Here is a 64,542-nt window from a genome sequence, read left to right on the forward strand (position 1 = left end):
GGGGCATATATAATTAAACTGGGTAAATTTGGGTAAATGCAAGTAAATTTTGAAAAATTAGCGAAATTTTAAGAAATTGACAAAATGTATGTGAATTGCCTACATTCGGGATATAATAGGTCAAATTTACTTGAAATATCTAAAATTGCCCTGGTCTAAATTTGCGTAGAATAAAAGAAAATATAGACCAAATATTGTAAATTTTTGGGTAAGTTTTCTGTAAATTTGGTTAAAATTGTATAAATTGTTGAAATTATTTTAAAATTCGATAAATTCGTGTAATTTTGGGGGTAAACTTTAGTAAATACGCGAAAAGGTAGAAAAGCCCTTAATAAAAAGAGAAGCAAAAAAACGAAATCATCAACAAATTTAAAGTCATTTCAAAATGAATAACTCGTACCAGGAATCCATACCTTTACTTGTAATACTTATCCTACCGTATAGCGTATGGTAAGATCACTTTGATGGCTTTGGCCCCGCCTACGAGACCAAAAATTCCCTTTGCGCGCGCTACCCTCTCACGTTGTTGGTTGTTAAGTTAACATAGTGACGTCAAAAAAAACCGTCCGCCACATCGAGACAAAAATCTGCCGCGATAAGCATTCCAAGTAGAGGTATGGATTTCTGCTCGTACCAATAAGTCTTCGAAAAAAATATAAAAACGCGAAAATCGGGTCAAATAGATCTTCGAGTCAAAAACCAATTTAGAAAAATTATAACCGACAGAATTTCCCCAAAGGTGAACCGCTTTCGCCATATTTGGGGCTCATCAGTACCGTGCACGTAATCTGGCATGTGACTAACTAAACTGAAAAGAAAAACTAAGCCTAATCATTAAAATTTCAAAACTGGTTGCGTAGCAACGTAAAGCCAAATAGGAGAATTGTCTTGGATAATAAAATATACAAGAAGATAAAGATTAAGGGCCACACCGGCGTTTGAATTTGACCAGAAAAGGAATGGTCGTATCTGCTACCACGTGCTAAATTTGGGCCGAATTTTTCAAACACCGGTGTGTCCCTTTAATAAGAACCACCTATGGACTATGATGCAAAAACTGCTTAAAACGCAGAAAGGTAGAAAAGTCCACAAGGTGTCCGGAATTGATCAGACTGGGCATTTTTCTCAAAAACTACAAGAGATAGAGTTTTAATTTATAGGGTATTATTTTTAACATTAATGCTTTATATTCAAATTTTTGGAAAAATCGGAAAATATTTTCACGTTTTAGAAAAATTTATCTTAAAATCTTATTGGTTAATGTTTTTGAACCATAATATCCGAAGATTTTCTTCAATTGGGAACACGTGGAACGTTAACTCTTTTCTATTGCTTGTATAAGAGGTACAATATGGTACACATCAAGAAGGCATGATATACAATTCATACTTTTTGCCTCTCCGAGGGGACAAAGTCCCCTAGGAGGGGTTATACAACCACCGTATCTGTCTGTGGGTCTGTCTGTCAGGCCTGCGAACGCGTTCGCATTTTCGGTGCAAAGTGTAATCACTGCGTACGCAGTTTCTCGAGATCTCTGCGTTCGCAGTTTGTCGAAGGGTTGGCAAAACCATCGTGTGACGGTGAACATTAACGGATTCATTTGCGGTTTGGTTTGGATGGTGTTTTTTCGCTCACCGTCGTGACGGTTTGGTGTTTTACGTTTCTGTAATGTTTATGCGTAGGTTGTGAGTGTTGAATTTGTTGTGTTTGTGTTCTGATGGTTGAGCATGTTGAGTCTGTTGTGTTTATATGGGCGTTTTCTCTCCAACTTCTTCTTAATGACTTTGGGACGGACCGAGTGCTGAGTGTAATGCTACCTCTCAACGTCCAATGGCAGGGTTTCCACCAGTTGTACACGGTATTCATCTTAGTGTCAATTTGCGATCGCATCGGGCGCGATTTGAACCCGAAACCTCCTGCTTGACCGGCGGACGTTCTACCACAGAACCACCGACACTTGTTACGCGTTATTGAAAATTAGACCTTCAGCTTTATCGGCAGCGTATTTAATAGAGTGCGAAATTTTGGTTTAATTGAAATAGAATTGAAATTGAAATTATTGCATCGAAGAAATTCTAATTTAGCGTTTCTCTATTGATTAAAACCAAATGCGCCACCCAGGTTTCGAACCCAGACCGTTCGGCTTGGCAGTCGAGCGCTCTACCACAGAACCACCGTTAGCTGCTTAAGTTCACTGAAATTAAGACACGCATCGTAAGCATAATAGGTAATAAAGTCTTTTTTTATTAATGAATTTATGAAGGCCTAATCTGGTTTTTTTAAAGGTTAAATCTTGTTTTAGCGCAGTCAGCCGAGATAAGAGGGTTAAAGGGTAGGCCCTGTGGGTGGTCCACTTTGTTAGTTTTTTTGTTATTTATTTACGGGTATTATTAACGACCTATATATAGTTGTGTTAATTCAAAGGAGATAATTTAACGTTAATTGCTTTAAGAGCTGTCGGTTAGTCAAGTGGCTCTCTGTGCTTTGTTGATGGTAAGGTTTTTGCTTCTTGTAAATATATTTGGTGTGGATATTTGGATATCTACGATTTCTAACGCAGTCAATGATTTCCTGGGTGTGCGAGTCATTATATGATATTGGAAATTGGACGGCATTTGTCTTTTTCATGCGGTATGTGTCACAACGTCAACTGGAAGTCTACGAGTGTTGAAATAAAATGAGCGTGCAGCGGCAAGTATTTCGTAAGCGAGAAAAATACAATTACCATCTGTAGATATTTCTTTCATTAAAATTTGCTTAGTATTATATTCAACTGATAAACATGTACTGTAAAAAGGGTTAAATTCAATTGTATATTGTTTTAGTAAGTCCAACTCGCTGTTGTAACTACTTAATTTATAATATTCTGAATAAATTAAACTCGATTGTTTCGTCTCAATTATTTAAATTAAAATTAAAATTTTATACCGGGCAGGGTTTGAACCGAGAATACGTTTTTCGTAAATAACTCTGAATTGCGGAGATATCTTTGGGGGTCGTGTCGAGAAATTAATACCACTAGGGACCATTCTTCCGAGGAGAGGTATATTTTGGCTTGCCGACTTGTTATATTAATAGTTACAGATACATTCCTAAATTCGTCTTTCAAATAACACTTTTAAAAATGGTGCTTTTATATCAATAATGAGTTAGAAAATGTCGTCTTCAGATCAATAACGCGTCTCCTATATATTCCTCACTTTTTCCCTTTCCCGTCGAGAAACGCATTCTCGTTTAATTAGTTAATTTAATTTAGTAAACTTTTTGAATATAATTTTAAACTTGTCACATTTACTTATTTCAACATAGTTTGTACAAAAATATTTCGTAGGCACGCGTAAAAAGGTTTTTTTTTCAAAAGGAATTCGATTTCCGCGCCTTCGCCCTGTATTCAAATCTTATTAAAACTTATCGCCGAAATAAGTAGCCCAGTACACAACATTATGTAATTTTTGGCTTGCCAACTTGTTATATTAATAGTTACAGATACATTCCTAAATTCGTCTTTCAAATAACGCTTTTAAAAATGGTGCTTTTATATCAATAATGAGTTAGAAAATGTCGTCTTCAGATCAATAACGTGTCTCCTATATATTCCTCACTTTTTCCCTTTCCCGTCGAGAAACGCATTCTCGTTTAATTAGTTTATTTAATTTAGTAAACTTTTTGAATATAATTTTAAACTTGTCACATTTACTTATTTCAACATAGTTTGTACAAAAATATTGCGTAGGCACGCGAAAAAAGGTTTTTTTTTCAAAAGGAATTCGATTTCCGCGCCTTCGCCCTGTATTCAAATCTTATTAAAACTTATCGCCGAAATAAGTAGCCCAGTACACAATATTATGTAATTTTTCCATGATTATCTATTTATTTTATGGAAAATTATAATATAAAACGGTCAAATAATTGCCTTAACAGTCTATAACAATTATTTTTGCATTCTACGACAAAAACAACCTTGAAAACGGCCTCGGGAGTGAAAATATCGTACTTGTAAGAAAACGTCCGCCATCTTGAATTCTGAGCTTCCGGTCCAAAATCGGGAGTGCCAACATCGAAATTCGTGTTCAGGAGGTCCGAATTAGTAAAAAAAAATTTTTGGCCAATTGTTACCCAAAATGCCGCTAGACTTGTTAAAATGACCACTTTCGAGAAAAGTGAACCAGTCTAAGAGTGGTTTTCTATTAATTTTGAACTATTGTCTAAGCAGTCGTTCATTTTCTTATTGTAAGATAAATATATAGCGAGCTTACTTATAGCGAGGATAACATTAGTCACGTTACAAAATGTTTGCCTATTTACATTATACAGCCGGTATACAATATTGGTCAAATCAAAGTCTTTATCACAGCTTCAACTTTCCTCAAGAACAATTGGGTTAGCACAGAAGGGACACGTGGGACTAAGATCATACAGATTGAAAGCCATTTTCGGAGTTATAACGAAACTGTACATTAAACGCCACAAGATATTGTTTTCGTGATGGTTTAACGAGATAAGCCAACACACTTTACAATTTATCGCGATATCGTTGATTTCATCTATCGCGTCACAAAAGATTTTAATGGCCTTAATTTGTAATTAGAAGACACTGGATTTTAGTACTTTTCAATTTGAAGTTAATCAGTATCAATTAAAGAAAGGGCCGAAATAATTTTATTTCGGATGAGTCTAGAAAATAAAATTATTTCGATTTAAAGCTTTTGCTTTTTGGCCGACTTCGACTGAGAGTGACGTACTACACAAGAAGTGTTAATTGTGTCGACAGTAATATATCCCTCTTTAATTTGAACCTAACCGCGTCACGTTTAGTCCCTTCCTGATGTATTTTGCCTACAAGTATTTTTCATTTTTTTTCGTAAAGACCAATTCTAAGAATATTTAATATCTGTCTTAGTTTTTTCAGGTCGCAAAATTGGTTTTTGTATAATTCTTTTAAGGGTGTTAAAACTCCTCTCGCATTCCGTGCTGGAAACCGGGATACACTGTATTACATTAATATACTTCACAATCTACGGATAGCCATACTTAATGTCCAAAATACTCTTGTGGCAGTCTCGAGTGGATACAACGTTTTCGGTTGTCATAAGGCGTTTAACAACTTTTATTTCATCTTTAATGGATCTAGTATTGAATTCTAATCTCCCAAAAATATTACAAAAAATTATAACATCAGCCTAGTTTAAAAATTGGACACTCTGAGGATCAGACGTCATTAAATAATTTAATACAGAAGAGTTGTCGGTCAACCTCCTATTCATTTCTGCGGAAAATTTATCCAAAATCTCGAAATATGTACTTTTTAATTTCTGGCTCACGTTCATGTTTTCATTTTCCCTGTTTACTGAGCTATCGTAAGCTATGCACTCTTTCAATTTCTTACTAACTTCCCTTTTCCGTCGACGGTCGACCAAATTCCCTCTTTGAATCTGGTATTGAAACATTTACTGTTTGGGCAAGTTTGGAACCTTCGTCCCATATTTCAGTAAACTTAGTATCAGTTATCATTTCTCTAAGTTCAGAAACTGTAGCTTTGCATAAAGCAACGGTTCGTGAATATGCCAATTTGGAGTTTTGTAAATATTCCGAAAGACCATTTGTTGTTCCTAAAACCTCGTCTAAAACAATTAAAAGTACCAAGTTTTGAAAGTTTTCTAACTGAGAAATGTTCCCTCTACACTCCGTCAACTGTTCCAATTTATCATTTTCAATAATATGGTCTAAACCTAATAATACGGCATCCAATCTATTTCTGAAGTAGTTAATCCCTTTTCGTTTACTCGACCACCTTGAGAGGCATGACGGTCAAGGTCAGTGGCGTAGAGCACCCCCTTGGGCCTTCCTTTGACTGTAATAAATTTCCACCTACTTCTCGACCCCCCTCTTAACATTCACATACTTCCACCCCCCCTTGAAGAATTTCTGGCTACGCCACTGGTCAAGGTCAAGAGATTTCGCAAAAGTGTTGAAAACTATAGGCAATACCCCAAAATTGTAAAGTCACAAACTGCCCCCCTCTTCTAGTTGGACAGGTTAGGACAGTTGTACTATTGTATGTACATATGCTATGGTCGTTATCTCCACGAATATTTCTCTTACATGTGCAAGCCCATCAAAAATGTTTGGTCCCTTCCGCATGCTGGGTGCAGGGAAAGCGGAAGGCGAGAAAGGGGGTTAAGACAAACAGTCCCGGCCCGTCGCGTTACACTCGGCAGAAATCGGAAAAAACTTCCCCCATGGAGCTGGCAGGACTACCGACAGATAGTTTAAACCATAGAAATCTCATAGGTAACTAGAATGCTGCCGTGTAACTGGCAAATGGCCCAAACGCCGTGGCAGACGATGCCAGATATCAGCCAATCAGGGCTCAAAGAGCGGTTCTGCCAAGAATTTAATGTCACCGGAGAGAATGACGTCACCTATCTCCCGCTATAGTAACGGAACCAAGGAGGATTATTATCCTCCTTGGCGGAACCACTCTACGGCCTCTCATTGGCTGAAGGTTCAAGGCGAACTGGCGTCAAGCTCGGCCGTAGGCGGCAGCATTCTAGTTACCTATGAGATTTCTATGGTTTAAACGTAAAGTTTTAGTGAAAATTGAGCCGTGGTTTTTGACTTCAAGATACCAGATATTTTTGCGTTATATTGTTTTAAAACAATAATGAATCATGCCTATAGCTCTAAAAACATTTCTAAACGAAAGAAAATGAAAGGTGAGTAATATAATCTTGGGTCATCTATTGAAATTCCTTATTTCTCACCCTGCTATGGAGCCCATAGATATAGGGAACGTATATAAAGGTCTAGATAAAATATTTCAAAGTGAGTGAATACGGAGGTGACAGCTAACAGAAACGCGTAATTTCTGCGGGTGGGGTTCATTTCCCCAACTTCTCAAATCTCCAACCGTCCATTTCACCAATTTTTCATTTCCCCAACTACTCATTTCCCCAACTAAGCATTTCCCCAACCGGTCATTTCCCCAACCGAGCATTTCACCAACCAATTTTTTTACGGAGTTGGCGTAATGAGCAGTTGGGGAAATGAGTCGCCCATTTCCCCAACTCGCAAACCCTAAGCATTTCCCCAACCGAGCATTTCACCAACCAATTTTTTTACGAAGTTGGCGAAATGAACAGTTGGGGAAATGAGTCGCCCATTTCCCCAACTCGCAAACCCTATGCATTTCCCCAACCGAGCATTTCGCCAACTAATTTTTTACGAAGTTGGCGTAATGAACAGTTGGGGAAATGGGTCGCCCATTTCCCCAACTCCCCATTTCTCAATTCTAGTAGGAAGTGGCAGAGGTAAAACGGCTACAGGGTTAATCGATAACGTATCATTTTCGCATGGTGTTTTCGGAAACATCTTATAGTAATAATAATAATAATAATAAATGAGCTTTCTTGGATATTCCTACTAACGAGGAGACTACCCGAAGTGATTATCACCGATTTAGTGGAAACTAGGTGGGTACGTAGACCTTATGGTAACATTAAATTTCAAAACGAAAAGTTGCAATGGGCATTAGTTTTGCCATGGCAACCGAAAATGATTTTGACAACACAGTATGTATAAAACGATCCACTACAGGGTTAATTTCATAGAAATCTTATAAAGTAGAATCATCGAGAATAATTACACGAAAATGAAAAATAGTGAAAATGATGTTGCCGACCAATCACTGTTTTAAGCGTTTAAAGTCCATTAGGATTTGCAAACTGAGAGTAGATAATATACAGTGTAGAATTTGTATGGGTATGATCAGGAAACTATATAGGTATATACTTGGAATGTCTAAGGTACCATTGGCATGGTGTTACATAATTTCAGGTATTTATATGGTTCAAAAAGAGAAAACCAGGTAAGATAACATATAATAATCGGGACTAGGCTTAATGATAAGTTTTCGTCGAATTAGGATAGCGAAGCACGTTATTTTATCTCGTGAGTTCTCCGGCTTTAAAGGGATACTGAAATCGGTAAATAACTTGATTTCTATCGATTTCTACGTTAAAAAATAAATCTGAAAATTGGTGAATTTTGGTAAAAAAAAGTTTTATTTGCCAACTAATCACCAAATCAACGAAAATAAATGAATTTGATCAAAATTAATAAAATGGAATTTAGTTGTTTGAATTTTATCAAAATTAATAATTTTAATCAAAATTGGTAAAAATTAAATAAACATGATTAATTGCCTAAAATCGGGTATAACTTGATAAAACCTATATGGTTTATCAAATTCTTGATAACACTTGATCAATTTGATCAATATTATTAAAAATTGATCAGAATCGATAAAATGGAGAAAGGCGAAAGATAACGTTTAAAAAAATGTAACCAAATTGATTTTAATAAATTAGTTTTATCAAAATTGATAAAAAGTAATTAATTTGATCAAAATTACTAAAATTTATTCGAACTTGATTAATTGCCTAAAATCGGATATATATTGACAAAACCGATATAATTTAACAAATCTATAAAATCTGATGTTTGTATATTGGTTTGTTGTTCTTCATGCACGTTCTTTAGTTCTTTAGTTCTTTTATTGCTCAACAAGAGGTCTAAGATAGCTGTCCGATTCGCCCGAAATTTGGCCTGCGGCATTGTGGCGCCTGCCATCAGGTTTTAAAGGTGTCTTGAGTTTGCTAGAGGGAGCTGTTGCGTTCAGCGAAATGGGCCGTGTGTGGTGTTGCACCCGATGGACGTTTTCACGTTGAGTCGAATGAGACCAACCGCAAGTCCATAGGATGAATCGTTTCCAGTTAAACTATATATGTGAGGAACATAATTGTTGCATTAGACCGGTGTTCAACTGCATTCTCGCAGAGCCACCAGTACAAGAAAACCAAGACAACCTTCCTCGTCTAAGAGAGTTCTGCACGAAATGATGTCGTGATAAGACATAACTTTATAACTTTGTTATCGTGACGAAAAATAAATCGTAATACTTTTAAAAATGTTTGGTGCTGTAAATATAAATGGCCGTTTCATTTTCATTATTAATAACCTTTTGGGGCCCCCTATTTCTCACCCCCTCCCCCGGCACCGCGGGGTCTGCGGGGGCAAGGTTAGTAAAAAATGTTAGAAACAGGACTGCGGACAGGTTGTCTCGTTTGGGTAGTTTTGGTTTACGCGTCGTTGATTCTGGGTCTGTTCCCAGCCTTCTACTCTAGTAATGTGACGTCAGTCGATTCCATAAAAGCTAGCCTTCCCAAAGTTGCAGGGACGTCACTCAGTTCTAGCCAATAACATCTTTATTCGGACATTAGACCCCCTCAGGGCCGTCGAGAGCGGTTCCGGGCCCCGGTAACATCTTACCTCCGAGCCCCAAAAGAGAGCGTATTTCTTAAAATATCGATGTTTCACGGTAGAAGCACAGTCAAAAAGTTTAAACCCGGGCCCCCCAAGACTGTACGGGCCCCGGTAATTTGTATCGGCTTCCCCCTCTCTTGTCGGGCCTGGACCACCTTGTGCGGGGGCGCTATTTACGCCACTGAATATATGCATTGGAGCCTTCAAGTTATAAACACTAAACATAAAAATTAAAGTTATCTAAATAAATCTTTGTTCTAACGTTGACCAACCTAAGTAGGCACGAAGTCATCATCTCTTATTGATTTTTGAAAATATATAATTAATAGACAGTTTCAGCAAACCCATTTCTAGACGTTCGCGTAAACGCCTAGAAATATGTTTGCTGAAACTGTCGATTATGTGGTTTCCGCTATAATTCCGAGATGCTTATAATCTCTTTCTCTTTTTGTACCCGTATTGTCTAAATTGGAAATAGAGTCAATCAACGTTTCAAAACGATTAGGACTCTTTAGGAGCAAATAACATAAAGACAGTTTTTGTAAAATTTACTAACATATTCGCCTAAGAGAATTGAACTCATTTTCCATGTTAGTAATTAACTCATCTATATCCAAGTCTGAATATAGAAAAAACTTTAGGTTTTTACTAGACATATAATTATTACTAACATAAAGATTGAACATCAAAGGGCCTAAGAAGGATACTCCCTCGCGGGACCCCGGACAAAATTTTCCTCCACCCTAAAAACCTGCTGAATTGTGTAGGATACTTTTTAACGCTGCTTTGAGCGGGGGATTTCGCGACACGTCAACTTAGCGTGGGCACGGATTCTAGGATTGAAAATCTAACGGCAGTCATATTTTTGGGCGGTATGCCGGTGATTTTAAATTTAACCACTCGTCCGATTTGAATTTTTAAAACAGATTTGGATTCTTTGCACCGGGTACGACATATGCCTTAGTCACATATGACTTATACAATTCATATATAAAAATGTTTATTTAATGAAGTGTCCCTTGGATATCCTGCCCGGGGAGGGGTGGCAAAGGGCCGCAAAGCTTGTCGTTACGCCACTGCATTTGGTCCACAAAGGCATCCATATTTATTTTCATCCCTACAGATCTTACATTTAATTTTTTTTTATTTATAATTATTGTAGGCCTATAGGCTTCTGGTACTATTTATTTATTGCAATTAATTAAATTTAATTAAGCTTTTTTACAGATTGAACACAGTTGACTAGTACAAAACGGATTGTAAAATTTTAATAATAATAAATAAATAATAATTACGCGACGGCACAATTTCCGTTTCCTGATGACGTAATAACACCAAAATGACGTAATCGCTGTGAAACAGACCTTCATTAAATAATTTTATCCAGTGGCATACTGTTAAATATATTGTGTAATTTTTATAATTATTGTAGTTTTGTATGTAATTGTTAATTTTAATATGTTGAAGTGTATTCATTTTTGTAAAATCTTGTAGGCTATCTTGTTTAAAATATCAAGTATTCATTTTTGTAAAATCTTGTAGGCTATCTTGTTTAAAATATAAAGTATTCGTTTTTATAAAATCTTGTAGGCTATCTTGTTTAAAATATAAAGTATTCATTTTTGTAAAATCTTGTAGGCTAAAATGTCAAATGTTGCCAATATGCGTTGGAAAATTTCATCTTTCTAAAAATGGTCCTTTTTACCTCTCCGAGGGGACATAGGGTTATACAATCATCGTGTCTGTCTGTCTGTCTGTCTTTTGGCTGCGAACGCGTTACCGGGGCAAAGTTCAAAACGCGTTACCGGTGAAATCGTGTTTAAAGGTTGGCAAAACCACCGTCTGCATAGGGTGCGGTTTGGTTGTTTTTTCGTTAACGCTCATCGTCGCGACCGTTTCAGCTCAGTTGTAATGGGAATTTTGTTGCAATGTTTATGTGTAGTGTAGGAATGGTAAATTTGTTTGTTACGGTGGTTGTGTGTGTTGAATTTGTATTATGGCGGTTGTGAGTGTTGAGTTTGCATTGACTTTTGGGACGGACTGAGGGCTGAGGGTTACGATAAACGTCTCAACGTCCAAATGGCAGGGTTTCCACCACTTGTTTACGGTATTCATCTTAGTATCATTTTGCGATCGTATCAGGCGGGATTTGAACCCGAGACCTCCTGTTTGACAGGCGGACGTTCTACCACAGAACCACCGACGCTTTATCGAAAATTAGACCTTCAGCTTTATCGGAAGCGTTTATTACAAATTAACAGAGTATTAAATTTTGGTTGTTATTAAACAGAACGCATTTTCGGGTTCCATTTAAATTATTGCATTGAAGTAATTCTAATGTAGCGTATTCTCTGATGATTAAAAGCGAAAGCGACGCCCACGTTTCGAACCCGGGCCGTTCGCCACGACAGGCGAATGATCCACCGATAGATGTTATGCTTGTTTGAAAATTATAAACTCAGCTTAGCGGAAGAGTATATTAATGGTTTTTAAAGTCTAAATTTATTACGTATGCAATTTTAAAGGTCAAATCTTGTTTTAGCGCAGTCAGCCGAGATAAGAGGGTTAAAGGGTAGACCCTGTGGGTGGTCCACTTTGTTAGTTTTTTGTTATTTATTTACAGGTATTATTAACGACCTATATATAGTTGTGTTAATGCAAAGGCGATAATTTAACGTTTATTGCTTTAAGAGCTGGCGGTTAGTCAAGTGGCTCTCTGTGCTTTGTTGATGGTAAGGTTTTTGCTTCTTGTAAATATATTTGTGTGGATATTTGGATATCTACGATTTCTAACGCAGTCAATGATTTCCTGGGTGTGCGAGTCATTATAAGATATTGGAAATTGGATGGTATTGGTCTTTTTCATGCGGTATGTGTCACAACGTCAACTGGAAGTCTACGAGTGTTGAAATAAAATGAGCGTTAAAGATGCGGCAAGTATTTCGTAAGCGAGAAAAATAAAAATACCATCTGTAGATATTTCTTTCATTGAAATTTGCTTCGTATTATATTCAACTGATAAACTTGTACTGTAAAAAGGGTTAAATTCAATTGTGCATTGTTTTAGTACGTCTGACTCACTGTTGTAACTACTTAATTTATAATATTTTGAATAAATTAAAATCGGTTGTTTCGTCTCATTTATTTTAATTTTAATTAAAATTTTATACCGGGCGGGATGGAACCGGGATTACGTTTTTAGTAAATAACCTTGAATTGCGGAGATATATCTTTAAGGTTCATCTCGAGAAATTAATACCACTAGGGACAATTCTTCCGAGGAGAGGTATATTTTGGCAAACTTGCCAACTTGTTAACAATACAACAATGTAAAACGCGAGAGTGCCCTTCTGGGGGTTTTTCCGAGGCGATAGCGTTGGGCCATCCCTGCCTTGAAAACCCATAAAGAACGGATATTGAAGGCAGGGGACATGGAGTCCTGGTGTGTAGGGGAAGCACCGCAAATTGAGGAAGGCTGAACGACCTAAAACGTCGTAAAACAGCCAGGAAAAAAACCACTCGGGCTCTAAGAATCAACCCTCTTACCCTCCTAAAGGAGATATAGTAAAAATAAAACTTATCATTAAAACTAAAAAATTAGGTATCGAATTAATAAAAACAATAATAATATGCTCGCTAGTAGAAAACAGTTAAAATATCGCTTTAGGTAATTTCGCCCAATTTAAAACTCTCAACACATACTTATGAGTATTATGGTAAAAAGGCTATGCCGTCAGTCACCAATGATTTTCCTATAGACCGATTCACAAATTGCTGCCAGGGCAACAAACATATGAAACGACGCCATTAGAGGTTCGATTTTAATGATTTTATTTACACTAGTTGGCGCCATTTAGAAGAAATAATTTCTGATTTACTACAAAAAAATCAACTATTAACACAATTTTAAGCGAGTTATTATAGTAAAAAAAATTAACGCGTAAAAGATGTCTGCTGAATAGCGACCGCCATGCAATAATTGGTGAAGAATTTCACTATAAATTGCACTGGACTGCTCACATATAGGGCACTCTGATTGTTTATCATATTTCGCGGTTTTAAAATTTGTTTTAAACTGGTAGGGCCATCTCTTCAGACTTATAATATTTAAAAATAGACCTCTAAAGACGTCACATCCGTAAAAGGATCTTCTCACTTATCAAAAAAACGTAGTTTCGTGGTGCACGTATTGTTCAATCTGTTCTCGTGGAGTTATTTCTATACATATGGTCGTTAAAACAGTAACGACAAAAAACATTTTTTTTTTATTTGTTATGAAGCAGTAGTACAATTCGTCACGTAACCCACTTTACAAGTTCTCTGAAAATGTTGGGGATACGTTCCGAGCGGTACATTTGTCCTTTATTAATACGTTTTCAAATTTTTTGTACGGAAATACGTTTTGGATTTAATTAATCATATTTAGTACGTTTGGAAAAATTTATGATTCGAAAATACGTTTTGATATTTTTTGTCAAATATTTAGTACGATTGAACTTTTTGGGGTTCGTTGAAAGTTTTAGAAATAATCAGGTCTAATTTCACCACCAAAACCAGCTGGCTTTCTCCGAATCCCTCTTGTATGGCCCTCTATTGAAAGCGACATTCACGCTGTTTTCAAGGGCACTGTAATTGTTGACAGCAGTTACAATGCCGGATTCAATGTTATTGACGTTTGAAAACGGAAGAAAATTTGTTTCATAGATTAAGTGGAAAATCGAAAAGTACGTTTTTCCTCAAAAAATTCCATGCCCCCCCCCTCATGCTTTGGTTATATCAATGTTCTTATTAAAGTTAGAAATGTCGGCCTGATATATATTATAGACAAATGTTAACTGTGTTGATTGGTGATAGATTCGCTCATTTCTGACAACGACATCATTAATTTAAAATATTCAAAGAATAAAGCAGGAATTACTTAATAACTGCGCGAAATCGTAATTAATTAGACTTTTCAGTTTCAACCTAAATAGTTAGTGCCGGCCTTAGAGTTTGCGAGGTTCCGTTCAAAATCAGCTTGCGATTCCTGAATATGGAGAATTTGTTTTGTGATAAAATACACGAAATGCAGGGTTTTGAGGAAAATATTTTACGCTAAGTTCTTTTACAAATTTTAGGCTAAATGTGTTCAATCATGAAATTATTAATTCATTTGAAATGTCTTAGACAAAAGTGTCATTAACACTGTGTAACTTTCGTCGGTCAATTTCTTTTGGCATTTTTTATTCGCTCAACTAATAGTACAGTGCGAAAATTAAAAATTGTACCGCTTTTACACGGTTATTTGGGAAAATGAAGATTAAAGAAATTTGCCACAATAGTTGTAAAATGTGAACGAAACTTATGTATAGGGGTCAACACTAAAATTTCAAATAAAATTATAAACTTCCGCTGTAAACTGAAAATTTTTATTCCTTTAATTTCCCTAGACGCTAGTTTGAAAATGCGCTACAGATCTGATCTACGTAATTATCTTACGTAAGGCGAATCGAAACACCGACTCTTCTTACTTAATCTAATTCGAGAGTGTGAATCTGCACTCTTGGTTGATTAAATCTGATTAAATTTGATGTCTGTAGCTTCGGCTGTATTAAATTTAATCCGATTAAATTTAATATCTGTAGCTTTGGCTGTATTAAATTTAATCCGATAAAATTTTGAACCTTGATTACTTCTGCACTCTGCGAAGGAGTGAACTGCCCCTCGCATCAGATAACGTGACCAATACTTTTTCCCATTGAAACAGAATACAGTTATGGCGGTCATGCATAGTTATTGTTGTAATCTTGGAATCGACTGTTGCAGTCGATTTGAGGCGAGCGAAATATACTTCCGCTGACAAAAGGGAAGACTGTAAAAGGCTTGACGTTGAGGTCAGCGCGAGGCCATGTGCACAGTGGCGCGTTTATACCACTTGAGGCCCAAAGCGCAGTGTGATTTTGGGGCCCCTGGTTCAACAATTAAATTTATTAAAAACTACCAGCCGATCTTAATTATTTTTCATATGAAAAAGAAGAAAATGGAGCTCATTTCAATGGCTCGAAATGAGGCCCCTAAAAATGGGGGGCCTTAGGCGCGCGTCTAATGGGTAAATCTCCACTGCACGTGCAGTTGCGTGTGTCCGATGTCGCACCAAAGAATTCTTTGGTCGCACGTGACTACATGTAAGTCTGGCACTTTAAATAGTGTCCATATGAAAATCCAGCAGTTAGTGAATTTCTCTATGTCAACTGAAAAGGCTATTTATAAAAAAAATAGTAATATTCCAATGTTATAATTGGCGTATAGTTCGCTTGTTGCCCTAAGATACCCCTTATTTTGCTTAATCTTTAACCCAGCCCTGATGAAAAGTAAGTAATTCAAAGGCAACACTAAAATAATACGCAGAACATAAAAATTCAAATTTCTACAATAGTTTTAAAATATTAAAATAAAAGAAAATTTCGAGAAAGGTTCTTCTATCTCTCATTGTACCCAAGACAGGAAACTGGTTGCAGGTGCGCCACTTGTACCCATGGGGGAGGGGGGGAGTCATAAAACCGCCAATGGTAATGGAGAAAGAGAAGGTTGACATGGGGATTTACCCCTGCCCGATAAGATGGTTAGGGAAGGGGGAGTATAAAAAGCTGATTCTTCGCTCACAGTTCACACGGCTTAACAGATTTATAATTTTGTTTGGTGCTATTAATTTAAATTTTTTATTGACTCTTGCTTGTTTTAAAGTTATGGATGTAATTACGGGTAAAAAAAAGGAAAGTAGGGTATTTAAACACCTTGAACATTTATACCTAAAAGACAACTCGAAGAATGGCAACGCATTTATGCGTTGCTATTATAGAGACGAGTTCCAATACATGCAAAGAGCAGTTTTGCGGAATGGTGAAGACCGTTTGGTGTTAACCAATAACAAAGGGCACAATCATCCTCTACCCAGCTTGGACATTAAGGAAATGGAATTTAAATAAGATCTTCGAACGGAAATGGCGTCAAAAACAACTATTTCAAACCGAAATGCTTTTGATCGCATTCGAATGATGTAAGTTTATTTTTATAAAATTTTCGTAAATGCCAGAAGTTTAAAACCCCCTTTGGGGTAAGTATCAAAACGACACACTTTGCCGTCTTCAATAATTATATTGCAATAGCATTTTTGATGACCCAAAACGGCTTAAAAAAGTAAATTTTCCATCCCTGTAATTTAAAAGTAACAATATACGTAGTAAAAATTTATTCGATTTAAATTATCTGAATTCCCTCCCATACCACGCGACTGCCTGGAACGATAATTTTATTTAAAACGTGTGCCGTTATGAGTATATTTTAAACTACCGAAAATATCTAAATAATAATGTGACAAATAATAAAATGCTACGAAATTGTAGACACTAGCAGACTCCAGGGTAATAGCGAGGGTCGATTAAATTTAATATCTGTAGCTTTGATTGTATAATATTCAATCGTGTTTATTTTTGCGCTCTGTGAAGGAGTGATCTGTATGGAATATACATTTCAAATCTTTTTTTATTTAGCCATGACATTGACCATATCAGTTTTCCCAATGTGAGCTCAACGATGTCAAGGTCAAAACGGGCAGCCTACCCTCCAAGTTCCGTTAGTGTTGACGCCTTCGCTGAAGCGCTACAGCCAGGAGGAATCGGCGAGCACTTCTCAATCGATTCGTCGCAAAACCGGTTCTTTAGAGTGTTACTTCCGGTTTTTAAAACCGTCGGTTTTGTATCTCATTACATGGCCGAAAACTTATTCGGGCAAACGACATCGATTTTCGTTGATGGTACGTTTAAGGTACCATCAAAGTTCGAGCAGTTGCTCATGATTCATTTGGAAGGAAATGATTCTAAATGTGTAAGATATCTCATCTCTTTTATAAAGTAAAATGAGGATTAAATAGGGGGAGTAAACATTCGATTGATTTCTCGACGCGGTACTTCACGGAAATTTCGCGCCATTTCTAAAGGTTTAAATGGACTCCTTTTCTCGTAGAATTTAATTCAAACACTATTTAATTTTTTTAAGGAGACTTCATTATTTTTGTTTTTTTAATTTTGATTCTACTAACCGAAGCTACTCCCTCTTTTTTCTCCTGGTAAACGTGCTAGTTACACCGTTACAGTGATTCAGTGAATATAATTTCAAAAATAAATTTATATATTTTTAGGTTTTCGCTGGAGTTTATGCCCTTATGGGTTGTAAAAGATAAGCTGCCTATGACGGATTATTTGCTTATGTAACCAGAGAATTTCCCGCCCTTCGCCCAACGAAATTGATGACCGATTACGAAAGTGCCTTAAAAAACAGTTTAGTTCGACACTTTCCTGGAGCCACATTAACTGGATGCTGGTTCCATTACACTCAGGTAAAACGTGTTTAACATTATCTTAAATCAAAGCCGAACCAGTTATAGCATAGGTTACGTAGTACTCATAAGTATGCTAGCGCACGTCAAGCGGCGTAATATTGTGATTTTTTGCTGCGCCGAAATAATTATTATTTCTATAAATTCAGCTAGGCTTGCCGAACTTGTTTTTATGTTGCTCTTACGTCACGATGTCATAGCTTTATTAGAATATTTTGACACGCGCAATTTGCACGCGCACGTGAAAATCCGAGGTTTATCTCGCTTTAAGCGCGCGCTCGTAATATTACCAAAGTTAAAGCAGTGACGTAGTAGCTACATTTAAACAATAAAGCCACGTTAATTTATAGAAACATCTATTTCACGTGTTAAAAGAAGACACGCGCTGGCTAAGTATTATGTTACTTGTTGTTGTAGGGTTTTCTTTCCAAAGCTTTACCAAGAATAAATTAATGCATTCAAGAAAGATTGGCTATATCAGGTGTTTTAAAATATTTTATAAATAATAAATATATTAATATAAACTCTAGGCAATATATAGAAGAATTCAGTTAACAAATCTAACTCCAGTCTACCGCGTAATGGGACCAGCGAGGGATGCCCTCAAAATGATTATGGTTCTGCCATTGTTACCACCTGAGAGCATCCAAGAGGGACTAACCATCATCCGACTAAGAATTGTGGGAATGGCCTATGTAAGTCGTGCATAAACGTCTTGTTATATAAAATCAGAAGTGCGTGATGTACATAAATAATGCATATTAAAATTTATTTAGCTTGATCCAATGGATTTGGCCGCCCTTATTGGACTCGCTGATTACGTTCAACATTATTGGATCGGAACAGTAACCGCGAACGTGCTTTCCGTGTGGGGCCGATCTAAACGAACAAACAACGACAACGAATCCTTCAACGCCCAATTAAAAAAGATTTCACCAAACAATAACGCCATAAACGAATGGAAATACATAGGTTTATATTTTATATATCCCTATATACTAGGATATACTTTTATTAAAAGGTGGGTAGATGTTTTGATCCTTACTAAATTTATGTGAAGACCAATTTGCAGACGACGGAAATAGGTCTTCATATAAATTTAGAGAGTCGAAACTTCTACCCACCTTTTAATACAGGTATCTGGTTTTACGTGTTCCTAATGAACAATTGTTATATATTTAGAAAACTTTATAATAATCGAAGACGCACAGAGGAGAGATCATGTGTTCACTTTAAGAGGTCAAAGTATTCGATCTGGTCATAACAGACGATATCACCAAAACAACACGTAATATCTTTATTCGTAAATATCTATTTGAATCTTCTACCAATTCGTTTTCTTCAGAACTAAAATTTATAATAATTTTTATTTTTAGCCGAATCCGAAACCTTTCGGAGCAGTTTGAAAGGGGTGAGGTAAATGTGGAGCGCTTTCTGGAAATTGCAAAGCACTACACTAATCCTGGTGGTGCACCTGTAGCTGGGAATTATGAAGAAGCAAATGGTAATATAAGTTTATATCGGGTTTTTTCTTATGAAAACGTGAAATACCTATATTCAATCGAATGTTCAACAGGCGAACCCCACCAGCAGGCTGCGCAAAACCTGGTCAGGCCCCAACGACTTGGAAACGTACCCCAGATAGCTGCACCACCTAATGTGATTAGATTTCAACCTGCTGGAAATGGTAATAACTTTAACGCCCTCCCCCTTCAATGATAAACATGTAATAACTATTTCTAATCGAATGTTCAATATAGGCGAACCCCACCAGCCGGCTGCACGAAACATGGTCAGGCCCCAAGGACTTGCAAACGTACCCCAGAGACCTGCGCCGCCTAATGTGATTAGACTTCAACCTACGGCAAACGGTAATAACTTTAATGCCCCCTGCCCCCTTCATTGATAAACATATGATAACTATTTCCAATCGAATGTTCAATAGGTGGAGCAAACAATAGACGAATAGCGATAGCCATACGTCGGCGACCACCCCGCGGCCATCAAATGTCCTCTGCCATGCCATTCAGGTTAGTGAGGAACCGAAATGGTCACATCATTTTGGAACCTCACTATCCTGATAATGCACCTACAGTAGTAGTGGATCAAGATGTACCACCAGTAGCAGTGGTTGAACAAGAAAATGATGCCGAAGAGGTTGCTCACGATGAACCTGTGGTAAAAATTACATGAATATTGTACTATTCGCGACTGAAAACTATGGTTACGCTTCGATGCTCCCTAGCGGCGGCGGATGTAACTACTCGAATGGGACGAAATTTAATTGAATGTAATGTGGATACTCAGGATGCTGGTGTTTAGCAAACGCTTCACGCAGTTTTGCCACTTAAACGGTTCAGCGCCGCTGTGCGACCTAGACCCGTTTCGGTTGCGAATAAATGAATTAAGAAAAGCCTACTTATTACACAATAATATGTAATCAATCGGCTTAACTTAATGAGTTTTTAGTTAGTATGCAACGCGTACTTTATTCGGTTGAATATTCTAATTTCAATGACCATTATTTTTTTAGGAAAACAATGAATTAGCCGCTGATGCAGCTCTTCGGCCTCAAATTGAAGACGTCTGTCATATTTGCACTGTTAATAATCCAACCACTATTGTAATACCATGTTTGCATAACACCTGCCGTGAGTGTCTCACAAGGAGGGAGCTACAAAACCGGTGCCCGTTTTGCAGGCAGCAAATTGAAAGTTTGCTAGATACGTAAAATAAAATAATAATTTTTGTAATTTTTAAATAAATCATGAAATAAAAACTTGAAAAAATGTTCCTCAACTTGTCATACTATGATCATACCAGGAAACTAAATAGAGTAGTAGCCCTCCATAGCTTTGGCCATGGCCGCCATTGTGGGGGCGAATTTTTTATGAATAAGAAAAAGCATGGGTGACGTTTTGTTACGTAGCACTGCCATTACTCTATAGGTATAAACTTGGAATGTCTAAGGAAGATTTTGCTGGCCGTGATGATGACCGTAGAAACCGGCGTGGCTTAAAGGTATATTGAAATTGGAAAAATACTTGCTTTCTATCGATTTCTACATGAAAATTATTTTCTAAAATGTTTCCCGATTAAACTAAAAGTTTAATTAATTTAAAACTGGGTTTAGCAAACGTCGGGGGTTTTAACCATAGAAATCTCATAGGTAACTAGAATGCTGCCGTGTAACTGGCAAATGGCCCAAACGCCATGGCAGACGACGCCAGATCTCAGCCAATCAGAGCTCAAAGAGCGGTTCTGCCAAGAATTTAATGTCACCGGAGAGAATGACGTCACCTATCTCCCGCTATAGTAACGGAACCAAGGAGGATTATTATCCTCCTTGGCGGAACCACTCTACGGCCTCTCATTGGCTGAAAGTTCAAGGCGAACTGGCGTCAAGCTCGGCCGTAGGCGGCAGCATTCTAGTTACCTATGAGATTTCTATGGTTTTAACATGGAGATGAGAATTCTAACTTCCAATCAGAAATTATATTTTCCAAAGCACGTACTACTCGAAGGCTGAGGGCATGCGCTTTGAAATGAAATATACGTTATTTCACGAGCGAGAATCAAACCCCAGTCAAACCTCTCGAGTCTCGACCTTTTCATTTCAAAGCGCGTGCACTCAGCCTTCGAGTAGTGCTTTGGAAAATATAATACGTGGTTTTTTTTCGCCGGTTTTGGGTTTTTTGAGCTAGTTAAAAAGTGTAGCCATATGACGTCTTTTTACTTCAAAACTGTCTTAACGAAAAAAAAACGAGTTGGAGTAATATGTGAGTATTAAAGGTTAAAGGTTATTTACAAAAAGCTTGCCTCATGTGAAGAGGTCTAAGCCCATCATGTATTCGTTTAAGCAGATGACAAAGCTAGATTACTCCCTCTACACCTTTCGAAGAGGAGTAAAAAGTGTAACCTTAGAGCTCTGGAACAATAAGCTTTTAGTTTAAAAGGAAATATTTTTAGAAAATAATTTTCAGACTTATTTTTCACGTAGAAATCGATAGAAAGCAAGTTATTTACCGATTTCAGTATCCCTTTAAAGTCGGAGAACTCACGAGATAAAATCTCGTGCTTCGCTATCCTAATTCGACGAAAACTTATCATTAAGCCTATATTTTGTAATTAGTGTGCCTGACGAAGACCGCGAGGACGGTCGAAAGCTTGCCACGGCTTTTTGGTTTTAATAAAAAAATTTTACCCATGAGACCTTTTCGTAACTGTTTTAATTTTTAATAATCACCATGGACGTACTAGGTTTTCAAGTTAATTAAGCCTAGTCCCGATTATTATATGTTATCTTACATGGTTTTCTCTTTTTGAACCATATAAATACCTGAAATTAGGTATCACAACAAATTGGGGTTTTTAAATCCACTTTCTGATAAGCCTTTTTTTGCACGGGAAGATCACCTATTTGTTACCATGGTCACGCATTCTTTTCAAAGCAAATCTCGAGCCAATAAATTTAAAATGTGTTATGTCTTACACTCGACGTCATTTAAACGCCGCCTTTTTCTCGACACGCTTTCGTAACACCATGCCAATGGTACCTTAGACATTCCAAGTACATACCTATATAGTTTCCTGATCATACCCATACGTACCCACCTAGTTTCCTGATCATACCCATACGTACCCACCTAGTTTCCTGATCATACCCATACGTACCCACCTAGTTTCCACAAAATCGGTGATAATCACCTCGGGTAGTCTCCTCGTTAGTAGGAATATCCAAGAAAGCTCATTTATTATTATTATTATTATTATTACCATAAGATGTTTTTGAAAACACCGTGCGAAAATGATACGTTATCGATTAACCCTGTAGCCGTTTTACCTCTGCCACTTCCTACTAGAATTGAGAACTGGGGAGTTGGGGAAATGGGCGACCCATTTCCCCAACTGTTCATTACGCCAACTTCTTAAAAAATTAGTTGGCGAAATGCTCGGTTGGGGAAATGCATAGGGTTTGCGAGTTGGGGGAATGGGCAACTCATTTCCCCAACTGTTCATTACGCCAACTTCGTAAAAAAAATTGGTTGGCGAAATGCTCGGTTGGGGAAATGCATAGGGTTTGCGAGTTGGGGAAATGGGCGACTCATTTCCCCAACTGTTCATTTCGCCAACTTCGTAAAAAAATTAGTTGGCGAAATGCTCGGTTGGGGAAATGCATAGGGTTTGCGAGTTGGGGAAGTGGGCGACCCATTTCCCCAACTGTTCATTACGCCAACTTCGTAAAATAATTGGTTGGTGAAATGCTCGGTTGGGGAAATGACCTGTTGGGGAAATGCTTAGTTGGGGAAATGAATAGTTGGAGTTATGGCCATTTTTGTTTGGGGAAATGAGTAGTTGGGGAAATGCTCATTTCCCATTTCTGCAGCCTATCCTTATAAGGCGCTATCTATCGGTAAGAAAGCCATTGTCTCCTATTTAAAAATTATACTAAAAGTCACCAACAGATGGTGTCTAAAGACTTACTAAAATGCTAAGAGAGCTCGCGCTCTTGGTCACGTGCCTTCCTCGGTGTCTGCTAGGTGTCAATTCCGTATTTTATGTTAGGCTTAGACGCCCCGAAATTTATCTAGACCTTTATATACATTTCTTATATCTTTGATGGAGCCCGATTTTTCCGACTTCCGGCACGAACTCAGTAAAAGCCTCACGAGAAAACGCGTTTTCGAGAAACGCCGTGATTTCGAATCTAGGGTGATGCCAAGTTGAGGGAAATTTTCCACATCTAGGGAAATTTGGACTAGTAAAAAAGGAAATCCGACCAAAAATTAGCTAAATGTAGGGAAATTCGAGGGGAAAATAATTTTATTCAAAGCTAACATAAAAAATTATACACCTTCATTAAATTGACTTATGAAAGACAATCATAAGTATTTGGTTGGATTTGTTTTAGCTGGTACCCCTGCATTTTTTTTGGCTATTGGGAAAGTCGTCTGCTAAATAACGGACCCATAGGAACAAGTCCGAACGACTTTTTGTCTTTTTCCTGCTCTATCCCTAGAAAAAACTGCATACTGGTAGCAGACTTGGAAATAGTGATATTTTTTACGGGGGCCCCCGACCCGCCTTAAGTTTATTTTTATTGAGAGCAACTGGCCCAAGCGGGGGAGGGGAAATTGGGGGGGGGGGGAATTTAAAATTAGGTAGGGAAAATAGGAAAATAAAAAATGGTTACGTTACTTACATAACATTTATCACTTTAAAACAAGCAAGTATATTATAATATCACACATAATCATTTGTAACGCTAGATCCAGCTCTCGTATAGGGTAGGAAAACAGAGTTTCAAAAACGGCGTACAAATCATGTTCCAGAAATTTCTGTAGAATGTTTCATAAATATTTTTTAATTAAATTGAGAGCCCTGGTGGCTCGCAACCCCCGTTCGAATGATTTATTTTAAGAGCCCACTGACTTATTTTAAGAGCCATTGGCCCCAAGACTCCCGCTAATTCCAAGTCTGACTGGTAGAATTGTTCCTAGTTTTTCTTCATTGCGAGATGAAAATAAAAGTATTATTTTCTTCAGGACATTTGTTTTTTTTATTTTACAACTTTCCCTGTAATTTTTTACGCAAATATCATTGTTTTTAGTGTTTTGGAAAACTAGGAAAATTATAGTCCAACAAGGGAAATTTCAAGGGTTGGAAAGAAAAATTCCATTCTCGCAAACTGGCATCACTGTTATCCATCAAATAAATGTCGTCTGCTGCAACTAATTTTGTTTCTTTTGGGAGAGAGCTTTCAAAATCTCTGACTCATCATAACTTTCTTAAAGTTTTTAATAAAGTTATTCCCTTCAAGAAAGTGTTATTTGTTCCCAGGAGATACCTGGTCGAAATTCTAACGCCGTTAAAAATGAAAACCACCACTTTCAAGTACCCAGAAGCCAGGAAAGATGATACAGTTGATGATTATCATGGAGTTAAGGTGTGATAATGTATTTTATCACAATATCAATATTGCAATTTATATGCGTTAGAAGCATTTAAATAAGTATTAAGTTGTTTTTTTTTACATTTGTAGGTTCCTGATCCATACAGGTGGCTTGAGGACCCAAACTCACCTGAAACAAAGGCTTTTGTTGAAGCACAGAATAGCATCACAATTCCATACCTTGACAATTGCAAATATAAATTTAATTTAAAACAAAGGCTAGTACATTTTTGCTCTCACCTCGTGAAAGAATTAAATTTCTTAAGATTTAAACCAAAAATTTATAGCGAGGGTTTCTAACTGGTATCACCCTTTTGGGAGGTCTTAATTAAGTACTGTGCGAGAACCCTAGCTCTTAAATGTTGGCCGATTTCTGTAACTAAGAAAAATAAATATATAGCCCTATAACTGAGCAGTGCACTGCAGTTAATAACGATTTCACTACACAACATTCTTAAAGAGGACATTTGTGCTTGGTCAGCCATCAAAATCTGATGTTGTATGACAAACCAAACAACAGATTTGTAGCCAGAGATTCCAAAGCAGATAGGTTTTGCCTTTTTGGGGCTCATCGATTCTGTGGAATCTTTATAAACTGCATTGGACTCCACACTTATAGCAATTCTAACATTTATTTTTGGTACTAAGAGGTTAGTTTATTTTGCATTAATAAATAAGTTTGTCTGTTTCGTAATGACCTTTTTTGCAGCGTGGAATGATTTAAAGAATGCCTTTACTTTTCTAGTTCAGTTAAAATTTGGGACATTGACATTTGAATAAGTTTGGTCATGCTTGTTTGTTTGTATTGCTATTATCGCACATTTTTGATAATACATGTTTTAGCAAAATATTTTGTTCATGTAACTGCAAATTTTCATATGGTCTGTGTAATTTCCTTTTATAAATATCTATATCTTATGACCACAACTTTTTCATAGTAGTAAACTTCAACGTAGATAATCAGATTGAAACGAGAATGTTTCTTGCTTACCATTATAATGGAAATAGCTTTTGGTTCTATGGGTATTCTAATAAACTCGCAGAGTTGCCACACATCTGGGAATTTAAAAATGGGCCCGAAAGGTCCGGGAATTCAATTTTCTCTTGACACTTTTTGAAGGTATAAAATAAAAATTTTGGCCTTAATAAAGTTAGGGAATTGGAATCTGGAAATATTGTAGCAACCCTGACTCAACAGGCTATAATGTAAGCATTTTTTTTTTGTTTGATTGCAGCGCTGGCACTTTTTTTTTAAATAAAAATTAAATCAATCAATTATTATGATTGAAATCTGTTTTTTTTTTTAATTTATTGAATTTATTGATTTTTATACAATTTATGGCTGGCTCTTTCATTGTATAATTAATGGATATTTTAATCAGTTAGGTAATCTTGAATTAAATGAAATCATAATTAAATTTAATTAATATTTAATATTTTAGTTTGCTCAGATGTATTTTAATTTTTTAAGAACCTTCATTTTTACAATTTTTATCCCCATTGAAGTACATCGTGTAATTTAAATAAATGATTTTTTTTAAAACACTTTAAATCTTGATTTTAACTACGATTTAAATCAGCCAACCCTGTTTAATTGTTACAATGCTAAGAGTTCCATCATTGAAAGTGTTGATTAATGGTTTAATAGTTATAAGAGATTTTGCAGTTTTAAGTGTTCAATAGTCTCGAAATGAGCGATATAACACATTTTACCACAACTTAAACCAAATATCAGATATTTTTAAAATTTCGTAATTTTTGTGATGCCAATATGGAGAATAGTTATGGGTATAATTGCACCTGTTACTTAATTTTGGTCAAAACCTATAACTTGATTAGGTTGGACCTTGGTGCTTTGACCTGGAATGCGTCCGTGAAATTTTTTGTAGTTTCCATACATTTTACTATCAACTGACTGGGTCCTTGTTAGAAACCCATCAAAAAACTCTTAGAAAAATTAAAAGTTGCACAAGTTGGGGGGCTATTTTAGAAACTACGACTAGGCCCATTGAGAAGTTGCTGGAATGGGGGGAGTTAATGTTATGATCGGCAACCATATCTACCCATAAAAAAAAATCGAAAATTAGAGGTTGCGTAAGCGGAGGGGGGGGGGGGGGGTTATGTTAGAAACTGCAACTATAGATCCATTGGGAAGTTGCTGGATTGGGGGTTATGTTAGAATCTGCAACCAGACCCATTAATTAAACTCGTAGAACAACTTAGAAATGAGGGTTACACTTTCCTCCGTGAAATAATCAAGTCTCTAGACTAAAGGGTTTCACAAGGCCACTCAAATATTCATAATTTTTTTGTGTTTCTCTTTAGATTAACTGAACTCTGGGACTATCCAAAATTTGGCTGTCCATTTAAAAGAGGCTCAAGATATTTCTATTACATGAACACTGGTCTTCAAAATCAAAGGTTTGGTGGTCATGATTATGAATCGTATTATTTGAAATTTTTGTGGCTTTTAAGTGATTCGCATAAATATATTCCACGTTCTATTTGTAAAAGTGCAACAAATCTTCTTTGGGTCATACATAATAATGTATCTTTCATCTAATATGTTAATGACCAAGTGTTGAGATGATATTTTGGCAACATGGTCAAATTTTTCTTCAGCATGAGTGGGGTGGGAGAGGAAAAATATCAGAGGCATTGGAAGACTTCAGTTTTATGAGATACTGGATGGAAATCATTATTTTAGGGAGAAAACGCTTACGTTTGGATAAATGGAAAATTATGTTCAGAATCGACAATTTTCCTATTTAACAAAAATTCATTAATTAAATTAATTAGGAGTAATTAAAGAAAAGAAGTCTCTTAAAGATTACAGCTTCAGATCTAACTTTAATTAATGTTAGTAAATTGGCGAATAAGTAGAATAGTCCATCTTGATTAGTGACAAAAAAGCCAAACCCTAAACAAATTTGAAGAAATTAAAAAACTTACAAATATCTCGTACCAATAGGTTTTCGAGCCAACTTAAAGACACAATCATCTGATCAATTAATTTGAGAGTAAAAAACTGAATAAAATAGGCAGAAATTACAACGTTAGACCGGTTTAGTCTTATTTGGGACTCATCAGTACCTAAAAGAAAACCTAAACACAAAAAGTTTAGCAAGCCAGATTTCATGTACGTTACTGATGAGTCTCAAATAGGACAAAGCCAATCTGCCGTTGAAATTTCTGGCTATTTTATTTAGATTTTATTTAATTTTGTACTCGAAAATCTATTTAATCTGAGGTTTGCGTCTTTATGTTTGCTCGTAGACCTTTTTGTTCAGGGTTTAATTTTTTGGTCCCTTTTCATTAAGGACCATTCTATCTATTCTCATATTTTATCATTCTTTGCAGTGCAGTCCATAGGTTTTTTATTAACTTAGTAAATTTAAACATTTTTGATTGGTAATCTTTTGTTTGTGCAATGTCATGTATAATATATGAAAATGATTATTTCTGAAAAAAGATTATTAATTTTTATATAGTGTTTTATATGTCCAAGACAAGTTGGATGGAGAGGCTCAAGTATTTTTTGACCCAAACCTGTTGTCAGAAGACGGAACTGTTTCTATAAGTATAGTATCTTTTTCTGAAGATGGAGAGCTTTTTGGGTATGGACTTAGTAGTAGCGGCTCTGACTGGAACACTATTTATGTAAGATATGTTTGGTTAATTTTGTCATCCAGTTAGACTACTCAAAGATGAGCTAACCAGGGTTGTTTATTTTTTATTTGAAAAATCAATTATTTTGATTTAAATCTTTTTTTTAAGTTATTTTATTTTATTGTTTTGTTAAGGTTTATGCCTTATTTTTATTGTCGAAATGATTAATGTTGAGCTCAGCAGTTATGTAAACTAAATTTTAAATTGATCTTAATTAATTTAAATTGCTAGAGAGCTTACTCTTGTACAAGTATTTAACCATATCAAAAAGACGAATTGGGCCTAGGGTAATGACTTGGGAATTAGCATTGCTGATTATTAATATCATAGTATGTGGATTAAATGTCGATTTAAAACCATTTGAAAAAACCAGACAACCCTGTAGCTAACATTTGGGCAATTTATCAAATTATCCATATCATTTCTGACTTTAAGTTACTGAGAATGCACGAATCAACCTATAAGCTAGACTGAAAATAGCAAATCAAATTTTAAGAGTAACAGCATTTGTCATAGACTTGTTTTAAAATATTTTTTCAATAGAATATTTGATAATCTACCAACTATTGTCATATTTATGCCATTAAAAAATTTACAATGAAGGCCCCGGATCGTCTCGAAATAAATAAATTCTTGCTTGCACTATACCTATTTTTATAAATTATATTTTATTTTTCTTCAATTATAATCAATTTCTATTTCCAGGTCAAAAATGTTACAACTGGAGAAAATTATCCAGATAAAGTAGAGAATGTAAAATTTTCATCTATATCTTGGACCCATGATAATAAAGGTTTTTTTTATTCAGTAAGTAATGTACACACCCACTTGGCAGTTTTTATAAGCAGGTTTTCCACAAATAAAATTAATTTGTATTATATTTAATAACGTTACATATAGCACACTCCTCAATGCAATTGTATATCTGTATATTTGTTGAATGCAATCTTAATTTTTAGCGGTATCCTGCCAACGAAATTAAATCTGATGGAACTGAAACCGATTCAAATAAAAACCACACTGTGTATTACCACATGCTTGGAACCTCTCAAGAAAGTGATGTTAAATGTGTTGCATTTGAAGAAAATCCAAACTGGACAGTGTAAGTAAAAGTTGTGGAAAGTTGTATAGTAAGATAATAATTTTGAAATTATTTTCAGCCAAAATGCTTGATTTTGCTAATGAGTTGATTCTCTTGATATGAATACTATTAACGTTGCGACACTATCCCTTTCAGGGGGGTGTGTGGCCAACAAAATTGGAAAGGATGGGGATATAAAAAAAATAACTAAAGTTACGGTTATTGGTCCCACGCAGTGGGGTGGTGGAGTTGTCAGCACTTGCGCCTCGCAGCAAGAGTAGCCGGGTTCGATCCCAACTTGTGGCACTGGGTGAAAACTTGGAACTACTCTGTCTGTGTTGAGTTTGCAAGTTCTCTTGCTACTGGTTTAAGAGGTTTTCCCCCGAGTTCTTCGGTTTCCCCTTCCATAAAAACCTGTAGAGGTTAATGGTAAGAGTTAGTGTAGGGAACTGTTGGCTTGCGTGGCATGTAGGGCTTGCCACCACCCTCCTACGCATTGTAACCCGGCCACCTGTTTAAAGGCATAATAAGTTGCTAGATGACCTGGGGCTAAGGTTTTGCCTTGTATAAAAAAAAAATTGAGGGAAAATGATCTTCACTTTATTTTCCCTGTGTCGCGCAGGTATCAAATTTAGTTGTTTGGGATATTAGAGCTGACTTTTACTCTGTTATTGAACATAAATTAGATTAAAAATGAGTACAGAAAATATAGAATCATTTAATTTGGCTTTGTTATTATCAAAAATCAATGTATCACGAATTTTATAAACTAACAATCATCAATTACTTTGACTAAATGGATCACACAATCAAAATTAAACTGACTCAGATTGTCCGAGTTTAATTTATGGGAAAAAGGCTGGTTTGGTGGTCGCATCTTCAGGTGATTCGACAGATTTGGATGTCACTTCTTTTGCAATTACCATTTATAACGGTACAATTACGTTTAGAAGATTTAACAGTTTATTTTAATTTTGATTTGCTAAAGTTATACGGATTACTATGGATTTGAAAAGGAGACATTTAAAATCATGCCATGAGGGAAAGAAAAACCAAAACTAAAGACGGGCTTTAAAGGGCTAAGTTCGTTTGCTATATTTTTAAACAGGTCAGGACAGAAGGGTTTTAGCCTCTTGTGTTAATTACATTAACAAATAATCTTGAATATAAGAGTTTGTCTTATATCAAATGAAAAAATGCATTAGAAAAATAAAATACCAAAGATGTGTTTATTATTTCATTCCCCAATCGTTGCGATCTTTTCCTCCTTAACACGACTGCGAACAGTCCTGAAAACAACAACGATATTGCCCCAATAACAAATTCTTGACCACAAATCCAACGCGAAGACAATTAACTATTCACTTCACTGTCATATTTCCGAAATCACGTTGGATTGCGGCCACAGAAAAATAATAACTAAAACAATTAAAGAATAATACTGAAGGTATGACTCCCCAGATTCGCCTGACTTGGTTTTATATAGGATATTTTTGACTCAAAATTGTCAGTGAAAGATTGACTAGAGGAAATATATTATTTAGTAAATATTATTAAAATATATATCAGGGGAAGGTGGGAGGAGGTTAGGTGAGATATAAATTTTGAGGTAGATGGTGCTAGTGTACCAAATATAGTACTTTTTTATCCTTTTTAGAAAAGTTTGGCCCTTTCTTGGTATAACCGCATGAAGATAAATTTAATTTGTGGTGGGGTAAAAGTGCTAGGGTTGTGATAATGTGTTCATTTAACCGGTATACTAACTTTTAAATTAAGAACTTATATTCAACAACAGAAAAAATTGATTAACTTGCCCATAAACAGTCTGAAAGTCATGAAAAAATTCAAGGGAAATCCTGTCCTGTTGTTTTATGAAATAATTATAATTTCTGGAAAATTAAATTGTTACCTTTATTTTGTTTGAAAGTTGTATTGTTCCTTAAAACTTCTAGCTGCTTCACATATAAACAGAAAATGCCTACCATCACTATAAATTAGCGTTTTAAAATGGAATTTTTGACGTAACTAAAATTAAAATTCCTTATATGATTGTATATTTTTCGGTATATTTAGAGGCTCAGAAGTCACAGAATGTGGAAGATATCTCATTGTTTATGCACAAGAAGGATGTACTAATAATTTGTTGTACTTTTGTGACCTTCAAAAAATGACCAATGGAATTAAAGGTATAATACTTCTATGGTTATTTTAAATCAAGTGATTTTTAATTATCCCTGAATACAAATAAATACATTCTTGTTTAAAGCTTATATATATTTAGGTGTTCGGATGTAGGTTCTCGAGCAATATCAATTCAAAGCAAACTCTATTAACTATAATTTTAACTAATAAATTAATTTGTTGAATATTTATTTAAATTTTAGTTTACGGTACCGCTGCATTTAAATTATTAATGAATTTGTCATGAAAACCCACCCTTACCGAAAAATAAGTTGGTTTTATTAAGGTTTTAACCTGGTTTTCCTTAAATAAGAAGGTTATTATATAGTATTCACCTGGCACAACCTAACTTCATACTTTTTGAACTATTTGTTAATTGGTATTGAAATGGTATGAAGCTGAATTTTGATTTTTCCACAAAATCAACCTGGTTTATACCTAGAACTAAAATCATCCTTACCTAGCCAGATAAATCTTTAAATTTATTAGGTGGAACATTAATGGTTTTAACCTGGTTTAAAAACCATCCCATCAAGTTGATAGATTTCGACATGGTAATAACGTTTTTCAATTGGTTAATGATTTTAGGTCAGAAAATTACTGTATGAAACTAGTTTTTACGTAGTATTTGCACCTGGTAATTTAAAAATATTTTATGCCTGCTGATTGCAAGAAGGTATAAGCATATTGCAAATTAAAATTTTATTTTAAAAAATGCGTATATAATTAACTAAATTTAAAATGTTATTTAATAATAAATATTCCCAAATCGTATAATGTTAAAAAATAACTAATTTTCTAATAAAAAAAGCATGACATAATTAATTTATACATATACACTTGATTGATGGATTAAAATAAATTAAATTAATCTAGAGCCATATTAATTAATATTGCTCTAGCTTAATTTAATGAATTTTATTCAAAGTGTACGTATTAATTGCATTTTTATAGAAAATTAGTTTCTTAACATAAATACAATTTGGGAATATGAAAAATAAAATTTTAATTTATTAAAATTTTAATAATTATAATTATATGCATTTGATTTAAAGGAAGTTCATATTTTATTGATGGATAACTAAATACAATTAATTTGCTTCAATTAAATTGGCAGGCTCAACCAAAAACATTGTTCCCTCTTTTTCAGGAATTATAAAAAAACATGGTAAAAAATTCCAATTACCAGCAATATTGATTGCTTGTATTGTCAATTCGCTATCAATCTTTCTTATGTGATTTACAAAATATCTTTCCCTATTTGGACCATTTTGGAAAGGTGTTGACATTTTTAGTAGTTGGATTATTGCATAATATGCAATAACACATATGCAATTTGCACGACATGTACACTTGGGAATGTGTTTTACAAAATATTTAATTTTACCAAACACAATTTCATTTGGACTACTACACTTTACGTACATTGTGTTGCGTTTTTTGGATCTTACATATTGTTCGCTTTCAAGCACCACATTGTTAATTTTTAGTCGTTTGAAAACCTGAAAAATATTTATTTGATCCAAATGAGCAAGTAGTGCTTGGCGAACATAAAATGGTATATCATTAACAATTTTAGCTACACCTACAACTGAAACACATTCTTTAATTTGATCAGATAATTTGTGTCTTTTTCCTTTTGCTAACATCTTTTTGCAAAAATACTGGGAATCTGAGCCAATAGTTAATGTTTCATACCAAATTGGTATGCTGACAAAAGCAGATACAGAACATGCAATCTGCTTGTGGATAGACTGCGTTCCATGAAACATTTTGCTTAATTTTCCATTTAAATTCTCAAATTGGAAACATGAAGTTTCTAAAAGTGGACCTAAGGTAGAATATGTTTCGGACAAATGAAGCAGCCCATGAATGTTGGCTGACATATGTCGTCTACCATATAGCTGTTCAAAGTCTGAAACATATTCTATCAGTAGTGATTTGGCTATTTGCAATTCATCGATTGAGGCTCCGGACTTCCATAAAATATACATTGAAAACACTAGAAGTAAATGATGATTAAAATAAACTGGTGGCCATACATCGTGCAAGACAGGCACAGAATAGTATAACAAAAATAACATAAATTCGGAAGCTTTCCAGTATGGAATATCTTGGGTGAACCGAGGAAGACGTTGAACAAATGAAGGTGGATGAATGCAAAGCAATCTTTCGTCAATTAATGGCCTTATATTATGTAAAGAGTATGGTTGTGCAGAATACTGACTGTCTAGCAATAGTAAAAGAACTTTCTTGGTAACACCTAAAAATACAGCGTGCATGGCATCTACTGATGTTGATTTAATAATATCGGGAACCATTTTGTTTAAAATTGTGGGACCTTTAACCCCTAATAGAGACCTTCCCAAAACGTTTGTTTCTATACCCAAAGCTACAGTATCGTCATGAGTCCTTAGATTTGTAGCATGTTGATATGGATAAATGTGCACATGGGAGGTTTCTGTGATGAAATATGTTTCACCTTCTTGTGTACATGTAGAGCAACCAAATGCTCCATTATATTGAACCATATTTAATGCCATAGCTTTTGCTGGCAAGTCACAAGTTCCACATAGCACAAAACCTTGCATTATGAATGGTTCATTTTGATCTGGTGATCTGACTTCAAAACCATCAGAAAGCTTCTTGAAAGAATGGTGCATTGGTTTAAAAAAACTGTTAATAACTGGTTTTGTAACCCCAATCCATACACCTGCAACAATAACATTTTCTTGCCTAATTCTCTCCTTATAGGGGAGTTCATTGATAGCAAGGTATATTGGCCACATAGTTTTCTTTGAAGAGATGAACAATTGAACCCCGTCTGTATTCCAAGTAAAGGAGATATTGTTTGGGTTTGAGAGTATTCCATTATTTACGTAATACTTTTGATATAAAGAACCATTGTAAATAGCAGAAATATTTCCATTGTCATCCTCCCGAAATCGATTCTGCAGCATATTATAAAAGTTTGGTCTTTCAAGCATTGCTCTAAGTTGATGTTGTATGGATAGGTCCATTTGATGACAAACATTGTAACAGGCCTAGTATGAAATTGGTATCAACCTGGTATATTACATGGTTATCAACCTGGTTTAGGTATAGTATAGGCCTGGAATGAACTGGGTATCAACCTGGTTTAGGTAGGGAATAGGCCTGGAATGAACTGGGTATCAACCTGGTTTTGGTAGGGTATAGGCCTGGAATAAACTGCGTATCAACCTGGTTTAGGTAGGGTATAGGCCTGGAATGAACTGGGTATAGGCCTGGAATAAACTGGGTATCAAACTAATTAATGATGAGTATAAGCCTAGTATAAATTTGGTATCAACCTGGTTTAAGACTAGTATTGACCTAGTTTAACTGGGTAGCGACCTTGTAATGTAAAGGTTATCAAATAGGTATTGACCTAGTTTTAAACCAAACTATTTTGTCAATATGGTATGAAGCTGGTTATGAAAGGTAGTATTTACATAGTATTATTATGGTACTTGAGACATATCCAAGGTTAAAACTAGGTACTAACCTAGTACATATAAAGAGCTATTTAAACCAGCTTATTTTTTGGTAAGGGCAGCATAAAACCTTAAAAAAATCAATAGAAATCTTTTTTAAATAAATTTTTCTTTTTAATTATCAACTAATGGTTGTTTGAAAGTTGAAGTGATCTAACTTAGCCAGGGAGGCTACCACACAACTATTAGTGGGATATTCTCTATTTCGCTTGTGCATCTGACAACGTGTAACATAATTTTCACAAAATAACTTCATAAGAATGGACTTACCAATATGGGTGTAGTTTTCTTGGGATTAAAAATGCATATTATTATTATTAATTATTATTATTATTATCATAATTATCATTATTATTATTACTTTTCTCCTGACACCCACTTTTGGTTTTCAACCCTTTGAGCTGTGTAATCTTAAAAGAAAGTACATAAATCAGACAAGCGAATATGAATTTGAAGTCTGAATTTAATAAGACATAACAAAATAATTTAAATCAATATTCAGTTAAAAATCTTTTACCTTTGACTGTTGCATTTCAAAAGCTAATGAATATTTTTTCTTTAATTTTTTTGGCCAAATCCATTTCTAAGAAATGTTATCAAGCACTACAAATTTCATCAATATTGTATTTTTATGACTCAATTGGCAATTGAAATATTAGGTCAATATTGTATACTTAGAATTGTATTAATTCATATAATTCTATTTAGGACCTCTTGATATGACTTGTGTTGTGGACAAGTTTAATTCAGAATATGAATATGTTACTAATGAAGGATCAGTCTGTATTTTTCGGACAAATTGTCATGCTCCACGTTATCGACTTGTCAAAATTGATTTAAATATGCCTAAAGAGGTAAATTGTTTTTAATTATTTAACATACTGGTCTAGATTCAATATTATCTGAATTTAATCAAACAAAATTGATTGGGTACCAATCTTGTGATACTTAAACTAGTTAAAGAAAAGAATACAACATCAAAATTTAAAATTTTCGCCCCACTAGTGTGGCTTTTTAGAACGTATCTCTATTCGCGACTAAAGAGGAGAGAAAATTGTGCCAAGACAAATTATCCCATATATCAAAGAGAACGCTTCCAATGCATAGCCATCTAATTGGTTTCGTAGTCTACAGTGAAAGTAGCTTTCAGTAGATATTCAAGGCACAAAGGTAGGACCGTCACACTTTTTTGGGTCTTATGTCGCTTTTGACATTATGAATAAAAATAAAATTTTACATTAGTTGATAGGTGACTAACTTAGATTCTATAAAATTATGTGCAGTTAGCAGTTCTTTAATTTCCCCTTCTAATTTCACTGAATTAGGAAAATTGGATTGATCTCATTCCTGAGCATGCTAAAGATGTTTTGGATTGGGCTGCTGCAGTGTGCAAAAACAAACTGGTGCTATGCTATATGAAGGATGTTAAAGTTAGTATAGAAAGTAAAATTGTTGTTTTTATATATTGTACTGTTGTTACTTACATTCTTTTAAAAAATATTCTTAGAACATATTAAAATTGTGTGATTTGGAAACTGGCAAGCTAATTATGAATTTTCCAATTGATGTTGGCTCTATTGCTGGATATTCTGGCAGGAGAAAAGATAACGAGGTAAGAGCTTCCGCCTTAATTATTAGATGTAACACATCAGGCTTCCTGGAGGGATTTTTGTGAGAGTATCTCTGATATTCCCACTACAGCCAAACTAATGAAAATTATGGCTCATGACAATACCAAACATCTGGATACTATCAAGTTGAAGGATGGTAGTTACTCCAGTTCTGGAAAGGAGACACTAACACAAGTGCTCAAGGTTCACATTCTAGACTCCAGAGTCACTGATACAGATGACTCTCATGATCCTCCTCTTCGGTTCATAAGAACTTAAAAGGTAGATTGGGAAGTTGCAAAACAAGTTGTCACTCACTCAAAGCTTATGTAGGCTATAAAGTCATTTACGCCCTACAAGGCTTCTGGGCCGGATGGAATCTCACCCGTAGTATTGCATTAGAGAATTGATATTCTCTGTCCTGTGTTGTGCAGGACCTGTATGGCTCTCGGGCATGCATTCAAAGGTTATCTTTATACCTAAACCCAGGAAAACAGGTTATCTCCAGGCTAAGGCGTTTAGACCAATCAGTCTAACTTCATTTCTCCTAAAAGGTCTTGGAGAAATTAGTTGATAGACATTAGAGAGGAGGTTCATAGTCTTACACCCCTCTCTGATGCTCAGTATGCCTATCAAAAGGGCAAATCTACTGAGACTACCCTTCATGGCATAATTAATTGCCTTAAACGTACAATTGTGCTCAAAGAAATAACGTTAGCTGTTTTTCTGGACATCAAGGGGACGTTTGATAAAGTCTCAAAGGCTGTCATTCTTATTTCTGTCAAACTTTTCAGTTTGAATGATATGTTGTGTCTTTGGATTGATTCTATGTTGACGGATTGGGTTGCGACGGCCTCCTGGCTTGGCGAATCACTGAGGGTCACCACCAGCTAGTGCTGCCCTCAAGGGGGTGTTCTCTCACAGGGATGGCTGTCGTGGCTTTGGTTATGCTGACTATGTCGCAATGATTATTACTGGGAAGTTCCCAGAAACCATTTCGGCTATGATGAGAAAAGCTCTCATCTCTGTGGAATGCTGGTGTAGGAAGGTTGGCCTCACCGTCAATCCTGATAAGACGAGCCTGGTTCCTTTCACGCGAAGGAAGGTACAGGACTTGTTTAACGATATTTCAGTTACTACATAATGGCTGGTGGAGGTCTGCTAATTGGGAAAGTAGTCACACCAAATTATTTAGGCAATATTCTGTCATTTACCAATCTTATTGATGGGTTCTGACAACATGGCTGCTATTTCAATACCCAATAGCATCTGATTGGCATCAGTGAGAGTCCTATGTGCAAGGCATGCCTTGCAGAGGAGGAAACTTCCTCTCGTGTCCTTTGTGTCTCTTATTTTTATGGGGCTCAAAGGTTTGAGCATCTTGGTATGCACAGGCAGGAAACAAGCGATTTTTCCAATATTTCGGCGAAGCAAATCCTGCGCTTCGTTTAATAGACTGGGCTTTTGCAGGTTTAAAAGGTTGGGGCTGCACAATGGACCTCTGGTCGAAGTGCACCACCCAACCCATTAATTAAAAAAAAAACTACATTTTTTGTAATTATCACCTTGGGGTGAGAGGTTGAAATCACACATTTGAATCTGCGCATGTAATTCTAGGGATAGATATTATGGAGATATTCTGTTGTTTGGCCCTACCAACAACTCTTTGTATTGGGATAGTTAAAGATAACTATAGGAAATACACATTCTAATTTATGATAAATTTGCAAATATTTTGCCAAAATTGGAGTATGAAAATTTCGAACATGATGGGAAGATACCATAAGTCTATAGTTACTATTCTTTACATTCAATATTTTAACTGAAGGCAGGAATCCATACCTCAACTTGGAATGCTTATCCTGCAGTATCGCGTATGGAATTATATTGTAGACTTATGAAAGTACTAATAGAGTTTGTAGTTTTTTATTCATTATTTTTCTGGTTTTATTTTGTCTCACTGACTAATTGTTAAATAAATCTTGTTAATTTTTAGATTCTTTACAAGTTTATGTCATTTCTATCTCCAGGAATTATCTATTATTGTGATCTTACTCAAAAAGAGCTGAAACCAAAAGTATGTATTCAACTAAGCTAACTGCTTTTATGTTTTTAGTTTGTAGTTGCTTCATCTCAGTTTTAAATTTTTAATTATATTAATTATTTATAAAAAGTGCACCTTATGTTACTATCACAATGTACATAAATATAGTGAACTATACGTAATACTTCAAACTAGGTGATGAGATGCCAAAACTGGTGCTTTAGCCTCTGATATGAGTTCTTGGCATCTATGCTATTTCAATACCAGTTTTATTGTTATGGCTTAATGCTCAGAACCAGGGGCGTAGGAACGTTCTAGAAGTTGGAGGGGGCAAAGTGAAACCAATGGTTTTGAATTTTTTAATGGAGTGTAGTTTCTCCGAATGCATTTGCACATTTTTCTACTATATACATTGGCGGGAAAAGACTGAAATTTAAACACAGTTGAGGTTCAATAAGCTTTATATGCTTTTAAAATTATAATTTGAGTGTTGCGAAGATTTCAACTACCAAAAAGTTGGAGGGGGCAATAACATTAGTTGCCCCTCCCAGTAAAATTCTAGGGAGGAACATTGCCCCCCCTGATTCCTATGCTCCTGCTCAGAACTAGTGTATTATAATAGATAAAGTAAAGAAATCTACAACGATTATTTGTACACCATATTTTAATAATTAAAAAGAAGGAATTAAAACGGCATTACATGTTTGGCAATCTGGCTGTTCTCAAATGCTATAAGAAGTCTAATGAACAAAAGTCAAAAAATGTAAACCGAAGAAAATAACTACGGGGGGGATGGGTGGGGAGAAACGCAGAGTAGATACAGTAAGTGTATCTACACATATAGATATTATAAAAATGTACAATGCCAAAATATGATTGTCTCTTTTAATTATTTATTACCAACACTAATATGGGAGTAAAGCATTCCAGAAGTTAATAATGTCTGGGTTTGGGCCAAAGTCTCTATTTAATATATGATTGTTATATTTTTTTATATTGTAAGATTCCACGATATCAAGGTGCAAACTAATTTTTCATTTAAACAAAAGGACAGTTTCATCCCATTGTATAGTGTGAGATGGATTCGAATTAATATGATTGGCTAGCGCTGATTGTTCAAAGTTGTTGTTGTTGACATCCCTTCTGTGTTCTTTTAATCGGACTGCCATACAACATTCAGTTTGTCCAATGTAGCAACTGTCACAGTTACAGGTGATTTTATAGACGCCAGGATGATCCAGTAGAACTCTTTTATCCTTAAGATTGGAGAAGAAGTTACCTATTTTATTTAAAGTTTTGAAAGCAATGCCCCAGTTAGTGTCTCTTGAAATTATGTTACCCAATTTGGGAGACACTCCTGGATAGTATGGGAGGGATATTCTACGATTAATAGGTGCTTTTTGAGTACAGAGTGTGGTTGCATTACTTTGTTATTGAATTTAGGTTGAAACCTCTGTCAAAAGCTATTTGTTATAAATAAGCAAGTTTTTAATTATTAAAATGTTTTATGGTGTTCAAATAATCTTTGTAGATTTCTTTACTTTATCTACCAGTTTTATTGTTGTATTTTTTGGTTAAAAAATTAGGCAAAGAGTGCATAAGTTAAATATTCCCTAACAACATTACTAGGCAGAATAACATTAACCATTTTTCATAAATATCAAGAAAGTTACCCATAAGTTTATTTCCAATAAGTTTATGCCATCTATCTAATGATCCTCATTGAAAGATTATCAAGTTTTTTTCTGAAAATTTAAATTGAAATATTTTTTTATGTCCTGAGTGGAAGTTAGTTTTTGTCAGCTCAATGCTATTTGATTTCATAAATCATTGACTCTCTTATACCTAGCTCATATTTTTATATTTTGTTTTTCTTTGGATGTTTTTACATACATATCTAATTGTCTATTTGTCACAGATTTTCAAAGAAATTACTGTACCTGGCTTCAAAGCAGATGAGTTTGAAGTCAAACAAATTTTTTATGCCAGTAAAGATGAAACTAAGATTCCTATGTTCATAATTCATAAAAAGGTCTGTTTTCTTATATTAGTTAACTCCTAGAAATATATAACAAATTTTTGATTAGGGAATCTCTTGATCAAAGAAATGTTATTACACTTGGCACTATTATTATCATATGTAACATAATAATCCCTCCTAAGTGTGTCATAAAGGTATTTTCTTTATTGGAATGAAAAGGTGATCTGAAAATGCACAAAATTCCTCAATTGACAATCTATAGTTTAGCTCGTGCCTTGCAATGACCATATTTTATTTACATGGTAACCTCTTCAATAGCACAAGGAATATAAGAATTATGTTACTAATTGTATGGTCCATGTGAAACAAGGTCTCCTTACATTTTTTTCTTATACAGTTGCTTACTTATCAGCGATTATGTTACATATGCTATTATAGATGGTAAATTAACTAAAACTAACTTGAAACTTGCGACTTTCACTCGATCATTAATTATTAGGCGTGAACATCAGTCCAAGTTATTTTAGTTAACATTCCTTTGCCAATTGGATTATACTTCCTAACCAGCACTATCGTATATCTGCTTTTCAACAACTTAAGTATTTCTATTCCATAAATTTTAAATTTCAATGCAAGTTATGAAAATCAGAACTTGTGGCGCAGACACAGTTTTTATCTATAAGAAGTGATCCATTGATCACCCTTGCATCCTGAGTTGCATTGCCCTTTGAAGAAACTGTCGGCTCTACTATTGCCCTGCAGCCCTGGTAATATGATAAAGCCCTTGTTATTAGAGATGGCAATGAATCTATAAGATTCTTTAAAAAAAACGACTTTACTGGAGTATGGTGCCATTTGTTAATGGCAAAAGAAGGTAAAATACAAAATAGTGAAACAATAACGTCGTCAGAGAAACTTTGTAGAGTATCATAATTAGACAATTTATTTATGATCTGCTTACAAGTTAGTGGACTAAAACTGTAATTATACAGCGTGTTAACTAAAAAACGATACCAGGTCAATAACTCAAAATGTGTTTTAGCTAGGAATTTGAAACATTCAGGATAGAGAGCTGCAGAGCAGCGAAAATACCATACCGTTTCCTCTCCGTTTTGTTTCCCGGTATGGTACATAAATCCGTTTCCGGTCCGCTTTGTTTCTCGTCCGTTGTTTCCGTCTGTTTCCGGTCCGTTTAGTTTCTCGTCCGTTATTTCGCTCCGTTTCCGCTCCGGTTTATTTCTAGCCCAATATTTCCATCCGTTTCCGCTCCGGTTTATTTCTAGCCCATTATTTCCGTCCGTTTCCGCTCCAGGTTTATTTCTAGCCCAATATTTCCGTCCGTTTCCGCTCCAGTTTATTTCTAGCCTATTATTTCCGTCCGTTTCCGCTACGTTTCATTTATCGTCAATATTTTCCGTCCGTTTCCGCTCTGTTTGTTTCTCCGATATTATTTCCGTTCGTGTTCCGCTCAGTTTCATTAATCGTCTATATTACTTAATATTTATTTCCGCTCCCGTTTTATATTTTGCTTTCCCTCGGTGTACACTCTTTTTAGAAACGTTTACTGGGCGCCGCCATTATCGTACAGACAAGCAAGCCCTCTACCGCAGAAATTTCATCCCCCCAAAACCGGTTTTCTCATCACCCTCCCCGTAGACTGTAAGGTAATCTCGGTCGATTGGGAAGGCGCGTTTAAGAGTCTATAGTCTTGAAAAATGAGGAAAAATTATTTTATTTACCTGAATACAGAAACAATTATTATTTATATTGAATTGAATGTAAAACTAAAACTTTACCGCAAGCCGGGTCACCCCGCCAATTTATTCCCCCTTTTCGTTAAACGGCCTTTGTACCTTTTGCAATACTGCGCATTGATGTACGCAACGTAGTCGTAGAGAAAAAGGCTTCAGTTGCAGTTATGTTTCCCACGAGCCGGTGAAGAAAGGGAATTATGATCTCACTATCTGGAAAAGTGGGAGACCCGATCAGCAGCCAAGAGAGAAATGAAAACAGTGTCCATGCTTCAATATACGACGTTTTTTTCGGAAATTTGCAACGATCCCGTTCCATTACAAAGGTTTTGGAAAATTTTACTCTGATTGCGTTCCGTTACAACGTTTTTTCGGAAATTTGCTCCAATCCCGTTCCGTTACAACGATTTTTCGGAAATTTGCCCCGATTCCGTTCCGTTACAACAAATTTTCGGAAATTTCCTCCGATTCCGTTCTGTTACAACAAATTTTCGGAAATTTGCTCCGATTCCGGTTCCGTTCCTCTACTTTCTTATAAATTAGCTCCGATTTCGTTCCAGCGCCGCGGAACTGAACGGAGTCCGCGGAAACGGAATAATTTCCGCTCCGTTGCAGCTCTCTAATTCAGGACACATAGAATGTGCAGGGGGTCATTTGACAACGAAAATGTCCATGACCTTGAATCATGTCTTCAAGGTCATTTAAAATTTATCTCTAGAACCATTAAAAAAAAGTGTAAATTGAAATTTTAAGTCTAAATTATTGTAACCCAATGCAATACACCATGATAAAAACCTTTCAACTTTGAACCATGTCTTTAAATCCATTGGCTCTTGAGATAAGCTTTGATTAACCTTTAACCATGAGTTGGATGTCATCTGAGTTTGCAAATTCTAAAGATTTCCTACTAGATGAGTATGTCTAACAAATTTTGATACTATAGCATGAGTACTTATCAAGTTACTAGCCCTTCAACCTGGTCTCTGGTACATTATTTTCATGTTTTTGTCTATATTCTTTCGACTTGTTATTGGTCAAATAAGGAAGGGTCTAAATTATTTACACCTAAAATGTGAAGGGGAACACTTTTCTAATTGTAACCAACTTTGTATCTCTAATAGTTATCAAGATAAATTTTCAATGACCTTGAAGACATGGTTCAAGGTCATGAAACTTTATTTTGTCAAATTCCTAACTAAAATACATTCGGTTTTATTGTCCTTGTATTGTTTTTTAGTTAACACCCTGTATATCATATATAAAATAAATTTTTAAAAAATTAGTGTAATTTAAAGTTTCTTACAAATTTACAAATAACAACGCAACTTACGCAAGGGATACTTTTATGTCAAAATGGAGCTGAAGTATCTTGTTTTGATTTCAACGCTAGTGACATCTATTGGGAAAAAAGTTACTTCACATTGAGCCGACACTTTCTTTAAGATATTTTTATGACAAACTTTTACTAGCTATAATCATCATAATTTTTATATTTACATTTTCTAAGATATTTAAAAAGAAAATAAATAGATTTCTATTCCATTGAATATTTTTAAAACTTATTTATTATTATTTACATAATCTTTTTTGTAGAATATTAAACTAGATGGTTCGTCTCCCTGCTATCTCTATGGCTATGGTGGTTTTAATATAAGTATCCAGCCCAGTTTTAGTGTATCAAGAATTTTGATGATGCAACACCTCGACGGTGTGTGGGCAGTACCAAATCTCAGAGGCGGAGGGTAATATTTCTTTTAACAATATATTTACCTTATGTTGATTATAAAATGGTGCTCTGACTTCAGTGTTAATTCTGAAGTGGTAAATTGTAAGGAAAGCTGGTAAATAGTAAATTACAATAAATTTTTTAAAAATGAAATATAAATTGGCATTTATAAGCAAATTGTTTAAACACTTGGAAACAGAAGTATAACTATTTGTTTTTAAAGGTTGAATTTAATTTTTTTTGAGGTAGATTCACAAAAGATGAGTTCACAAGACGAAATTGAGGGATATAAAATTTTGAAAAATATTAAAAGCATGCTCACATATTAAAAGATTGACCTAGATCTAAGGAGAACAAATCATGTCACATCAATATCAAATCAATGACTGCTCCAATCACTGGAGTGTAGCATGTGGATCTTTCCTAGCTCATCTCTTAGAAGTGGTTTTCTTAGCTGAATTGCCTAGAATTAGTATTTGCTTTTTGAAAATTCCCCTTTATGGATTATTTCCCAGGATTTATTGAACTCATTAAAGGGATAAATCTGTATGAGAATAGAGAATGTTTGAGTACATGATAAATTAATCTGGTCTACTTTGCTAGTCTCCACTGATTGGAAATAACGAAACTAATGTCCATATTCGCTAAGCGGGAGCTCTTGTTTCCCTCTATTGAGTAGCTGAAATATCTTTTGTTTTTGCCATATTATAGATAAATATTTAAAAATTTAAAACTGATACAACCTCAGAATTTTTGTTTCTGGTGCTAACTTTTTTCCAACTTTGACTTACTGTGTATGAACACCACATGTAGTGTGACAACTTGACACTTCACAAGGGTAGGGAGCTACTTTTTTTATCCAAAGTTTTTTTTAAACATAAGAGCTTTTAAATTCATGGTATACAATTATTTGGCTTTAAAGGGTTCTGTCACCTTTGTAAGGTGAGAAAAACATGCACCCGCCTTTCTGAACCTGTCTGAGGCCAGAGAGCAAAGAAATTCACAATTATTTAACCAAGTATATAACACCATTCTCCATTAATGATAATTTTTTTAAACCAAAATCTGAACTGGCTTATGGGGAACACTTGTTTTACTCCTATAGATATGGCCTCTTGGGCATTTTGATTATGATATCGATTAATGAGTAACGATCGTCTAGTTTTATGTAGTGCCATTGTTTGTCAAAAATAATAATAACTTATTATTTGTAATTTACTTATAGTGAATATGGTGATGCATGGCATAATGGAGGAAAGCTATTAACAAAGCAAAATACATTTGATGATATGCAATGTGCTGCGCAGTATTTAATTGATCAAAAATACACTTCTAGTGGAAGGTATTTATTATTAGCACTCTAGTAAAGAATTCCTGGAATACTTACGTTTTCATTTCAGAATAATTATTAATGGAGGGTCAAATGGAGGATTGCTGATTGGTGCTTGTATTAATCAAAGACCAGATCTCTTTGGCTGCGCTGTTGCTGAAGTTGGGTAAGAATGAGTAGCTCATTTGCAAGAAATGCAGTTGTAATAAAATTCAAAACCATTATTTATTTTTAGTGTTTTAGATATGCTGAGATTTCATAAATTTACTATTGGACACGCTTGGTGCGATGATTATGGTAGTTCCGACCACAAAGAACAATTCCATTATCTTTTTAAGTAAGTAGAATTTAAGAAATGAACCAACGATTTTTCTCAAATACTTTTGATAAATTTTGACTTGTCAATATGAATGTGGGTGTAAAATCTAATCTTTTGTAGTTAATATCTTCTCAACATCCTTGAAGTTAAATAAATGTACTAGATAATTTGATCTGTGGATAAAAGTGATCCGAAATTTAAAGGCTTTTTATAAATTTTACAAATAAGAATACATTAAATTTCTATTTATTTAATAAAAATTTCGTTTAAATCCATTAGTGTATGATAGAATTTAAGCTAGGGCATAGTTGTAAATTAAGTAACGCAAAGGAGATAAACACAACATTGTTAGTTTATTGAGTTCGGAGAACTACTGAGAATAAAAAGTATTACAACCTTTGCTTTATATAGCAAAACAATATATACAGAATATGCAAAAAGAGTGTAAAAGTTCTTTTCCATGCCTACAGAGTAGTTGTAATATGAGTAGATAGACATCGGATTATTCCAACAGTGTAAAGGATTTTATATACAATCTGTAATGGTTCACTTTCCTGAAGGAATCATCCTACTACCCGTTCACTTATAATAAATTCTAGCTGGAAACTGTATGTGTACACTTCGAATGTCTCATAGAAACAGTCGAGTTTTTAACTCACGTAGTGCTAAGCTAAACTCTGCCCATATTTGATATTAACGTGGTTTCTAATAGAAGTTCACTTACCTTTAATTTGTTTCAAACCATTTAAATCATGATTTTACACAGAACTAGACCAGTATTGTGAAGAACGTGACAAATTATCTTAAGATATTCCGTGTTAGAATTAATCGGTGTCTTAAATTTATTTCCTGGCAACTCTACTTTCTAAGTGTCTGTCTTTGATTTTCTTCCTGTGACAGCAGCCAGTCAGTGAATTATTAAACAACACATGACATCTTACATTCTTCATAGTAGTTTCTCGAGGCGCTTTTGGGACAGTGGCAATACATCATTAGACATTTCAAGTGTATACATGTATAGATTCCTTGTTCTAGTGATATTAAATTACATAATGATCCATTCATTTCAATCACATATGGTTGGTGAGATTTTTTATCCATAGTAGTGAAGACCATAATTTCTATGTTAGTCAATTACGGTTTTAACTGTTTAATTTATGTATGAAGGTATTCTCCTATACATAATGTGGGATCAAAGAAAGATGAGGATTTTGTTGAATACCCATCTGTTTTATTGATGACAGCTGATCATGATGATAGAGTAGTGCCTCTTCATTCTCTTAAATATATTGCCAGGCTGCAAAGCATTGTTGGTAGTAATCCAAAACAGGTTTGTTTTTTTTTTTAAACTGATATCATTAAAACCAAATGGGAACATTTTCACCTTATCCCTTTTGCCTAGGTCTAAAAGACCTTCTGTTACAAATCTCAAAGGTGTTTAAATTAGAAGAGAAGATTTATAAGGAGAAGGTGGTACCTAAGCTCGCTACCTTAGAGCAAGAGTCAAGCAAGTCTGAAAACCCCTATTTGTATAAAAGCAGTTTTAAGTTCGAAATCTAGCATAATAACAATGATAATCTAATAATGAAAATTGATCAAAATAGAGTGAAAATATAGATGGAAAATTTTGTACTGAGGCACCTTAATTTAAAAACACTCAAGGATTCTTATTTTGAATTTCTTTCAATAGTCACGTATCTCGACTTACTTGACATTTGCTCTCAGGTAACGAGCTTTCCCCTTCTTCAAAACAATTCTTTCCAATATCAATGGAATATATGGAATATATCTTTCGTAACACATGATAGAGGGCAGATTAAAATCCTCCAGGGATTTGTAAAATGAAATTAAAGTAAAAGAAATTTGTGAAAAGTTAAAAAAACACAGTATTTAACATCTTATCAGTGCGGTAAATATAAATAATTTTTGGTTTTAAAATGTTTCTATATGGTCTTAGTCTAACCGATTTGAACTGTTAGATAATTGCAATGTTAGATCTTAAATATTATTACCCTAATTTATATTGTTTTATTTATTAATTTGCATATAGTATTGAGTGACTTTACTTTATTACTAGAAAAATCCACTTTTGATCCGAGTTGATACCAAGGCTGGGCATGGAGCTGGTAAACCAACTAAAAAAGTTGTAAGTATAATTTATTGGTTTGACGTAACTACAAAGAAAACTAAAAAATGAAATTCCTATTTCTGCTAAGCTACATGAGAAAAAAATTAAATTCCCTTCATATTTTTTACTTTCCACTGAGCTATCAATCTTGTTAGCAAAGTCATGTAAGCAGAAATCTAGGGTTTTCATGGAAGAAATTGCAGTCCTCTTTAATTGTATTTGTAAAGTTGTGCAATTCGCTTATGAACTATTAGTATCATTGATAATAGTTGAAACCCATACCAAAACCACTGTAGGGATAATGTGTAGACTGCACTATAGTGTGAAGCACACATCCCTTTTTTTGTTTTTAAAGCAACAGCCGCGTTAATCTCTCTAATATTAAGGTTTTTGATTCAAACATTGATTTTTTTCTGCATTTTGTTTTTTTATTTTAGATTGAAGAATTGGTTGACAAGTATTGCTTTATAATTGAGTCATTAGGACTAGAATACAAGGAATAAAGCTTTAATTCATGAAATGGAATATTTACAGGAAAATCTGTATTATAATGCTTGTTTTAACTTAAGTTTTTCAACTTTGTGAGAAATTACATTGTAATAAAGGTATTCTTTAATATTAGTCTGAAATTTCATATTTTAAGGGATAAACATGCATTACCTCTCAGAAAATCTGAATTTTATTTTCTATAACTCACACTAATAGGACAATGGCACTGTACATCAGGCTGTGTTACTAGTGCTCCACAGCTCTGGCTCCAAAATTGTTAAGAGCCGGAGGCAAATTTTGGCTCCCTGATTTCAAGGGAGCCAGGAGTTAGCTTCGAGTATAATACGGATCTGATATTAAAGAAAAGTAGTAAAATAAACTATGCAATATCGATGAAATGTTAATTATTTATTAACATTTGAGATAACCAAATATATACAGCGTACATAAATACCGAGTAAAAGTACAACTGTTTCCCAAAACGTTTGGATCATTGTCATCAGTGGCATCGCTACACAATTACATCTGCATTACCAATAGAAATGAAGTGACATATTTAATATGTATATCAACAGTACAGGCGTACTCAAGGACGTACTCCATATTTAAAATTCATAAATATCTAAAAATAAACTTTGTGTGTGTGTGTATATATATATATATATATATATATATATATCTTCTATCTATCTATCTATCTATCTATCTTCTATCTATCTATCTATCTATCTATCTATCCTTATACTATATTCCTAAGTGTCTTCTGTCTGACTTGCGTCTGTTTCTCTATAGACGTCCGAGCCGTTCAACCTAGGACCTCCAAATTTCTCACAGCTCATCTTATGGCGCAAAGGCAACGAGTCATCGATTTCCCATTTGGTTTAAGTTAATTAATTAAATAATGTTAAAAACCGAGTCGAAATCTATGTATTTTTGCCCCAGGAAAGGTGCCGTGAATCCTGCAACCTACATACACCTATACAACCAATATTTTTCTGCCTCAGTCAATTTAGCGGCTGCGCTGGGAGGGTGGGGGGTGAGTTTGGTTGATGACTCAGTCTTCACGGGATTTTAGTTCTAGCTGGGGCCCGGCCGAAACAGTCTTCACGGGATTTTAGTTCTAGCTGGGGCCCGGCGAAAACAGTCTTCACGGGATTTTAGTTCTAGCTGGGGCCCGGCCGAAACAGTCTTCACGGGATTTTATTTCTAGCTGGGGCCCGGTCGAAACAGTCTTCACGGGATTTTAGTTCTAGCTGGGGCCCGGCCGAAACAGTCTTCACGGGATTTTATTTCTAGCTGGGGCCCGGCCGAAACAGTCTTCACGGGATTTTAGTTCTAGCTGGGGCCCGGCCGAAACAGTCTTCACGGGATTTTAGTTCTAGCTGGGACCCGGCCGAAACAGTCTTCACGGGATTTTAGTTCTAGCTGGGGCCCGGCCGAAACAGTCTTCACGGGATTTTATTTCTAGCTGGGGCCCGGCCGAAACAGTCTTCACGGGATTTTATTTCTAGCTGGGGCCCGGCGAAAACAGTCTTCACGGGATTTTAGTTCTAGCTGGGACCCGGCCGAAACAGTCTTCACGGGATTTTAGTTCTATCTGGGGCCGGCCGAAACAGTCTTCACGGGATTTTAGTTCTATCTGGGGCCCGGCCGAAACAGTCTTCACGGGATTTTATTTCTAGCTGGGGCCCGGCCGAAACAGTCTTCACGGGATTTTATTTCTAGCTGGGGCCCGGTCGAAACAGTCTTCACGGGATTTTAGTTCTATCTGGGGCCCGGCCGAAGGACGGGCTACCCAGCTAGTATGTATATATTTTCTCATTTTTTATCGAATAGTTCTATCAATTACAAGCATAAGTGGTTATACAGCATTTTCCCCGTACCTTTTTACAAATTGTTTCCCAATTGTTTCCTGTAAGGGTTCAAGGATTTAAGAAAGTGCCCCCAGGAAAGAATATCGAAAGTAAGCTTTAATCGTTCTAAGCTGATGTAAAGCGTTTTCAAGCAGTTTACCGAGTTGAGTTCCTGGGCTAGATGTAGGATCCCGAACAGTGTTCTTCTACATTGATCGACCACCTTTGCCACTGGTTCCATAATAATACCCCAGTTTTTCAATGTATCGGTGTATATTTTGTGGTCGTTGATGAATTGTTTTATTCGTAAATATCGCAACAGGACGAATTTTTCTATCGGCTGGTTTCTGTTTCAACTACGCTCCAACGCCAAATGATGACGCCGTGAAGGATCGTACACCGCAAGCACCGGTTTGTTACTGAGGATCGTCTAAACTTTCTCGAATGCGGAGTCTTGAGCCGGTACCCATGTCAAACGTTCTTCGTACTACACAAGGCCTAAGAGGTTGCAGGATCTTAGACGCGTTAGGAATAAACTTCCGTGGGTAATTGATAGTAGACGTTTGAGATCTTGGGGATTCTCAACTCTTAGAAATTTTACGATAGCAGCTACCTTCTCTACGTCTGGCTGGATTTCAGCTGCAACGATAACATCACCCAAGCATGGACTAATTAATGTTAATTAGTCCATGACCCAAGAAACTGACTATCGTGATTCCGACTGCTGCTAGACGTTCCAGGACATCAGATTGTTGTATTTATATATCCCGTGCACCGCCAAAGCATTACAGGGGTTACTCATCATTTGTCCTGGCCGAGCCGTCGACCTGTATACAAAAATAGAAAACGCTTCCTAAAACACGTACACAAAACAGTATACACCCGTATACCTGCACCACCTACTCACGACTCACTCGTGAGTGCGTCAAAATTCACAACGATATAACGCATAACGCGTTCAAGATCGTTGATCGTTTCGTTATCCAGATTATGGAGACCATTCTCGTGGATTGGTCTCCTTAACAGATGGTTCGTTTTCGGACAATTACGAACATAGTGCTCTGAGTCTGCTTCCAGAGCACCACATATGCATTTGGGCGATGCAATATGACCCAAGTTGAACAGGTAAAGTGGGAACTTACCGTGCCCACTTAGGATTTGCGTCAAATAGTAGTTCGTGTTGAATCTACCATTGACCTTAGGAAAGTACTTCTTAGTTACCTTTCCTTTCTCACTCTCATCCCACGGCTCCTGCCACCTTTGAGTCGTCACCTCATTGAGCCACCTTTTAATCACCAACTGGAAGATCGGTTGCTGTGTGCGACTTACTTAAATTTACTTGAGTCTCCATCCGTTTTAACACCTTACGGATATCATGGCATAAACCATGATTGTTTTTATGATTGATTATTGCGTTTATAGCAAAAAGACAATCTGTTAAAACCGTTGCACCATCACCAGGACGTTGACCATGCGTCCTTAACCAGCAAATACCCTCATGTATTGCTAAGAGCTCAAAAGAAAACGCATCCACCTTACCATTAATGCGAGTGACTTCGTTGTACACTTCCACACCATCTCTGTACACAGCACATGCCACTCCGGCACCCCGACCGGACAACGAACCGTCAGTAAACACCTCTATCCCATTGCCATTGGGTAGTTGCTCTGTGATGTTTATAATGCTTCTGACCGCTGGGTGGTCTTCCCATGGGTCGCCTGGGTAGAGGTAGTTACCACCGCGTAACTCCACCCCACAGTGCTTGCTGTCTTCTCTAAAAAAAGGATCTGAACACAGCAGCTTCCTGACTCACCACCAGGTCCAACGGTTGAATACCAGCAAGGACCCGCAGCGCATCGCTCGAGACTGTCCGGTAAGCACAAATAATACAAAGGGCCGCAATTCTCTGTCTTGAGCTTAACTTCCTCACCATCACACTGTTTTGTGTGCTCTTCCACCAAGCACCGCAAGCGTAAGCCACTACTCTCACAATACACCCATTGTAGGTAGTCCTCAACGCTTTATGGTCGAGGCCCCACTCGACCTTTGCAAAACAAGCAATGCTTTGCACAAGCTTCGTCACCCGGACACTTACTTCCTCGAGATGAGGAAGAAAGGAAAGCTTGCTGTCGATGGTGACACCGACAACTTTCAACTTGTCAACGTTTGCAATGTTGACGGCTCCCATCTTATAGATTGGGAGCCTTTTCATAATGGATTTTGCGGCGAAGGTGATAGCCACCGACTTTTTAATGGAAAAACTCAGCTTATAGACTTGGCTCCACTTAGTCAATTTATCCACGAGCACCTTACCCGTGGTTTCGAGAGCACGCCTGGACGTGCCCCAAAATAATGACTGCAAGTCATCCGCGTAGGCTTGGATTATAGAATCCTCTGGGTACTCAATCCTCAGTGTGCTATCCATAACCACATTGAATAGCAGAGGTCCACTGCATGACCCCTGAGGGCAGCCGCGGGTCAGTACTCTCCGTACACAGGTACTGCCTGCCCTCACCACTGCAACTCTATCCTTCAGATAGTTAACATATATCTCATATATGTTCTTCGGACACTTAAAGTTCCTTAAACTGTGTAGGATTCCTGGAATCCACACACTGTCAAAAGCACCCTCGATATCTAAAGATATCAGACTGGTGTGACAATTATTTGCTTTGTTATCCCTGATTTGGTTCACCATATTGGTAAGACAGTGAGTCGTGGATCGACTATGTCTAAACCCAAATTGCTTATCGCTAAGCAATTTGTTGCTGTGTAGAAAGTAGTACAACCTTCTTGACAACAGCTTATCAAGCACCTTCCCTACCACCGGAAGGAGCGAGATTGGCCTGTAGGCCTTTGCGTCCTGCCTGCCTCTACCTTCTTTATAAAGAAAAACCAACTTAGCAACCTTCCAAAGCTTTGGGAAGTATCCCGTACTGAGGCAAGTGTTGAAAAGCCTGACAAACAACGCTGGGCAAGCTAAGAAAAATATCTTGAAAAGCTCAATGGTGATACCATCCTCACCAGGAGCCTTGCCCTTCTTAAAAGAGTTGATAGTCTCCAAGACCTCATCACTCGTAAATGGTTCATCATTCTGACTCATGAAGTCTTCCAGGACAATCCGTAATCTTTCATCGTGCCCGGTTTGCGGTGCCTTTAATTCCTTTCAGACAATCCTGTTGGAAACGGTATTTGCCAATACCCGCCGACTACGGCGAGCTTCGAAAATATTTTCGCATTCGCCAACTGCCCGAGATTGTAGTCAACTGCTGGTATTATTATTATTATTATTATTATTATTGAGTGGGGTGGCAAGCCAAACACTTCGACCTAAGGTCCATTGTGCATCCCCAAACTGGTTGACTTAAGTAAGTCCTATTGCCGACATAAAGCTTAAAATCTGCCCGGCCGTGATATTAGAGACGTCATACGTCTCCAACCGATGCATACCCAAATGCTCAAACCTCTGGGCTGCATAGTAATCGCAGCTACAGAGTACATGTGAGGCAGTTTCCTCCTCAGCTAGACAAGATCTGCAAATCGGGTCATCACTGACCCCAATAAGCGTTAAATGTCTGTTAAGATGGCAGTGACCTGTAAGTAGGCCAGTAACAATCCTAATACTGGACCTAGAGAGCGAGAGTAATTCTCTAGCTCTCTCCCTAGATGGGCCAAGAGTGAACTCTTTGGCCTGCCTTTGACCCTCAATTTCAGACCATTGTCTGAGTTGACGATCCAACATAAACTTGGAGATTAAGCCGCGTACAAGTCCTCGGGAGATGGGGAGAGCAGGTTCTGGACCAATGAACCCAGCCCTCGCACCTTCCTTGGCCAAGGCGTCGGCCCTTTCGTTCCCAAGATGCCCCTTATGCCCAGGTACCCAACAAAGTTGAACTTTATTGTGCAACCCAAGAGTGCATAGAAGGTCTAAGCAGCTAAAAACCAGTTTAGAAAGAATACTATACTGGCTGAGAGCTGTAAGAGCAGCCTGGCTATCTGAATAAATCTGGATAACCTTCCCATGATACCCCTGATGTAAACAGTGAGCAACACAGGAGCAAATGGCAAAAATTTCACCCTGGAATACACTAGTGTGTATCCCTAGACTTTCATAAAAGCCAAAATTATTAGTAAGGCAATACATCCCCGCACCAGTGCCATAGTGTGTCTTAGACCCATCAGTGAACCAGACGATCTCTCCTCTGGTACCGAGGGTCAAGTGACTCCACTCCACACGGCTAGGGAAGTTGACCTCAAAAGGTTTACTAAAGTGGAGTTTAGTAACCATCAGATCAGAGCCCATTGTTAAAATCGGCATCTGATTGGACATATCTCGGAAGATCTTAGTGTGGCTATGCTCCCAATTATTAGCCTTCCACCAGCCATTTTGGTTAAGCCTATAGGCACCTAAAAGGGCAGCTTCCTCAATAAAAAGGTGGAGAGGAAGCATATTCAGGAGTATTTCCAGAGAAGGGCTTGGGGCTGTTCTCATGACTCCTGTAATACCGACACAAGCCAGCCTTTGCAGAGTGCGCAGATCAAACTGCACAGTCCTTAAAGTAACCCTTGGCCACCAGACCACAGCTGCATAAGACAGGATAGGTCTGATGATCATGGTGTACAGCCAGTACACAGTCCTGGGGCTTAAGCCCCAGGTCTTGCTAACTGCACTTCTAGTTCTCCAAAATAACATTTTGCCCCTCTTGACTATGTAGTCAAGGTGTGGTTTCCATGTTAGTTTGCTATCCAGGATGACCCCGAGGTACTTCACCTCGGTGCTCTCCACTAGGTCCTTTCCAAATAAGGAAATACCGTCAAACATACCTTTTATCCTTCTACGAGTAAAAGGAACCAAGACAGTTTTATTAGGATTAACCATGAGGTTGACCTCCCTGCACCAGCTCTCAACTGATGCTAGGGCCCTCCTCATTACGTCCTTCACTGTTGCCGGGAATTTCCCAGTAATGATAATAGCAATATCATCGGCGTAACCGAAACAGCGGCATCCTCCCCTGTTCAACCTCCGAACGAGTTCATCCACCACCAGGCACCACAGAAGGGGAGAAAGAACGCCCCCTGTGGGCAACCACGACTGGTGGAGACCATAAGGGAGTCACCCAGCAAGGAGGATACCACTTTTCGGTGAGTTAACATAGATTTGATCCAAAGGCACAATGTGTCATTGATACCAAACCTTTTCGCAGCCTTAAGTATGACTGCGCTGGAGACTTTATCAAAGGCTCCCTCAATATCAAGAAAAACTGCTAACGCAATTTCCTTGTGCTCAATTGCTTTTTCCAGGCAGCTGCTGATACCATGCAGGGCGGTCTCAGTAGACCTGCCCTTCTGGTAAGCATGCTGCGCAGTCGACAGAGGAGAGTTGCAAAGAACCTCCTCCCTAATGTAGTTGTCCACCATTTTCTCCAGAATTTTTAGGAGAAAAGAGGTAAGACTAATTGGCCTAAATGCCTTAGCTTCCAGGTAATCAGATTTACCAGGCTTAGGTATGAAGATCGCTTGATAAAGCTTCCAGGTGCTAGGTAAATGCCCTAGAGCAATACAAGCCCTGTAGATTCTCAGCAGCATAGGGCATAGAATATCAATGCCCTCCTGTAAGAGGATAGGAAAAATCCCATCCGGTCCCGGGGACTTATAGGGTTTAAATTACTTTACAGCCCATATAAGTCTGGAATGCGTGGCGACCTTATTCGCCACTGCCCAATCTTCCCTTTTGGTTCGATTGATCCTCAAAGGGCGATTGTCAGTGTTACCATTGCTAGTGAGCTTAGAGTCCGGAAAGTGTACATCTAACATATGTGTCAGAGTGTCCTTACCGGACGTGGTAACTGAAATCGTTATCATCTGACGTATTTTTGGAGCTCCGTGAAGTAAACGTATATTAAAATTTGACCTGAGAGCTTACGGATAACGACCATTGGGACGCAACAATCAGTTGGCTCATCGTTTGCCGTTATGACTTGCTTCATCAAAAGGTAGAGCACCTCTCCGTGCACTTGGTAGAGCACGGCTCCGCATCCGCTTGTAGACGAATGGTGTAGGGCGTTTTAGTTTTTCCCTATTTACTGAACAGTGTAGGAAAATCTTTTTGGATCAGATCAGCTCCCTCTTCTACCGCATCTATCCTTGTGATGATCTTCAGTTCTTGGCTAGCTTCCTGGCTGAGTATTGGTGTTTCTAGATCATATGTACAACGTATAGCTTTTCCTTCACCACATGACTCTAGTATATGAGTTGAGCTTGAGCCGTTCCAAGACAACGTATTTCTTTACGACATGGACCCTTAAATTGTCTGTCGGCCTCTGGAATTGCTTTGGACATCTTGGAAGACTTAATGATTCGGTTTGAAATGGCACTAACGTCTACTCCGGTATCTATCTTGAATTTTACCATCTGATCTTCGACTTTATTTGTGGTGCCGTTTGTTGTTAGGATATGATATGATCGAAGCTCTTTAGCTGGTTCTACGATCGTGCCTTGGCGTCGCAGGTCGATTATCCATACTGTTTCTCCCTTGTTCAATGGTCGTAGTGTTTTCACCTTGTGTCGTCGGTCGTAGTTTTCCTTTATTCTCCGTCCGCGATTTTTCTCTTTATCAGCGACGATTTCTCTAGGTGGAGTAGAGGGTTCTAGTTGCGTAGGTGTGATTGGAACAGTGGATCTAAGTTTTCTGCCCATCAAGAGTTCAGATGGACTATATCAATTTGCGAGCGGCGTCGTTCGATACGAGAGTAATGCGAGGTACGGGTCTTAGGATTTCTTCATTGGTTTCTTTACGACTTTGACCGCAGCCTCAACGAATCCGTTGCTTTGTGGGTAACGTGGGCTGGATGTCATGATTTTAAATCCGTAATCTTTTGCGAAAGCGCGGAATTCTGATGACCGTATCAGCTGGAATTGCGGACCGTTGTCGCTGCGGACTGTTTCGGGAATGCCATGAGTTGCAAAGATCGATTTGATGCGTAGTATGACGGCACTCGACTTGAGATCTGTCAATGGTCATACCTCAAAGACACGTGAGTAGTAATCAGTGACCAAAATATACCCCTGCTTTTCCAGGTAGAAGAGGTCCATTGCGACTGTTTGCCATGGTCGATCCGGGAATTCGGAGGGTTGCAGTGGTTCGTGTGGATTGGATGACTCTTTGATACATGCAAAGCAGCATTTGACTTTCTGTTCGATGGCTTTTGACAGACCGGGCCACCATACGGTTGATTTGGCTCGTTCTCGACATTTGGTAATACCTTGGTGTCCTTCGTGGATTTTGGACAGGATTTCCTCGTGGAGAACCTTCGGTATGTTGATCCTGGATTCGTACATTATGAGTCGGTCTTGAACAGTAAGTTCGTTTCGATGGGGATAGAATTGACCACAGCACTCATCTACGTGATTCTTCGCTGGCCAGCCCTCTGAAATGTAGTGGTTCAATTTTTTACATGTGTTGTCTTCGGACTGAACTTTCCAAATTTCTGCAAGTCGTACGTCAGAGGATAGAAAACTCGTCGTAACCAAGCTGACGTGGGCTGATATTTCTTGTTCCAGCTCGGGACTTCCAATGTCCGGCAGTGGACTACGTGAAAGTGTATCCGCCACAATGAGGTCTTTGCCAGGAATGTACTTGACTGTATAGTCAAAACGCATCATCCGTATACGGAGTCTTTGCAATCTTGGTGACATATCGTCCAAGTGTTTAGTCTGGAGGATTGCGACCAGTGGTTTATGATCCGTTTCTTGTTCGATCTGTATCCCGGTCACATAGTCTCGAAAACGTTCAGACACCCAGGCCAATGCCAGCGCCTCTTTCTCAATTTTGGCATATCGTTTTTCGGCTTCTGAGAGTGTCTTCGAGCCATAAGCCACTGGGTGGACTTGACCATCTAGCTGTCCGCTCCAATACCAAATGATGACGCGTCTGCTGCGATGATGGTTGGTAGTAACGGGTCATAAACGGCGAGTATTGGTGCCTTGCTAAGAATCTTCTGGACTTTCTCGAAAGCATCATCTTGAACAGGTCCCCAACACCATTCGTTCTTCGTGCTACACAGTGAATTCAAGGGTTGCAACATGGCGGACATGTTAGGAATGAATTTTCCGAGGTAGTTGATCATACCCAATAGCGGTTTTAGGTCTTTGGGTTTTTCGGGTACTTCATGATCGCTGCTACTTTCTCGAGATCTAGTTTAATTCCTTCTGCGTCAATGATGTGGCCCAAGAATTTGACTTTGGTGACTAAAAACTGACATTTGGATTCATTTAGTGTGATCCCGGCTTCCGTCAGTCGTTCGAGAACTTCACGTAACCGATGGTCGTGCTCGCTTTGGTTCTTCTCCCAGATCAAGATGTCATCCTGTAGATTTTGTTACGCCCGTTATTCCTTCGAGGCATTCTCTTATTCGTCGTTGAAAATGTTCCGAAGCGGAGCTTAATCCGAACGGGAGGCGGTTGAAGAAGAACCTTCCGAACGGCGTTATGAAGGGGGTGAGGCGTGCTGATTCTAAATCCAGGGGTATTTGCCAGTATCCACTGATGGCATCCAGTGTCGAAAATACTTTGGCGTCGGCTAGTTCTCCAAGGATGTGATCTACCGCTGGTAACTGGAAACGTTCTCTTTTGACATATTTATTCAACTCTGTGAGATCGACGCATATCTGAACTTGAGTGGATGATTTCCTTATGACGACCATCGGGGTGCACCAATCTGTCGGTTCTTCGATCGGTGTAATGACCTTGTTTTCCAGCATACGTTTGATCTCGTCTTTCACCTGCTGCATCAGTGGTAAGGCAACTCTCCGTGTTGATGGTAGGGCATACGGTTTGGGATTTTCTTGAAGACGTATGGTGTACGGCTTCTCGGTTTTGCCCAGACCAGTGAAGAGAGTTGGAAAGTCTCTAAGGATTTCTTTCGGTTGCCCTATGGCAACGGCTGGGTTCCCCGAGTCTTCTACAACGGCGTCAATTCTCGTTATGATTTGTAGCGCTTGGCTTGCTTCTAGGCTCAAGAGTGGAGTTTCTAGGTCCAGTATGACATAGAGAGTTTCGTTCATCTTGCGGCCTTGGTACTCTAGTCGTGCTTTTATCATTCCCAGACATTTTATCTATTTTTGACCTGGTCCAAATAGTCGTCGGTCTGATTCCTGTATCAGTCGGGACTGAATCGTTCGGTTTGATATAGCTCTGACTTCGGCTTCGGTGTCGATCTTGAAGTTCACAAGTTGACCGTCGACCCGAATCCTGGCGATCCATTTTTTCATTCTGCCGCTCTGAATGGTGCCCAAGAATGCCTCTGGTTTGATTTGCGCCTCCGTGATCTCATCTACGGCAGTATTTCGGCACTTCTTGCTATAGTGGCCTTTCTTTTGGCAGTTGTAACAGACCGCTTCTGCTGCTGGGCATTTATTCCGAGGATGAATTATGGACGATCCGCATCTTTGGAATCCGCTTTGGCCTGCTGGTTCGTTTGGCCGCTGGTTTGAGGTTTTTCGCCCAGGTTTTCTCTTCCCTGCGTAGGATTGCGTCCCAGATGCTCGTTTGGGCTTTCTTGTCTGGAGGCGATCAACTGTGACCCTTTCGGTTTGTGGATGGATTTCCCTTTGCTGTTTTTTGACTTGCTCATTCTGTTTGGTCATTGTGATGGCTTTCTCCAGCGTAAGGTTCTTTTCCAACTGTAGTTTTTCGGACAGACGTTTATCCCGAATTCCCACGACTATCCGATCACAGATCATTTCTTCGTGGAGGTTTCCGTACTCGCAATGTTTCGACAGCGTGTGAAGGGCAGTAATGAAATCTTCCATGCATTCATCCTCTTGTTGAGTCCTTGAGTTGAATTTCGCACGTTCGTATGTTCGATTTTTCTTTACTACGTAATGACTTTCAAAGCGGAGCATGACCACATTGAAGTCGCCTTCTTCTTCCCCAGCCAGCTTAAAAGACTCAAAGATGGTTTCCGCCTGAGGTCCCATGAAATACACCAGGGCATTGACTTGTTCGGGTCCGGAACCCTTACTAAGTCCGGATGCCAAGCGGAATCTCTCGAAGCAACGAATCCACTGCGTCCAACCTCCAGGGCACGTCAATGGCTCTGGTGGGTGGATGTGGAACGTTGCTGACATCGGAGCGGCCGGAGCGTGCATGGTATTACAGATTATCGAAGGGACAAGTCGCCAAATGAGGAAGAGACGGCGTCGAGAAGGAGATGGCACGCCCGACAGGAACAAGTGGGTTGATTCTGTTGACTCTGACACCATGTTTAGTTAGCTACCGTTAACTAAAGAATTTCATACGTAATAACTTTTGAGGAAGTTTTATTAGCTCTATTGAAGTTACAGGTTGAAATGACGGAGATTAAATGGCTGCCGTTTCATATTCTACCGGCCGTATTTATATGCGGTTAAAAAACAATATTTACAATCTAAAAATACACTAGTCTAAAATATAGACAAACGTCATTATGCAACAGTGGAGGCCAAAGACTATATATACGCGTCGCTTACTAGACAGGCGTCTCCATACTATAAACCTGTTAACACTTTCGAAACACGGGAGAAGCCTTTGACCAGCCGTTAGAGGCGCCACTAGTAGCACTGCTGAAGCGCGGGGAAATTTTTGACCAGCGTCTTCTATTGTATGCACGTTGAGCGATTGAACACGCCAGTCTATTTATATATAGTCTTTGGTGGAGGCATATGTAGCACGGCCGTGGCGGCCACCACATGAGTGTTAAAAGGGGGGGGGGGGCGATACGCTCGTATTAGAGTGTATAGATAAATATATAGTTGCTAGTACTATTCCAACTAGTACGCTGTCATGCAGTGGCGTAGCTAAGACACCCTAGCCCACCCCTCGCGAAACTCTTTTCGGGCTTTTAGTCTGTATCTAGCATATTATTGATAGGAATTTAGGGGGACCAGAAGCCCTGTGGTCCTCCTGCATTGCGGGGTCTGCGGCGGCCTTATTTACGCCACTGAGTGAGTCTGAGTCGCTATGTAGTCTATAGTGAGACTAACTCTCAGTAGATTTTTTGAAGGCCACAAAAGTAGATTTGACACTTTTGGGTCTTATGTCGCTTTTGATCATAGTAACTGCTTTCTCCGGTCCGGAGTGAGGTTTATCCAGCTAAAGTTTCTTGGATAGTGATTTATTCCAACTACGATACGGTTGCCAATCATCTCTTCGTGGAGGTCGCCATACTCGCAGTAACTCGCCAGGTTGTGCAGGGCCGTCATGAATAATAATAATAAATAATAATAGTAATCAGCTAGGCTAATACCTATACAGGGTGTCCACTAAAAAACAATCCAGGGCGAATATATCAGAAGCCGTTTTTTTATGTTACGTAGCTCGTGCAGGGGGCCAAAGAAGAATGATAACCTCGATGACCTTGAACCATGTCTCCAAGGTCCTCCCAAAACTATCTCGAGAACCGTAAGTGCTAGAAAGTTGGTTCCAATTAGAAACGTGTTCCCCGTCACGTTTTATGCCTTCATAGGGTGAACATGATCGGATTCAACCAATAGTAAGTTGAGAAACATTTGACCAAAATCACAATTTTAATAGAATGTGGTATATATAAAGGCTTTCAGACGAAAAATTTGAGAAGTAGCACACGATAAAAAGTGGGAATTTATCAGCAGGGTGCCAGATCATATTTTGAAGGGTGCGACTAACGCCATCTATTGAGCCTAGTGTTTATTATACCAAATTGTGACTATGTCGCATTGCTCCTGTAACGTAAGCTTTCCCCACAACCATAGTAAATCTGTCTATTAGCAGCCATATTTATAGAAAGCACGCGGATTATGGTTGACCGTTGCCTGCGAGGTTTTAAAGACCCGTGCACAGGAAAATTCTTCAATAAATTTCTGAACCACAATTTTTGAAAACCCCTTATCAGACTGAAGAATAAGGATGCCGGGCAAAGATGGGCACTTTCTGTTCACGAACAAGAAAAAACCAGAAAAACAGAGATCCGAGCACGAAATATTACTTAAAAAAGTAAAATAATATTTACCTTGAAAAGTACGTTCTCGAAATAATTGAATGAATGTGATCAGACATCACACTTAGCTAAATAGGTTGCAGAGATCGCTTCGTAAAATGACGTTTAGCTCCATATCTATCTAAGAATTGTCCTTGAATAGTTTTAGGAATGACCAAAAAATAATATAAAATTCCCGATTCATATTCCATAATTACTGTCGTGAATTAATATTAGAATGATATTTGACCAGCGTTCACAACGTGAACATTTCATTGGCGATCTAAGTACAAAAGTACCGTTGTTATCTTTTTTTTTGAGATACACAAACATCGGTGTCGACCCGAGGCCTTAGACACCAGCACACACACAATAACTGATTAATCAGGATGAGACATGTGTAACGGCCACGCCAACGGGGGGATGCGTGGGGACAGGGGTGGGGACACCCGTGGCGGAAGTATCCCGACCACCCGTTGGAGGATTGGTAGTCGTCCTCACACGGCCTTCCACAAACTACCGTTGTTATCTGACGAATAAATATTTAATGGCATGTAAAACGTTTTATCAAATATGTGGTCATTGAAAATTATTAACTTTTTAAAAAACAACTACAGAAACACGTTAAGACTTCAATTAAGAGAACCAAAAATGTCGAGATTTTTTTATTGGTAGAAATATTACCCATCTCTTAATTCGCTATCACGTGGCGATTTTTTACTGAGCACGCTTTGATAACTTTAGTAGACCTTTTGCCATTTTATTATACGTGTTTACAAATGCAAGCCATTAAGTAAATATTTAGCTTCATCATTTCACGATAGTCGGTGATGGCTGAAGCCATCGATTTTAATGGCGCTTCCACGAGTAACGCTGCTAAAACCCGAGAATTAATTGCTGATAACAATTTGAAGTTAGTAAAATGTCCAAATTTTATAGCGAAATTCAATCTTAATAAGTTTTTCAAATATAACGGTTCTATACCTATTACCGGTACTGATGTCGCTGGCCCAAACAAGCTGTTAACCTGCAAACTGTGTCATGAAAGCGAGAGAGGAGATGGAGCAGCAAATTTCGAACGGCACATACAGGTACGTCGACTCAATCTTAAGTAACTCTTAAAGGAATCTGCAAACAACGTTGCATTTTGGAAGTTACCGTGCGATTAGATTTCCCGTCTCACCTACGCGTATCTTCGACGCCTACTTTTGTATTCCAACTATTCCCAACTCTTCGCTAATATCTGCAAAACAGGTTGCTAGGGCTGAGCGAGTACTCGATCATCATCTAGTAAAATGTTAGCAAATCGAGAAGGTCCCGTTGACGTCTGCCCAGCAACTGCGCTTCAAAGAGACCATGGTTGGCCTAGTCGCTATCAATGGTCTTCCACTCAGCTTTATTGAAGGAAAGGCTTTTAAAGATTTCATGGCAATGTTTTGGCCCCAAATTAACCTTCAATGTCGTCGGACTGTTACGAGGGATTGGAAAATTATTGTTTCCGAAGAAATATCAACTAAACTAAAGGATTTGCTTAAGGACGTGTCGTTCTTATACCCAACGCTTGATTTATAGAGTGCAGGAATGAGGGAAGCCGTCCTAGGCGTTAAATGCCAATTCATCAACGATAACTTCGAGCTCCAAAATCGCACCCTCGCATTCACGCACTTCGAAGCTGCACATACAGTGAATATATTCTGGCAAAAGTTGAAGTAATTCTTCGTGACCTATTGGCGTGAAATCAACCCAGGTACTTTATTATCTAATTATTTTATCAAATATTTTGAAATTGGTCAGTTTTATAACGTAAAATTGTTAATATTCCTATAGATTGTAGCAGTTTGTGCTGATAATGCGAATAATATGGTAAAATCTTTAAACCTTCAAGCGGTCTACTCTGAGCCTTGGGACATTGAGGGTTCCAGTGATGAGTCTGACTCGTTCGAACAATTAGATGATGGTAAATAGCAGTGTCTTCATGTACATGTTTAATCCACTGCTGCAACCTTTTTTAGAAGCACGCGGTAACACTTTTAATTCTACGTAAACATTTAACCCTGTGAAAGCAGAAGTTAATGAACCGAAATTATCGAAACGCATTAACCATAATTATGCACACCACAAAGGGCTGCTTAGCCAGAGTCACGATTCTCGCCTCTCTGACAACGGATGGCACTAAAGCGCGATAACATGTCTCAACAATTATACTTCTATAGGCTGTTTGA

The 64,542-nt window shown here is 37.3% G+C and overlaps 3 protein-coding genes across 3 annotated transcripts; 2 read left to right on the top strand and 1 right to left on the bottom strand.

The window, feature by feature from the left end:
- The first annotated feature begins 17,544 nt into the window (after positions 1-17,544).
- LOC149955625 (uncharacterized) lies at positions 17,545-20,492 on the top strand. Its single transcript, XM_090166718.1, has 9 exons — positions 17,545-17,698; positions 18,229-18,393; positions 18,475-18,670; positions 18,881-18,986; positions 19,075-19,202; positions 19,275-19,385; positions 19,459-19,569; positions 19,644-19,876; positions 20,232-20,492. Exons 1-9 carry the CDS (start codon positions 17,609-17,611, stop codon positions 20,427-20,429), a joined length of 1,338 nt encoding a protein of 445 aa, XP_090022844.1. The 5' UTR covers positions 17,545-17,608; the 3' UTR covers positions 20,430-20,492.
- A 3,932-nt stretch (positions 20,493-24,424) lies between these two features.
- On the top strand, positions 24,425-48,606 carry LOC149955626 (prolyl endopeptidase). Its single transcript, XM_090165341.1, has 19 exons — positions 24,425-24,644; positions 24,741-24,868; positions 26,976-27,071; positions 28,142-28,310; positions 29,025-29,126; positions 29,279-29,421; positions 31,474-31,586; positions 35,805-35,950; positions 36,422-36,526; positions 36,604-36,708; positions 38,703-38,783; positions 40,669-40,782; positions 44,076-44,224; positions 45,434-45,550; positions 45,609-45,704; positions 45,774-45,875; positions 47,025-47,187; positions 47,935-48,003; positions 48,423-48,606. Exons 1-19 carry the CDS (start codon positions 24,573-24,575, stop codon positions 48,486-48,488), a joined length of 2,136 nt encoding a protein of 711 aa, XP_090021467.1. The 5' UTR covers positions 24,425-24,572; the 3' UTR covers positions 48,489-48,606.
- Positions 48,607-59,441: 10,835 nt separating this feature from the next.
- On the bottom strand, positions 59,442-60,590 carry LOC149955627 (uncharacterized). Its single transcript, XM_090166720.1, has one exon. It carries the CDS (start codon positions 60,588-60,590, stop codon positions 59,442-59,444), a length of 1,149 nt encoding a protein of 382 aa, XP_090022846.1.
- Between the last annotated feature and the right edge of the window lie 3,952 nt (positions 60,591-64,542).

The sequence above is a fragment of the Leiobunum rupestre genome, chromosome 2 (genome assembly GCF_980474605.1).
Source record: "Leiobunum rupestre chromosome 2, qqLeiRupe1.1.hap1, whole genome shotgun sequence".
Classification (NCBI taxonomy): Eukaryota; Metazoa; Arthropoda; class Arachnida; order Opiliones; family Sclerosomatidae; genus Leiobunum; species Leiobunum rupestre.

Coding starts and splice junctions, on each gene's coding strand:
- LOC149955626 (XM_090165341.1), top strand. CDS start 24,573: ATGAAAACCACCACTTTCAAGTACCCAGAAGCCAGGAAAGATGATACA. Junction 36,709..38,702: donor GCAGGAGAAAAGATAACGAG/GTAAGAGCTTCC, acceptor GTTAATTTTTAG/ATTCTTTACAAGTTTATGTC. Junction 45,876..47,024: donor CAATTCCATTATCTTTTTAA/GTAAGTAGAATT, acceptor TTATGTATGAAG/GTATTCTCCTATACATAATG.
- LOC149955627 (XM_090166720.1), bottom strand. CDS start 60,590: ATGGTGTCAGAGTCAACAGAATCAACCCACTTGTTCCTGTCGGGCGTG.
- LOC149955625 (XM_090166718.1), top strand. CDS start 17,609: ATGACCGATTACGAAAGTGCCTTAAAAAACAGTTTAGTTCGACACTTT. Junction 18,987..19,074: donor CGATATCACCAAAACAACAC/GTAATATCTTTA, acceptor TTTTATTTTTAG/CCGAATCCGAAACCTTTCGG. Junction 19,877..20,231: donor TTGCTCACGATGAACCTGTG/GTAAAAATTACA, acceptor TTATTTTTTTAG/GAAAACAATGAATTAGCCGC.